A 60948-nucleotide genomic window follows, 5' to 3' on the forward strand; every position below is an offset into this window, starting at 1 on the left:
ATGATTTCAAGAAAATGAATCCTGAAATCAATATTAAATGTGGGAAGAATCTAAAATCAAGACGACACGGTGGCGCAATGGATAGCACTGTCGCCTCACAGCAAGATTGTTGGTTCGAGTCCCGGCTATTGTCAATTGGCATTTCTGTGTGGAGTTTGATTGTTCTCCCCATGTTGGCATGGGTTTCTGCCGGGTGCTCCGGTTTCCCCCACAGTCCGAAGACATACGCTATAGGTGAACTGAATATATTAAATTGGCCGTAGTGTATGTGTGTGAATGAGTGTGTATTGATGTTTCCCAGTACTGGGTTGCAGCTGGCATCCGCTGTGTAAAACATATGTTATAAGTTGGCGGTTCATTCTGCTGTGGTGACCCCTGATGAATAAGGGGACTAAACAGAAGGAAAATGAATGAATGAATGCACTGAAAAAAGTGTTGCATGCAAAACTGTTACAATTTATTTGTGCTGAATTTAAACAAACAAATTAAATTTAATAATGTTTAACTTAATTTGTTTGTTTAAATTCAGGCCAAATAAATTGTTTACAACCACTCAACGTAAAAATTTTTTAGTAAATCCAAGGAATCATATTTGAATAATTTTTTTCAGTGTGGTTACAGGTTCATCATTTTTCAAAATAGCTTATTTTGTGTTCAACAGAAAAAAGAAACACAAACAGATTTGTGACAAGTGAAGGGCGAGTAAACGATGACAGAGTTATTTGAGTCAGTTTTGAGTGTACCGCCCCTTTAAGAAATATCATTGTTTAAATAAATTTTGTGTAATTCAGTTTTATTTTTCTAATAATGAACATAAACATTTTCTGAAAACATGGCACCTGTTTCTTGTATTTTAAGACCAAAATAGTTCACAATTTTATTTTAAACTAGAAACAGATGTCATCAGGGGCTTAGAAAATAACTATTGAAAATAGGTGAATTGAATAAACGAAATTGGCTGTATGTGTGTATGGATGTTCCCCAGTGCTGAGTTGCAGCTGGAAGGTCATCCGCTGTGTAAAACATATGCTGGATAAGTTGGCGGTTCATTCCGCTGAGGAGACCCCTGATGAATAAAGGGACTAAGCCGAAGGAAAATGAATGACTAAGAATCTGAAATCCATCTAAAAACCAGAGGTTCAGTTCTAGACCACTAGAAGGCAGTATATACTCAACTCAGACCTTCAGAAACCACTGGAAACTGCGAGAAAGACTCAAATTCACTCAAAAAAATCGCTATATTAACCGGATTTGAGGCGGAAGGATTCATCAATCATAAACCTAATTACCTGTATTTAGTAATTTTTTAGAACTTCTCACAGCAAAATTTAATCTTTGTCTGTGTAAAAAAACACATTACGCACAGTTACGACTTACTATATTAAAACTGTTTGATTTTGAAGCAACATTTACGTCACTGTATGACTTGCCGTTGTATAGTGCTTTCGCCAGCCATTGGACGACGGAGTAAAGCTTTATAAGCGCAGAAATGCTGAAAGAGAACCGAATTCAATAAAAGAGAAATAAGCACAAAAGCCCCCATCAATCTAAACGCGCCTTCTCATCCACTCCAAACGAAACAAAGAGCAGCTTAAATGATCCAGCAAGACTGCAGATCCATGTGATGCGTGTGTGTTTGTATACTGAAACAGAAAGATGACAGATTTCCTTTCACTGGTTCCTTTCGCCGCACATTCTCCCTTTTTTCATTTTCTGAAAGAATACTTTGAATCATAATTACGTTTTTGCATGTTTAGTCCTCTGCAAGAATGTGTGTGAATGAATGCGCGTGTGTCAGATCTGGTCAGTGAGGACATACTTTGGCACGGTTGTCATGGAGACAGTATTCAGTGGGAGGACTCGGAGTTGGCGCACTTTGCTCGCGCGCGCGCGCACATACAGGTGTGTCATCTCGCGCTGCTCTTTATACAGACCTGAGTGTGCTTTAAAGGGATAGTTCACCCCAAAGTGACGATTTTGTCATTATTTATTCACTCTTCATTTGGTCTAAACATATTTTAGTTTCTTCTTTTAAACACAAATGAGGATATTTTGAAGAATGCTCGAAACATAGTGGCTTTAAAAGTATTATAGTATCATAGTGCTTTTCCTAGTCTGGAAGTCGATGGTTTCAGATTTTCAGCATTCTTCAAAGAATCTTCTGTTGTGTTCAAAAGAAAATAAAAATTCACAGAGGTTTAAGTACTCGAAAATGAGTAAATAGTAGGTGAATTTTAATTTTTGGGTGAAAAAAACAACAGAAAGCATCATATAATTTGTAAAAGCGCTACAGCTATATTATATCAGTTAACTATAATGGTGATTTCTCAGCAGGCACATTATATCCTAAGATGTTAAATTTTAGGTTATGATTTAGGTTATGATTCATGGTGTTAGGTGACCAAAATTCCCAGTCGAGCCAATATCTTAAACCAATGTAATACTGACATCAAAAACTGACATTTATTTGTTTGTATATCAGGTAAGCAAAATCCAACATCTGATAGATGTCATAGTGGTAAAGTCCACACAACGTCAAGCTGTAACATCATTAGACATTGATATTTGGTTGATTTTAGGTTGGATGTTGGTCATTGACGTCGGCCTGACGTTGGCTTCTGACGTCAACCTGATTTTAATTTCCAAACAAAATGCAACGCTTCCCCGATGTTGGGGTACAACGTCAATCTGATGTCATGTTGACGTCCTGTGCCTGCTGGGTTGGGTCTCTAATGGTATTTTTTCCTCTCCATTGGTGGCATGTTTAAACCACTACATGTATAAAGCGTTAAAGTATACTGGCTTTTTATCGATTAAAATTTGATGGTTTGTAATTGGTTTAATGGGCAGAGCGGTGGCGCAGTGGGTAGCGCTGTCGCCTCACAGCAAGAAGGTCGCTGGTTTAAGCCTCGGCTGGGTCAGTTGGCACTTCTGTGTGGAGTTTGCATGTTCCGGTTATCACTGGTTATTTGTTCCTCTGGTGACTGAACGAATTTTATTGGTACATCTTATATGCTCTCCATTTTCTGATACAATGTAAGCTCTTTTTTTTAAGCAAATTTGGATCTATTCACAGTTTGCATTGGATTATTATGTATTCTTTTCATGCAAACATTTAAAATCACTTTTGGTGACGGGTCTGGAAATGTGCTTCAATGGGTTGCACGTTTATGAATATATATATATATATATATATATATATATATATATATATATATATATATATATATATATATATATATATATATATATATATATATATATATTTATGAATAAAAAAATAAGTGACATCAGAAGTTTTATAAGAGAAGTGACAGGTAATTATGTGACAGTATTTGCACTTTTATACATTTCTATGATGTTTTTTTAAATCAGTGGCTCTCACATTTAATAGTGGACAATCTCAGGCACCAGACAATCAAAACAACAAAGGTGGACTAATATCGAGAGATTTCATTCATATCTTGAGCATATATAATCCATAGACATTATTACACATATTTAACATTAGTTTTCCTTCAGCTTAGTCTCTTTTTTATCAGGGTTCACCACAGTGGAATAAACCAACTATTCCAGCATGTTTTACTCAGAGGATGCGCTTCCAGCTGCAACCCAGTACTGGGAAACACCCATACACTCTTACATTCACATACACAATGGTCAATTTAGTTTGTTCAGTTCACCTATAGTGCATGTCTTTACAGTGTGGGGGAAACCGAAGCCCCTCAGAGGAAACACAGAAATGCCAACTGACCCAGCTGGAATTCGAACCAGCAAACTTGCTGTGAGGCAACTGTGCTAACCACTGAGCCACAGTGCCGCCCAGTAATGCAACAGCAAATCTTAAAATACAGCTCGCTTATGATGCATATAACCTTTTGGCAAACTCTCATTTTCAGGTTTCTTCAGCTGTAATAAATCAGAATTAATGAGTGCTTCAGGTCATATCTTATGGATGTCAGAGTCAGATCGCTAATTAAACAACATGGGAACCCTTGCATGTGAGCGTGTGTGTCTGTATGGGAGATTTATAGACAAGGCTGATGGGTAAACACAGTCTAACCTTACTCTGACCCTTCCTCCTGCATGGCACAACATGAAAAAACATTAAAAAAATTACATAATTAGTCTATATGCATAAAATAGTTTATATTGCTTTAACATCTACTGTACTGATACATATTTTAGGATTAACTAGGATTTATACAAACACATGCACCCATAAATACACACGTTAGTCTTCTCTCACAAGAGGAAGACTCCTCTTCCTCTCGGATGTGATGAGCGTTTCTCCCACAAGGAGCTACAGGATGTAAACACACACACACAAACACACACACACACCGGCTTGTTGTGGTGTCTTCGGACAATGAAAGCAGTGTTAGGAACATCATGCTCTTCTTGTGGCCTCATCAGTTCAGGCAGAGAGCAGATAAACTGTGTGTACTCCTACAGACTCTCAGAAATAAAGCTTTTAATTTGTGGGTTTTTCAGAACAATGCCATTGAAAGAGCAATGAATACACTGTAAAACTCAACAGTCAGCTTTATCAAATGAAATGAGTGTAGTTAACTCAAAATTTACTGAAAGTTAATTCTACTCATTTGAAAAGAGTTTTGAACTCAGTGTTGAAGGTAATGAGTTAATTAAATACCTCATTACTTCAGCTTCAATGGAGTAAGTTCACAGTACTCATATAGATTAGTTTTTTTAACTCAAATGGTTTGTAGGAATGGTTTGTTCGTCAAACGGTTTGAGTTGCCTTAACTTATTGGGTTTTACAGTACTCAGTTGCTTTGAGTTCTCTTAATTTATCGGGTTTTACTGTGCTCAGATTGCTTCGTTTACTCAAATGGATTAAGTTCACAGTACTAATTAGGATTAGTTTTCGAACTTAAACTTGAGTTACGTTAACTTTTAGGGTTTTACAGTGTAAGCTTACAGGGAAACGTTAGCTTATACAAAGAAAAATACGAATGTTTCATGAGTTTCAAATGCTCTTCATGGAACCATTGATGACAATAAAGAAACTTTATTTGTAGCACTTGTTCATTTCAAATCAGAAAAGTACAACGAAATATGTGGTTTGTCACTAAAATCCGTGTTATTTGTGGTTAAGATATTTTATCAGTGTAAACTCTAGCAAACCATTTATATACACTACCTGACAAAAGTCTATTCAAGTTTTAGGAATAACAAATAATAACTTGACTTCTAGTTGATTTGGTATCAGAAGTGGCTAAGATGAAAGGCAAAGGTCTCTAGATTACACTTATATTACCAAAATGAAATATGATCATGCCTTGCTTTTAATTATTTTATTAGGACAATAACGTCTGACTTTGTTTGCTTAGACAAAGGTCTTGTCACTTAACAGAAATGATGTACATTATAGAATATAAAGTGCAGTGGAAAAAGAATGAACATTGTGCGTGACTCCCATGAGCTTGGACGACTGCATCCATACATCTCTGCAATGTCTGCAATTATTTATAAAGTCATCTGGAATGGCAAAGAAAGCGTTCTTGCAGGACTCCCAGAGTTCATCAAGATTCTTTGGATTCATCTTCAATGCCTTCTCCTTCATCCTACCCAAGACATGCTTAAAAAGGTTCATGTTTGGTGACTGGGCAGGCCAATCCTGGAGCACCTTGACCTTCTTTGCTTTCAGGAGCTTTGATGTGGAGGCTGAAGTATGAAAAGGAGTGCTATTCTGCTGAAGAATTTACCCTCTCCTGTAGTTTGTAATGTAATGGGCTGCACAAGTGTCTTGATAGCTCAGGTTGCTGATGTTGCCATCCACTCTGCGGATCTCTCGCACGTCCTCATACTGAATGTAACCCGAAACCATGATTTGTCCTTCACCAAACTTGACTGATTTCTATAAGAATCTTGGGTCTATGTGGGTTCCAATATGTCTTTTGCAGTATTTGTGATGATTGGGATGCAGTTCAACGGATGATTAATCTGAAAAATCCACCTTTTGCCACTTTTCCAAATGATCAACTAGAAGTCAAGTTAATTTTAAATTTGTAATTTGTTAATTTGTAAATTGTATGCCACACAGTAGATTCTACAAATAACGCATGCATATTTTAGGATCTGTTTTCTATCTATTTAGTCTACGTGCACTCAAGACAAAGAAGAATTATTATTTATTAAGTAAGTGTTTAGCCAAAGATGACCATGGTTTACTCACCCCAGGTCACTGTAGATAATTTACAGTAATCCACACATACACTTCTAGAACTAAAAATACAAAAGCTGTCACTGGGGCAGTACTTTTTCAAAAGGTACACAATTGTACCTAAGGGATCCACATTTATAGTTAAAAATTTCACAAGTGTTGTACAAATGTGGATCCTTTAGGTGAAATGTGTATCTGTTGAAAAGGTACTGCCCCAGTGATGGCTTTTGTACCTTTATTTCTGAGAGTGCTCACACAACCTTACGAAATTGCACTGCAAATAATAAAATATGCTTTTCTTAATTAGATTTTTTGTTTTGTTTCTAGTCCAAATATCTAACAATTCTTAAATCAAGAAGCATTTTCTAGACAAGCACAGATATAGTATATAGTCTAAAAATAATAACATAGTCTTGTTTTAAAAAAATAATGTGCCAAAATTAAGTGAGTTTTTCCTTAAAACAAGCAAAACAATTTGCTAATGGGGTACGCAAAATAATATTTAGTCAAAAGGAAAAACAGTGTATTTCATTCATTCAGTCATGAAGGCTCTCAAAGTATGCGTCCGCGACCGAAATAAGACCTCCGGTGGGATTCAGAAATGCGGATTCAGAGTTTCACATGAGGTTATTAATTAGCAAATAATATAAATATTACGAACTTAAACATTAGGTGAGCGGGTTACATTGTAACCCCGTGTCCTAACAACACGCTACGTAATGAGAATTGCAGTTATAAGCAATATGGCTGTTTGCACCAGACGAAACACGACAGAAATATAAATACAGCCATTCAGAAGCACAGAATAGTGCACTCACTGCACTCCAACGAAATTGTAAGGTTTATAGTGTAATAAATACATATTAAACCTCTTTAACATTATTATTTAGATGCTGAATCAGTGATATTTGTTGAGTTGCACTGAGTCACAGTTCTAAGATGTAATTTCAAAAGGTTTATTTTAATTTCAAGATCTGAGGTGAACTGCTGCTGCTGCTTTCAGTAGAACGGCTATGAATGTCATGTAAAATGGCATTCAAACTCACATAATTTGCATTTAACACTGAATAAAGCACATAAGGTGTACCTGATGTAAACAATAGCTATGTTTCCATCAAAAATGTGAATCAACTTTATGCGCAAAACTGGAATATCACATAAAAGATGTGCGAATAAAGCAGCTTTTCTATCCAACGAGTCAAAGCGAACAAAGTAACTTCTTGATTAATTGCCGCTAAATATCAACAGTAAAGATGGAATTTACTGCGGCAGGAGAAGCTGCGTGAATATTTTCTACATTTAATAAATGACTTGCATCTCAGAAGCTATCCTTACACGCAGTGAACACGTGGTGGTGTGTGAAGGCGTGAGACGCGGAGCACAGACACTCTTGATTCTGGAGGTCATTAATAATATAATAACACTAATACTGAGATGGTAGAGGTGTTTTAGAATGACCAAAACAAAATTTCAGATGTTTTACAATGTGCTCAGCCTGCTGGTTTGTCCATTGGCACACATTTTTATCATTACATAACCTCTTACAACAAAATCAAATGACTTTTTTAATGCGCATACTGGAATTTGTTCGGTAAAAGTGTTTCCATCACAGTTTATGCGCATCTTTCCTTATCTAATAAAAGGTTTATCCTACTCAGTTATGTGTGCATGTTTTTTATGTGCATTTTCAAAATTTATGCGCATCTTGGTGTTTTCATCAACCGTTTTTTAATGTGCATATACAAAATGTGCATAAAAATAGATGGATAGAAACAGCTAGTATCATAGTTTGCTTTTATTTAGAACACGGTTTAAATCAGCCTTTAGGCTCGACACTCCTGTTGGTGTCGTCAATCTGGCAACCTGCACTTGCGTGTGTTTTGAACCATGCAATACCAAGTTCAACCACTGGGTGTCAAACTTACATACTGCACTTTTAAGAATTTTTAGATATTTGGACTAAAAACTAGACGAAAGATCTGAGTAAGAAAAGCATTGGTAATTTTTCCCTCAAGCGCTTATTAATTCCAACAACTGCAGGACAGTTAACCTAAAAGGAAAGAAATACTGTAGAAGAAGACAAGTTTATGTCAAGTCTGCTATCAAAACATACTTGATCGACTACAGCAAGTTCTGACACATTTTCAAATACACCAATTCATGGCATCAAACCATATTTCAGACTTTTAAACTGCTCAATCGAGACACCAGTTTGCATTTCACGAATCAAATAGCAGTGTTTGCAAAGCAAGAAAGGCTAAGGTGCAGGGCACATGCCCTTCTTGTCCTTACATTCTATCTGAAGGGCCCTTTTTTGAGGAGGTGTTTTATTCGTCTTCAATAAATCAACTCTATTGGTCACCCTTTAAGCCTGTCTGTCGGATATTTAGCCAATAAAAGGTATTAAAAAAGAGCTTCTGTCCACAACATTGGCTTCCTCCACATAACGTGGACACGTACAACTTCAGGACATTATAATCAGTGGTGGAACGACTAGTGAAAAATTATACTCAAGTAAAAGTATCATTACTTGGCCAAAAATGTATGGCAAGTAGAGTAAAAGAATCTGTTTTAAATATGACTCAAAGCATGAGTAAATAGTAGCTCTTTTAAAAGTACTCAAGAGTAGTGAGTATTACACTGTGAAAAGTTGATGAGTTTACATGCGGTTTGTGCATGTGTGTGAAAACGTAACATTCTGTAGTTCATTTAGTGGTTGTTTAAGGCCATTAGATGTTCTCCCTGTGTTGGTGTGGGTTTCCTCCGGGTACTCCAGTTTCCCTCACAGTCCAAAGACATGCGCTTTAAGTAAATTGGGTAAACAGTTACTTGAGCTGAATTAATATTTGTCATTATATTGTATTTTCAGTGTGCTTTGTTGATAACAAAAAAAGGACTCTCACTGCGTTTGCTTAAACTGTCAGTCAAATCTCATAACTCCGCCCCTGTTCCACAGCAGATCAACTGAAAGTTGCAGGGTGAATAAACATCTTATTTGAATAAGTACAACATTGTCTTTACTCAATAAAGACTAGTGTGTCAATAAATGCTCATATTGTATGCATTTGAGATCTTTAAGTCCAGACCATTAAGTCCAGGAAATGCAACAAAGCTCAAAAACGCGTTACTTACAAACCAAGCAGTGATGGTTAATGTCGTAATGTAGTATCTGACATGCCCCGCCCCCTTCAAGACACTTCTCATTTGCTGTTCATTTGCTGCATAACCACTCTCACTGGCAGAGAGGCGATAAAAACAAAACCCTATTGGCTTTTTTTAAAGAGGTGGAGCCACTATATGTCCCACCCTCTCTTCAGTTTTCAGTTGAGACTACATCAAACATTGAATAAAAAATTAACATTTTAACGCACTTCAAGGGGCCTTTAACTGGGAAACTGTTGCTGTATCCTAATTCGCATACTATCCATCCTAAAGAGTATTCTATAACGGAATTAGTATACACAACATCATAGCATGTTGATAACCTGGATGGTACCTAATTCCAGTAGAAATTTGAAGTGGACATCCATGTGTATGTAATGGAGGCTAGTTTGCTTACTTACTCCCAGGGCCGTTTATATCGAAATTGATATTTAGCTGCACCATGTTGGTGTTTCGTAACATGTAATTTTTACCAGGTGAACCGTTAACCCAACGCTTAACCCCCAACCTGGAGGACCAGGACATACACACATACACTACGGACAATTTAGCTTACCTAATTCACCTATAGCGGATGTCTTTGGACTGTGGGGGAAACCAGAGCACCCGGAGGAAACCCATGCCAACACAGGGAGAACATGCAAATTCCACACAGAAATGCCAACTGACCCAGCCGGAGCTCGAACCAGCAAACTTCTTGCTGTGAGGAGACAGCGTTACTCACTGCACCACCATTGCCAGTGATCTAAAAATCCTCCCCTGATCTCAAAAGGTGCTCTAGTAACAAATGCTTGAGGCCTCGGTCTTTAGTCTCCTTGTTACAGCAACCGCTTCCCATGCATAAAATCACTTGTTCAATTCCAGCTCAGGGGGACTTGGAGGTGTAGGACCAGTGGGTTACATTGGGATTGTGACTCTGATGGGAGTGAGGTTTAGGTGGGGAGTGAGTGTAACGGAGGCCAGCTAGTTAAGTGCTGTGCTGGTAAACCTCAATCCCTGGATCTCAAAACGAGCTCTAGCAACAGCTCATTCTGAAAACGTACCCCATATACATTTCTGGAGATGGCAAATTATGTAGCCAGAAGTACGTATGGCCGCATTTCGTCTTTAAAATTAACGCTACGGGGTGGTATGACATCGTTCCTTTTCGCCCTAGCAGCTGACTGCTTACCTCTGTATGAACCTCTGCTTACCTCTGTATGAACAATGTAATGCAATGCACAATTGGCAGACTTGAGATGCAGAGAAGAGTTGATCGTAACAACGGCGTTCGAGTCCAGCGAATAATGGTTCCAGAAAGCAGGTAAAACAAAAGTTAAAAAAAAATCAAATAAACAACAGTAAATAAAGTAAATAGCAGGGTGAGAATGTGGTAAAATCTAAAAACGTGGTAAAAATCAGGGGGCTTTCCTTTTTCTGGATTGCTTTTGAAAACACTATTGGTTGGGTTTAGGGAGGGAGGGGGGGACACTGGTCAATCGGTGCTATTGAAAACACTATTGGTTGGGTTTAGGGAAGGTGTTGGACACTGGTCAATCTGTGCTATTGAAAACACTTTTGGTTGGGTTTAGTGAAGGTGTTGGACACTGGTCAATCTGTGCTATTGAAAACACTATTGGTTGGGTTTAGGGAAGGGGGTGGACACTGGTCAATCTGTGCTATTGAAAACACTATTGGTTGGGTTTAGGGAAGGGGGTGGACACTGGTCAATCTGTGCTATTGAAAACACTATTGGTTGGGTGTAGGGAAGGGGGTGGACACTGGTCAATCTGTGCTATTGAAAACACTATTGGTTGGGTTTAGGGAAGGGGGTGGACACTGGTCAATCTGTGCTATTGAAAACACTTTTGGTTGGGTTTAGGGAAGGGGTGGACACTGGTGTTTGGTGCTATTGAAGACACTATTGGTTGGGTGTAGGGAAGGGGGTGGACACTGGTCAATCTGTGCTATTGAAAACACTATTGGTTGGGTTTAGGGAAGGGGGTGGACACTGGTCAATCTGTGCTATTGAAAACACTATTGGTTGGGTTTAGGGAAGGGGTTGGACACTGGTCAATCTGTGCTATTGAAAACACTATTGGTTGGGTTTAGGGAAGGGGGTGGACACTGGTCAATCTGTGCTATTGAAAACACTATTGGTTGGGTTTAGGGAAGGGGTGGACACTGGTCAATCTGTGCTATTGAAAACACTATTGGTTGGGTTTAGTGAAGGGGGTGGACTCTGGTCAATCTGTGCTATTGAAAACACTATTGGTTGGGTTTAGGGAAGGGGTGGACACTAGTCAATCTGTGCTATTGAAAACACTATTGGTTGGGTTTAGTGAAGGGGGTGGACTCTGGTCAATCTGTGCTATTGAAAACACTATTGGTTGGGTTTAGGGAAGGGGTTGGACACTGGTCAATCTGTGCTATTGAAAACACTATTGGTTGGGTTTAGGGAAGGGGGTGGACACTGGTCAATCTGTGCTATTGAAAACACTATTGGTTGGGTGTAGGGAAGGGGGTGGACACTGGTCAATCTGTGCTATTGAAAACACTATTGGTTGGGTTTAGGGAAGGGGGTGGACACTGGTCAATCTGTGCTATTGAAAACACTTTTGGTTGGGTTTAGGGAAGGGGTGGACACTGGTGTTTGGTGCTATTGAAGACACTATTGGTTGGGTGTAGGGAAGGGGGTGGACACTGGTCAATCTGTGCTATTGAAAACACTATTGGTTGGGTTTAGGGAAGGGGGTGGACACTGGTCAATCTGTGCTATTGAAAACACTATTGGTTGGGTTTAGGGAAGGGGTTGGACACTGGTCAATCTGTGCTATTGAAAACACTATTGGTTGGGTTTAGGGAAGGGGGTGGACACTGGTCAATCTGTGCTATTGAAAACACTATTGGTTGGGTTTAGGGAAGGGGTGGACACTGGTCAATCTGTGCTATTGAAAACACTATTGGTTGGGTTTAGTGAAGGGGGTGGACTCTGGTCAATCTGTGCTATTGAAAACACTATTGGTTGGGTTTAGGGAAGGGGTGGACACTAGTCAATCTGTGCTATTGAAAACACTATTGGTTGGGTTTAGTGAAGGGGGTGGACTCTGGTCAATCTGTGCTATTGAAAACACTATTGGTTGGGTTTAGGGAAGGGGGTGGACACTGGTCAATCTGTGCTATTGAAAACACTATTGGTTGGGTTTAGGGAAGGGGGTGGACACTGGTCAATCTGTGCTATTGAAAACACTCTTGGTTGGGTTTAGGGAAGGGGGTGGACACTGGTCAATCTGCGCTATTGAAAACACTATTGGTTGGGTTTAGGGAAGGGGTGGACACTGGTCAATCTGTGCTATTGAAAACACTATTGGTTGGGCTTAGGGAAGGGGTGGACACTGGTCAATCGGTGCTATTTAAAACACTATTGGTTGGGCTTAGGGAAGGGGGTGGACACTGGTCAATCTGTGCTATTGAAAACACTATTGGTTGGGTTCAGGGACAATGACTATCTAACCATTCCCCTTAGCCCTACACCTTAAAGCTAAAGAGGATTGGGACACCCCTATCCCTTCATGTGAACGTGTAAAATGAGGGCTCGGGGTAAGGGGAAGTGCTAAGGGGTAGAATTGGGATTAAGCCTAAGCAACAGAACGATACATTAATGAGGAAATAGTAGCCTATGTCCCAAAGATTGCATTCTCTTCTGTAACACACTTAAAAGTATGTACATTATCTTCAGAAAAGTACATACTTTAACAAACTAGTGTAAGTACCCAAATTTGGATACAGCATGTGAATTTTTTTCTTCACGGAAGACCCTGTTCGAAACTTGAAGTTTTGGTATAGGTAAATGAAATCCCCCCAAAAATGCTTAGCTAGAATATTTGTTTATTGGTTAGATAGTAACCCAGGTAACAGATGAGTTGAATGGTTAAGTTGTCCATGGGTCAGTGTGATCTCTCAGCTCCCACAAGGACGATGGCTAATCTCATCACATCCCATCAAATGATGCAATCGCCGACCAGCTAACGATAGAATAACAGCTATGGCCAACCCGACCTCCTATCCTTTTAACATCTCAAACCCGAGTGCTACATATTGATTTAATCCAACAGGTTTCATTTGGGATCTTGGAGGAAAAGATAATGCCTGGAAGAAGCTAGAGGGAAGAGATCAAATGATCTGGTATCAAACGTTTTGATCAGACGCACACGGTTGCCATGGTAACCTGTGCCAGGCAGGTGGCACAAAGCAGACGAGGTCATTAAGTTTTTGATGTCACTTAGGACAACCGCAGGTGGGCATCGTCTGATAAGATAGCTGACACACACACACACAAGCACTAGCACACTCACACACAATCTGCTGCATTGTGTCTAGTTTGAGTAACTTAAATAATAAATAAATATATAAATAGATAATAAATAAACATAAATAAATAAATAAACATTCATTCATTCATTTTCTTGTCGGCTTAGTCCCTTTATTAATCCGGGGTCGCCACAGCAGAATGAACCGCTAAATTATCCTGCACATGTTTTATGCAGCGGATGCCCTTCCAGCCGCAACCCATCTCTGGAAAACATCCATACACACTCATTCACTACGGACAATTTAGCCTACCCAATTCACCTGTAACACATGTCTTTGGACTTGTGGGGGAAACCGGAGCACCTGGAGAAAACCCACGCGAACGCGAGGAGAACATGCAAACTCCACACAGAAATGCCAACTGACCCAGTCGAAGCTTGAACCAGCGACCTTCTTGCTGTGAGGCGACAGCACTACCTATTGCGCCACCACGTCGCCTCATAAATAAACATATAAATAAATAAATATATAAATAAATAAATATATGAATAATTACATAAATAAATAAATAGATAAATAAATAAACAAACATACAAGTAAATGAATAAATAAATATATAAATAAATAAACAAACATATAAATAAATAAACATATAAATAAATAAATAAACATAAAAGTAAATAAACAAATATTTATTTATAAATAAATAAATAAATAAATAAATAAATAAATAAATAAATAAATAAACATTCAATCATTTTCTTTTCGGCTTTATCCCTTTATTTATCTGAGGTCACCGCAGCGGAATGAACCGCTTACTTTATCCAGCATATGTTTTTCGTAGCGGATGCCCTTCCAGTTGCAACCCATCACTGGGAAACATCCATACACTCTCATTCACACACATACACTACGGTCAATTTTAGCTAACCCAATTCACCTGTAACACATGTCTTTGGACTTGTGGGGGAAACTGAAGCACACGGAGGAAACCCACGTGAACACGGGGAGAACATGCAAACTCCACACAGAAACGCCAACTGAGCCGAGGCTCGAACCAGCAACCTTCTTGCTGTGAGGCGACAGCACTACCTGCTGTGCTAAATAAAATAAATAAATAAATAAACATAAGTAAATAAACATATAAATAAATAAATAAATACATAAATAAATAAACACACACACACACACACACACGCACACACGCACACACGCGCACGCACACGCACACACACACACACACACACACACACACACACACACACACACACACACACACACATATATATATATATATATATATATATATATATATATATATATATATATATATATATATAAATATATAATTAAATAAATAAACATAGAAACAAACAAATACATAAATAAATAAACATATAAATAAATAAATATCTAAGTAGATATATAAATAAATAAAAAACATTTAAAGAAATAAATAAATAGATAAATAAATAAATAACCATATAAATAAATAAATAGATAGATAAATTAATTTTATTTTTAATTTATATTAATTTAATATATATATATATAGAGAGAGAGAGAAAGAGAGAGAGAGAGAGAGAGAGAGAGAGAGAAAGAGAGAGAGAGATATAAATAAATTAATAAATAAATAAACATATAAATAAACAAATAAATAGATAAATGAAAAAAACAAACAAATAAATAAATGAGAGATGACTATGTATATATATATATATATATACACAATTTTTTTCCCATGTATTTAATAAATAAAACTGCCACTTTTCTAATTAAATGGCACACATATAAAAATATATTTTTTTAACCCACAGGCTAATTCTCATATTTCATGAACTGAATCATAATATTAAAATAGGAAATATTTTTAATACAAGACAACACATGATGTTTCTATCTCTGTCAGTGACTCTGACAGTTAAAATGAGTACATTCACTAAGTGGTTCTGTCACTGTGTTTAATACTTTCTGTGCATGACTGTGTTACAGATAATGCCACATGCACTGTAATGTGCGTTATTATGGTAGTTCATTTTGAAATAAAAATAAAATGTTCGTAAAGAGTTACATTTTCGCTGGAAGAAACAGCTGTGATCAAGGAAACAGTAGATTGGAGTACAGTGAGTGATACAAGTGTATCCATATCCATATTTTTAACTGGATATAATTAATATTTTACTCTTACCACACTGCCATCAAGACAAATTTTGCTCTGATTGAAGTAGTTTTTATAAAGTTTGAAACAGTTGGCATAGATAGATAACTACATTTATGTTAGCACGTTTCTAGTATGGATTGGCATGTTTCTTGCTAGGCTGTAGATGTTCAGAGCGGTTGCTAAGGTGTTGCTAAGTAGTTGCTAGGGTGTTCTGAATGGTTGTTAGAGTGTTCTGAGGATTTGCCTAGGTGTTGCTAGGCTGTTGCTAGGGTGTTCTGAGTGGTTGCTAGGCGGTTGCTAAGGTGTTGCTAGGTGGTTGCTAAAGTGTTGCTTGCAGGTTGCTAAGGTGTTGCTAGGTGGTTGCTAAGGTGTTGCTAGGTGGTTGCTAGGGTGTTCTGATTGGTTTCTATGCGGTTGCTAAGGCGTTGCTGGGTGATTGCTAAGGTGTTGCTAGGTGGCTGCTAAAGTGTTGCTAGGTGGTTGCTAAGATGTTCTAGGTCGTTGCTAAGGTTTTGCTAGGTGGTTGCTAGGGTGTTCTGATTGGTTGCTAGGCAGTTACTAAGGTGTTGCCAGTCAATTGTTCTAGGTCATTGGTAAGGTGTTGCTAGGGTGTTCTGAGTGGTTGCTAAGATGTTGCTAGGTGGTTGTTAGAGTGTTCTTCTGAGTGGTTTGTAAGGCATTGCTAGGTGGTTGCTAGGGTGTTGCTAAGTAGTTGCAAGGGTGTTCTGAGTGGTTGCTAGGCAGTTGCTAGGGTGTTCTGAGTGGTTGCTAGGTTGTTGCAAAGGCGTTACTGGGTGGTTGCTAAGGTGTTGCTACATGGTTGCTAAAGTGTTGCTATGCGGTTGCTAAGGTGTTGCTAGGTAGCTCCTAAGGTGTTGCTTGGCAGTTGCTAAGATATTCTAGGTCATTGCTAAGGTGTTGCTAGGTAATTGCCAGGGTGTTCTAATTGGTTGCTAGGTGGTTGTTAAGGCATTGCTAGGTGGTTGCTAAGGTGTTGCTAGGTGATTGCTAAGGTGTTGTTAGGCGATTGCTAAGGTGTTCTAGGTCACTGGTAAGGTGTTTACTAGGTGGTTGCTAGGGTGTTCTGAGTGGTTGCTAGGTGGTTTCTAAAGCGTTGGTAGGGTGTTCTCAGTGGTTGCTAAGGTGTTGCTAGGCAGTTGCTATGGTGTTTTTCTTAGTGGTTCCTAAGGCATTGCTAGGTGGTTGCTAGGGTGTTGCTAGGTGGTTGCTAAGATGTTCTAGGTCATTGCTAAGGTGCTGATAGCTGGTTGTCAGGGTGTTCTGAGTGGTTGCTAACGTGTTCTGAGTAGTTGCTAGGCAGTTGCTAATATGAACTAGCATGGTTCTAGTATGAATTTGCATGTTTTTACATGGTTCTAGTATAAATTAGCATGTTAGCAAGAGTTTAGTATGAATTAGCATGTTGCTAGTATGATTAGTATGTTGTTAGTATGTTTCCAGTACGGATCAGTATATTGTTAGTTTGTCCAATGTAAAGTAAATGGCAGTTTTTACAATGGAAGTCTATGGGACAGTTGCCATAAGAGGTTGCTAGGGTGTCCCTAGTAAGTTGAAAGGTCATCAGTGATTGGCAGATTGGTAGTCTGAGTTAAATGAGCATAACCTTAAGTCTGTTGACAGTCTGGCACAAAGTTATGAGGTCATAAAGTTTGGTCCAATGTTAAGTCAATGGGACTTTTCAGAAATTTCCAGGTCAGTTTTCGAAAAACTGTAAGTCGGATCAGTTGGAAAAGATATAGCAACCCAAGTCAGACCGGTTTGGAGGTTTGGAGTTAGTTTGGTGATTGTAGTGTGAATGGTCTAGGAGGAGATGCGTATAGAAATTAGTCTCAGAAGAAGAAGACTAAAGAAGAAAAGTTTATGTAGTATAACAGCATGTTGGCTTTCTCAAGCCACCATAATTAGGAAAAACTATATAAGTTATAAGATTTTATTATAAAAAACAGCAACTCATTCATGAATATCCTTCACTGATGAAAACATTTCATGCGCATATTACTAAATTAACGTCTGTGACATCATTTCCTCCCTTTTTCACATGACATGACATCATTTATCATGACGACAAAGCATTATCAATTAAAAGAAGTGAGAAATGACCGACAGAGGCACTGAGCTGTTTGTGTGTGTGTGTGTGTGTGTGTGTCCTTGGTGATGGTTGAAGGTTTTTGGGAAGAAGCCGTGTGAAAAGGGTGGTATGAGGTCTTTCATGTCAAATGACCAATTAATGGAGCTGAAGAGGCCCTTAAGTGTGTCATGTTTGCACACAGCCTCTCTCAAACACACACACACATGCACACACACCGGCTGAAAAGACCCATTCTGTGGCTCTCTAACACATCAGCCACTTACACACCTGTTCCCACATCCAGCAGCTCACACACACAAACACACACACATGCACACGCGCACAAATGTACACACACACGCCTGGCACCAAACCTGGAGCTCTCACGTTAATTGTGTCCTGACTTTCACTCCGGCTCTCTCAGGTGCAGTATTGAATCCTAACACACACACACATACACACACACACATACACACACACACACACACACACACACACACACATATACACACACACACGCGTCTCTTTGAAGATCTGTGAAAAGAAAAATGATTTTTTTTTCTCCCCGTTTTAATTTTGCACTTTCAAAAGGAGCCAGCTGTGCTCTCCCGCTCTCCCCCTTTCCTCTCCATTTTCTTCCTCTTCTCTTGCAAACACTCAGTGTGTGGATGTTCGTTTACTACAGGAAATATCGCTCAATTGTATGTACTGTATAGTGATCTATAAGAATGTTTTACTTATGTTTTATTTAAAGGTAAATCCATCTGTTTATGAAAGTAGACATAGTGCTTTCTTTCTAATAAGTTTTTGACTCTTCTAACGCATAAAAAAACATAATATGTTTGCAGATATTTAAGAAACATGCTAAGTGAACATTGTTGTTTATCTGAAAAACAATGCTGAAGTCAGATATTCTGCTTTGAAAATGTGCATTACGTGCCTGAATGTCTGTCTTTGTTTTGGTTCTTTTAACCCGCCCACTGACACTTTAGCCAATTATATTTCTGCACCCGGGGTTGACTTGCTGGAAAACAGCATATTTCATTTATTTAGTCATGAAGGCTCTCAAAGCGTGCGTCCACCACTGAAATACGACCTCTAGTGGACAGTAGCAGACTCCGAATTGAGACAGATTCAGAGTTCCACATGAGGTTATTAATTAGCAAATAATATAAATATTACGAACTTAAACATTAGGTGAGCAGGTTACATTGCAACCCCATTTCCAAACAACACGCTACATGACGAGATCTGCAGTGATAAGCAATTTGGATGTTTGCACCAGACGAAAGACGACAGAAATGTAAATACAGCCATTTAGAAGCACAGAACAGTGCACTCACTGTTCTCCAACAAAATGGTAAGGTTTATAATCTAATTTATACATATTAAAGCACTTTAACGTTATTAAATGTAGATGCTGAATCATTGATATTTGAGTCACAGTTCTAAAGTTGAATTTCACACGGTTTATTTTAATTTCAAAATCTGAGGTGAGACTATATGCTGTAATATGGCAATAAATGTCATGTAAAATGGCATTCAAACTCACATTAGCATTTAACACTGAATAAAGCACATGAGGTGTAGCTGAGGTGATCATAGTTCATCCTGTTGTTCACCTGTAAGAAATAGAAGCTGTTTCTAAAATAGACATTTTAGGTGTTGGTTCGGACAAAAACTCCTTTTAGTATGAAAAAATATTTCTTCTGTCGTGTACTGATGCTTTTAGTTAGAAAACAGTTCAAATCAGCCTTTAGGGTTGATCACACCTGTCAACATTGGGATGTGAACATAAGGGATATGACCACCATAATATGCCCCCCCCCCCCCCCCCCCCCCCCAAAAAAACATTTTTTTTTGAATACATCCCCAAATTATTGACTTTTTGTTCTTCTGGCGCTGTTTCATTGTCAATAAACAGTTAAACGGTCGGTTATATGATTTATTATTATTATTTACAAAAGAAAAAAGTAAATAGCATGCATTAGCAGCAAAAAAAATAGTAAAATGCCTATTCAAATTAAAAGCTATTATAAAGAAATAGAATTAAGTTATCAAATCTCATTAATCTTTTCTTCACTGTATAACTTACACATTCTGATTAAAGAGCAACGAATGAATCTCATTTATTTAGATTTGTCTAACGTTATAATGAAAGCATTCGATTGCTTTTATAACTTTTAATGCTCATTTAGGACAAAATGTTCTAAAAAAACCAACCAAGGTTGACATTTTTACATGTTATTATTATTAATTATGTGTGTATATGTCTGTTCAAACATGCACCCAAAACCCAGACTTTCGCTCCGTTTCAAATCGCGTGTACAGAATCCATTTGGAAAACAGCATCTATTTATCACTATGGATCGCGTCAGCTGACAGTCACGCACTGCTATATGACTGTTTTGAGGATTGCATAGGAGTGGCGATGGCGCCTGTATTGAAAAGGAAAGGGAATCGCGTCATTTTTATATTTATTTCAAAGTGTTTTCATGCCTAAATAAAACGAAAACACAGAACAGACTCACATTTAGGAGCAAGGGGTGTCCCCTGGTGGTTCGGTGGTATGGGTTGTGTATAGGGTGGATTGGCTCTTTAATGTTTATTGTCACCCTTTAGAGTAAGACTGAAAATACGGGAGAAATATGGGAAAATAGATTTACGGGATGATAGCAGGATAGAACTGTAAAATACGGGAGAATACCGGGAAAAACGGGAGGGTTGACAGGTATGGGCTTGATATTCAGGTACAGTCAAGTCAATCTGCCAACCTGTGCTTGCGTATGTTTTCATCAAGGAGTGCAATACCTAGTCCAACCACTGGGTGTCAAGCTTACAACCTGCACCTTTTTAAAAACGGTCTGGATGCAGACCTGGTGCAGTGCAATCTGAGCTGCATCCAATGCTTTTTAATGCGCTTACCTAACCCCACCCCTAACCCTACCCGTTAGTGACGTCACTCACGACATTGAGTGCGTTGTGTCTGACATTGCATGGCTGAGTGATGCAATCTCAGCTTACATCATAAGGGCTGCATCCAGATACTACTGCCTTTAAAAGGGATAGTTTGCTCAAATAGTAACACTTTACAATAAGCTTGTATTAGTTAATGCACAGGAACAAACAGTGACCAATACATTTATTTAAGGTATTTATTCATGTTAGATAATTAATGAAAATACAGTTGTACATCAGTTAGTTCATGTTAACTCAAAGTGCATTATGTTAACAAGCATGAATTTGGATGTTAAAGGGCACCTATTTTACCCCTGTAAAAAAAATAAGATAAGCCTTTGTGTCTCCACATTGTGTCTGTAAAGCTTCAGCTCAAAATACCCATCAGATTATTTATTATAGCCTCCAGAGTCTGCCCATTTTGGTGTCTTGAGTACAAGTTGAAACTTGAAACTGTTTTTGTAGCCTGTGGCTTTAAATCCAAATGAGCTGCTTCTCCCCGCCTACCGTTCCTACATGTGTGTCTGCTTCTCCTGCGTTACGTCAGATAAACAGCACAGTGACAGAAACCGATTCAGATGAAGCTGAAATACAGCTCATTAGTCTCAGTCAAAAATATCACGTAAGTTTATTCCATGTATTTGTGATGGAGTGTATTCAAGCCTTTCTGAAATGATGAGTCTCACACGAATGCCAATTGCAGCACACATGCACACACACACACACGTATTAGCGATTACTGACACCTTGCGGCCATGGTGATTACAGCGGTTAAAAGTTACATGTCTTATTACAAACATGCGTAAACGTGTATACATGTTATTTCAGAAACATGGTGCCTGTCATTCAGTTAGGTGGGCAGGGAAAAGTAACCTTCTACGTCACATTGCAGTGGGCTTCAAAATCACTGGGATTTGGGTCCTATTTTAACGTCAGGAAATTTTTATATCACTCCAATATGGCAGTGGACACACTATACAGACAGACAGTTCTGTTCAAACAGCTCACAAGAATTGATTTTCATCATAGATGCCCTTTAATAATTTTGAACTTCAAATAATTTTCATTTAATTTAAATGTTGAACTACTGCTGAAGTACTGCGCATAATTAGTTCATGTTAGTAAATACATTAACTAATGAAACCTTACTGTAAAGTGTGACCAATTTACTCATTATTTACTCACCTTCAGGGTGGTTCGATGTCTTTATAAGTTTCTTTTTTTCCTGTTAAACACAAAAGATATTTTGAAAAATGTTAGAAACATTCCAGACACATGGATACTATGGAAGTGAATAGTTACAGATTTTCAGCATTTTTTCAGAATAGATTATTTTGTGTTCAACAGAAAAAAGAAACAGAGATGTGAAGAGTGAGTAAATGACGACCGAATTTTCAGTTTTGGGTGAACTGTCCATTTAAGAAATATGATTGTTTAATCATTCATTCATTTCCTTGTGCTTAGTCCCATATTTATCAGGGGTCGCCACAGCGGAATGAACTGCCAACTATTTCAGCATACGTTTTATGCAGTGGATGGACAGTGGTTAGCACTGTTGCCTTACAGCAAGAAGGTCACTGGTCCAAGTCCCCGCTCAATTAGTTGGCGTTTCTGTGTGGAGTTTGCATGCATGTTCTCTCCGTGTTGGCGTGGGTTTCCTCCGGGTGCTCCGGTTTCCCCCACAGTCCAAAGACATGCGCTATAGGTGAATTGGACGAACTAAATTGTCCGTAGTGAATGAGTGTGGCTGTGAATGAGAGTGTATGGTTGTTTTTCAGTAATGGGTTGTGGCTGGAATGGCATTCGCTGCGTAAAACATATGCTGAAAAAGTTGGCGGTTCATTCCGCTGTGGTGACCTCTGAAATAGAGAATAACCTGAAGGAAAATGAACGAATGATTGTTACTAGTATACAAGTCTTAGACAAATAACTGAATGAAACCGTCGTCTCCTGATTTAAATAATTTGTATTTATTCTTTTAAAACAGTACAGTTAAGCACACTCATAACAAATGTCATTAACACAAACATGTCACATGAAAGAGAACTTGACCAATCAGACACTCCACTGTACAGAGATGAACCAATCGGAATCATGCTGAGAAATCTGATGAGTTTTTTTTAATGCGGACTGATTCTCTCAGCTTCACAGGATCAACAGTTTTAGTGTTAAGGCAGAATTGCGAATCCTAATATACCTTCCTTTCCTCAACATATGCACACACATAAGCCTGAAGTAAAAAACTAACAAACAGAAGTATACTTTGGGCTTTAGACACACAAACTCACTTCGGTTTGTGTGTTGTGTTTAGTAAGTAATTGTACAGAAATTAGGAGCTCTGTTCAAAACCTAGTGCGCTGCCTTGTTGTCTAATGCCTATTGATAATGCTGATGACTTCTAAGGGGCTGATCACACTCAACACGCTTTTCCATGAAAGACGAAATGCATCGCGCTGCCTTTTTTTTGTCGAAAATAAAAAAAGAAGTGTGCTGCGTTTTTTATGTTGCTAGGCAACCACTGAACCAGCTGCGTATTGTGCATTCACCTGTTATTTCTATTGCCAGACTGACTTGCTTCCAGGCCTGCAGCTTTTTAATAATATTGTGATATTCTTGATTTGTCAAGTCATAGAGCTTTGGATAACTCGAAACAGTGACCACTAGTCTCTCTCTTTCATCTTTAAAATTCTCAATAGTCGTCTTGACAACACAATCCTGCTGTCACCTCAATAGAAACCCCGACTCTGCTTTCATTTGATTGGACAATTAGAGATTTATCAACTGCAGACGCACAGAGCACAATGGCAAAAACAAAAGGTATGCAGGGCGCATTAGCAGAGGGAAAAACATTCGCGACCATTAGAAAACATTCTGTGTGATCGCCCCCTTTGAAAAACCATTAAAAATCGTATTTGGTGTGGTCAACCTCTAAGAAAACCATTCAAAAAAAGGGGTTTCTTGTTGCAAAAAAGCGTATTTGGTGTGATCGAACTCTTGGGGGCCATTCACATATCGTGTCTTTTGCATGCGCAATCTGTTATTTTCAATGGAGGCGCACAACTTGCACGTGTATATTTGGAGCACTCGCACTTTCCAGGTGCTCCTAGTTGAAAACATTTCAACTTTTCAGAATGCTGTAAGCGCACTGCGAGTCACGTGACAAGAACTGACTGATCAAGTCATACTTTGTATGGAATATACACACGTCAGTTGACTAATTACCTCAGACAAACACAGAACACCCAAACACTGCAGTGTTTTAATTGTATCCATAAATAAAACTTGTATCAGAGCTGCAGCAATGTTTTGTTTGTCATCCTCTGAGAAAATGGTTGACAATCGCCTTGCAATGACATAGGAGCGTGAGCGCAAATTTAGCTGAAAATGGTGAAGGAAGTGACATGCTGTGCTTTCCACATGCTTTTAGACGGGATATGTGAACGGCTCCTTAAAAAAAAAAACAATAAAAAAGGCACCTTTCATTGCAAAAACCGCATTCAATGTGACCGGCCTCTAAGAAAGTTTCCTAATTATTTGCATGCATAGCAATTCAATATGGCACACAGCTAAAACAAACAATAGCTATCATAAAGGTTCAAACAGTTTCCTCTATAAACATTTCAAATCGTCACCTTTTAACCACTAAGCCATTACATTTTAAGGATTTTAAGACATGTTGCAACAGAATGGCCAGAAATGGCCAATATAGTACGTAGATCCATAGGGTCCTATTAAAGCCAATACAAATTCCATTCATTACATAGTTTTTTCAGCAAGAAAACATGATGCTCAAAAATGTATTTAAAATAGTTTACATATGCACTGTCATTTAAACAATGCCATAAAATGGCTATTTAATATGTTAATGAGCAAAAGCAGTCTCTGTAAAAAGCGGTTAGTTGACTTTACTTAAAAAAGTAAACCAATTTACTATGTTAATTTATTATAAAATAACATAAAAATTTAATTATAAAGATTTAGTCAACTTAACAAGTTACAATCGGTTAACTCACTTTTTTAAGTTAAGTCAACTTGTCACTTTTAAGGTAAGGTACTCACTTTGAAGTAACTAATCCCTTTTTACTGTGCACAAAGGCAGCATTTACTTGATCAAAAAGACAGTAATGCCCCACTCTCAGGGGGATCAGCGCTAACACTTCCCATTCATTTTGAATTTGAATTGTGGATGTGTCGATGTAGAATTTGTGCAAACGAAAGCATCAGCCAATAAGATCACTTTATGCAAATACCCCAGCTCAGACAGTAGCTGATTGCGGACTAATTTAATTGGCTGACGATTGCATCAGCCCCAACTTCAGACACGCCCTTCGTCAAAAGTTGACGCTGAAGCCCCGTTTGAATCGAGCGTAAAAGCATTTTGTAAAATAGTTTTTCTTATTAAAATATCTATTTTGATTGCCTTTGAACTTCAATAAACATTTTTTACAAATTTAGATTTTTCAAGATTTCTTTTATAAATAAAACATTGAAAGCTTTTGCAGCTATAAACATCCTTACTGTCACCTTTGATCATCTTTAAAGCATTCTTGCTGAATTTAACCATTTTATTGAGTTCTACGCAATATTTAAAAAAAGCTATATTGATTTAACCTTAAAATCTTTGTCTTGTTTCATCTGCAATTATAGATTAATTTCCCCCCACTGCTCACAGTGTTTTCCCTCAACTAGTGATCTGAATTAAATGTACGATACATTTCACAAGCATATAATGCATTATTGCGTAGAACTCAATAAAAATGATAGGCAGCTCATTAGGTTTTATGACATCTATTATGTGTGTGCGCAGAAAATGCTTTGTGTTGAATGGGGCCTTCCCTCTTTCTCTCGTTTTTCTGTCTTAAAAGGGAACGTTAATGACGGTTATTTAGGTCGTTTACTGGCCCCTCTTAAGAAAATCAACAGATTGCACCAGCTCATGTGCTTTCCATCATTTTGTATTTTTGGAAATATCTCCTTTTAGGTAGCGCTAATGTCATGGCTTCCTGTCGTAGTGGGCGGTTCTTGGCTGTGACTGTGCTTCACTTTGTCGTTCAATTATACATTTTTTAAAGAAGTGCTTCTCATTGTGTGCGTGTGTGAAAAGAGAGGGAAGGCACAATCTGTTGCTCTTTTAAATAGAGTTTAAAAGCATAAATGACATGTTTTTGTAGGCCACAACCAAGAAATGAGCTAGCATGTCAGCACTTCTGCTTTAGTCAATTGATTTTTTGACATGTTTAAGGTTAATTGGCTGAAATAAGGTCTCTGATTAACAGACAATGACAGTGTTTTGTTGGCTTCATGATGTAGCATTAAATAATCATAATTAATAGTCTCGTGTCAGCTTTATATTGACATTAAACACATTTAATAATAATATGTAGCAACCAAAACCCATTTAAGGTCTGTTAAACATTAAAATCCATAATCATAATTTGGATGTTGCTGTCAAGCCAGTTTTATGTTTAGATGGCAACCTGATTCTTGCATCCAACCAAAATTCAGCATCTATCCAATAATATTCTCAATCTAACACTAGGTTTTCAACTAATTTTCAACCAAAATTCAACATGTTGGAGGTAAATGTCAAGCCAATGTTGAATTTCGGTTGAAATCATGTCTAGATGTCAACCAAAATTCATCATCTGTGCAATGTAGAGCATATTAACATTGGATTTTAACATCATTAAGACTCAAATTTTACTTTATCAAGCCAATCTCATGTTTAGACATGAGCTCAATTACCAAGTGAACTTTAACGTTTGTCAAATATTAGAGGCAGACATTGAACCAGTGTTGAACTTTGGCATCAACCTGATATTTATATTCAATCAAAGTCCAGTGACATCGAGCAATGGATTTTGACATCAACTCAATTTTTCAACTTCAATGTCGGTCCAATATTGGAGATTGACATCAATTTTCATTTTCAATTATCAATTTATATTCAGTGTTGGTGCCTGACATCAAGCCAGAATTGAATTTTTGATGTCAACCTGATTTTCAATAACAACCAAACTTCTACATTCTGTCCATCATCGGGGACTGACATCGACGCCATGTTTAGATGTCTACACAGTCATTTCCAATTAAATTTTTCACCAAATTTCAATGTCCGTCTAATATTGGAATTTTGACATCAGCTTGATATTCAATTGTCAATTTCTAGTCAACGTTGGCGCCTGACATCAAGCCAGAATTGAATTTTTGACGTCAACCTGATTTTCAATTAAATCCATACTTCTACATTCTGTCCAACGTTGGGGACTGACATTGATGCCATGTTTAGATGTCTACCCAGTCATTGCCAACTCAATTTTTCACCAAATTTCAATGTCCGTCCAATATTTGAGTTTTGACGTCAACTTAATTTTCATTACCAATTGTCAATTTCTATTAAGTGTTGGTGCCTGACATCAAGCCAGAATTAAATTTTAGACGTCAACCTTATTTTCAAATACAACCAAACTTCAACATTCTGTCCAACATTGGGGACTGACATCGACGCCATGTTTAGATGTCTACCCAGTCATTTCCAACTAAATATTTCCCCAAACTTTAATGTCCATCCAATATTGGAGTTTTGATGCAACTCAATTTTCATTATCAATTGTCAATTTCTGTTCAGCATTGGCGCCTGATATCAAGCCAGAATTACGTTTTTGATGTCAATCTGATTTTCAATTACAACCAAACTTTCACATTTTGTCCAAAATTGAAGACGGACATCGACGCCATGTTTAGATGTCTACCTAGTTATTTCCAACCAAAAGTCGTTGTCTGTCCTGCTTTGTAGGTTAAGGTCAATGCACTCAAACACTCAACATCTCTCCAATGTTGAAGGTTGCAGGCAACCAAAAATGACCTTACATTAACATACAATAGCCAATGGCCGCCATTTAGCTTTAAGTTTTTTAACATCTGTCAATTAAATTAATGAACAGGTCATATGCGTTTTCAGAAAAAAATCTTATCTGTAGTTTGTAACGTGGTTGTCCTTCAAAGTAAACAGTCTGCAAAGTATTCAATTAAAAAAGCTATGTCTGAATGAGTCGTTTTATCACAATCATTTTATGTCGACTCCGCTCTGATTGGTCAACACCATCGCATGACAATTCGTAACTTTTTTTATTAGTGGCTAATTTGTATGAATTTTTTCAATCTCATTCATATAATTTAGTACGATTTGCTCATCCCCCAATGACAGTTGGGTTTAGGGGTGGGGTTGGGTGCCACGCCTTTTAAAAACCATACATTTTCGTATGACTGATTAGCCACTAAACTGACAAAACACAAAATAGTCATGTTTCCTTGTGAGAGCAGGCTGAAATATTCAACCGGCCTAGTCTGTTTTGTTTGGAAATGTAACGCCCATTTTGGAGTGTTCGTATTAGAGCTGTGGTGAAAAATAATTGTCAAAAAGCATGGCTATTATCTCTTGAATTGATTCTGGGCTTAGTATTTAACAGCAGCTGGTGCGCTAGGCTAGTTTTTAACCATACACTCAAATACTCATGAGGAAGAGCGCTTGTGGGATTGTCTTCTGTGTCATGAGATTATTGTGTAAACAGCTCATTATGAACACTTTTGTGATTCGCTTAAACCTTTTTTAACTTTATTACAGATTTTGGCCATTTTAGGTTGTTAGCAAAATGACATTTGCTGTTTGTTTAAACTACTTATTCAAACTGAGCTAAAACAACACAATTCTTGAGTTTTTGGGGGAAGGACAACTTAACTGTTTCATGTTCAATCCACTTAAATTTGTAAAAACTAATAGGTTAACATGATTCCTTCACGTTGTCCCAACACAAATCAATTGTGTGGATCCCAGCATTTTTACAGTGCATTTGTAAGGAATTAGATGTAAGCAGAGTATGGTTGTTTGTAATGACTACAAAAGAGAATGGCAAATCCTTTTAAAAATGGATTTCTCAAATTATTTTTTTCGCCATAGCTCTAATATGAACAGCTTGAAATCTGCATTTCAATTCCAAACAAAACAGACTAGACCAGCTGACCAATCAGAGCAGAGCTGGCTTATGGAAGGGAGGGGTTTACATACCTCAAGCCTCAAATGATTCTAATATTGAAGGCACATTCTGATGAAATTTCAATATTTTCTGACCTTAGACTCAACTAAACTTGTTGTAGTGAACTCAATCATTTTAAATGAATTTAAAACCCCATACCTGCTCATAAAAGGGTTAGTCCACCCGAAAAACTAATTTCCTTTATTAATTACCTTCATTTTCTTTTCAATCCACTGACCTTCATTCATCTTTGGAACACAAACTGAGATATTTCATATTAAAACAAAGAGCCCCATGACCCTCCTTAGACAGCTATGAACATGAGATCTTCAAAGTCCAGAAAATGAATCAATAAGTAGTTACTAAAACACTTTTATGCACCAAAAAAACTGTAGAAGTGATTTTGTTCGCCTATATTATCTCTTCAGCTGTGGCATGTGCCAGTGTGTATTTGCCATGGCCAAAATGACGCTTGTGTATTGCACTGCTGACTCTAATGGCAATACATTCTATTGTCGTAATGAGGAAGAATGATGAGGAAGAAACAACATTGTCAAACAAAGTCTTTATTTTGAGTTTAATTAGAGTTTCGTATGATTACAGTTGAACCGCTGAAGTGTTTGGAGTGGAATGTTTTTGGTTCCGTTTCTGGACTTTGAAGGTATCGAGACCCTTGCTCTCTATCAAAGAATTGAAATGCTGAATATTGTAATCAAATCATCGATAAAATAATTCCAATTGGTCCCAGCTTGTGTATGCTGCATGTTCATTAAACTTTAAAGTGACCAAACATGAAAGATTGTTGTTAATTTTTTGTTTGGTGGAAGCTAAACAAGTGTAACGGAGGCCAGCTAGCGAAGTGCTATGCAGATAAACCTCGCTCCGCTGACCTCATAAGGTGCTCTAGCGACAGACGCTAGAGGCCATGGTCTTTAGCCTCCTTGTAAGAGCAACCGACTCCCATGCAAAGAATCGCCGATTTGATCCCAGCCCAGACTGGGTTGGGTGCAATAGGACCGGTGGGTTACATGTGTAATTATGTGTTCTTTAAAAAAAGGTAGAGTCTAGATGTTGACTCTTTTGCTGAATTGATGAACATTAAAGTATATAGGTTAGACAATTATGTTATTGCTGTATTATTTAATATTATTTTTATTATTATTATTATTATTAGTTAAATTTCTTTCGAACAGTATTAAGTTGTTTTGAGTTTCATATTATTCTCGTTGCATTTTTTTTTTTGCTAAACTGAACATTTAAAACTGTAGTTGTATGCCAATGTTAAAATAAAAATTGTTCTTTAAATGTTTATTTGTATTCTGAAGATGAACAAAGATGTCAAGGGATTGAAACAACATAATGGTGAGCAATTAATAACAGAACTCTCATTTTTGGGTGAACTAACCATTTAAAAACTTCAGAAAGTTGTATTAATTTCTTAAGAGGTCACACATTTCCTGCAATATTCCAATAGTGAATCAAACATTCCCATGTGAAAGGTGATGCAAACTTCTGGACGGGCCTACAAAATTACATCATCGCTGCAATACTCTATTTTATAAACACAGTCATTATTAACACTGACATCTCCCCTCTTCTTCTTTCCGAAACACAGTGGCATGGTTGATGAGGTTTTCTCTGTGCGAGAGATGACGGCTCTAGAACATACAGTCGATAATAGAGTCAAATCTGCAAAGGAATCGGGTGTGAATGTGCGCAGATGAGTGTCAAATGCAGGTTCTCTTGGCATGCAGCATTTCTATGAGGAGGTTGTTGCAGGGCACCTCTCCGCTCAGGTGTTTGTAGCACAGGTAGTCTTCGGCTTGCGAACTCAGCGCTCTGAGCTCAGGAAGGCGCAGCAGAATTTGGCTAAACCTGTCCGGGAATTGCGGATATGCGCACAGCGTGTACTCCAGCAGCGCGGCGTTCACCTGCTCGTACACACTCTCCACGTAAGGCTGGTTTTCCAACAGTTTCACATCTGCAGAGAAGCATCGACAGAGTCTGGTTAAAGTGGAAAATGGGTTTTCAAGCACTCGCTGAACACACACACATGCGGTCTTATTATGAAAAGCAGCTTTTGTTGACGCTAAATTGCTCTCACTTAAGGGAATCGGAACAATAAAGGGGCATTTTCTCCTGACGCTGAGAAAGAGAGGGGCACGGCGGCATAGACCAATATGGGGTCAATCCATTAAACTTCTTTTGAGCCAGAGTCTCTCTATAGATGGCGCGTGTGCGTCTGCGAGTGGATACGGGGTCCGGCTCCCTGCCTTTGTAAACAGCAGTGATTCAGAAGGCTTTCATTTTAATTAAGCCCATTACCCAGTTACCGCACAGCAAGCGCCACACAAAACACGCTGCCACTCACGACAAATAGCCTGATACAAGCGCGTCCTCGTTAGCGGGGCTCGAAATCAATGCAATATTCATCTTTTGAGAAGTTAATTAGCCTCGGTCAAACCCCAGCGGAGGAAATATAGATACGCTCAATAAGACGCGGAGGACAGGGTGACGGCGGTGCGGCGTAGGCTATGAAAATGCCTTTTATATTATACTATTAAAACATCAGCTGAGCTGAGGCAGAGAGACAGAAAGAAAGATGAAATTTAGCACATGTTCATCATTAACGGGAAGCTGTTTTGGCCTCTGGAATTAGTTAAATGTCATTAAAAACGCTCAAGAGGAACTTATTAAGGTTTAAAACTTCTAAGTGTTATATGACACTTGCACTATATGCAAAAAGTTATCATTTTATTGGCCAATCAGGATTCAGAAAGTGAAACTTTTAGGACTCAGGCTTGGTGGATTTGACATGAGGTTAATGAAAAGATTCCCAAACTATTTCTAGAGCTGCAGAAATGATGATGTCATAACATCTAATCATAACCCTTTCACACAATAAAACAGTAGTGTTCAAAAGTTTGGGGTCAGAAAGATTTTCTCTCTGTTTTTCTGTTTGTGAAAAGTAATTAACACTTTTTATTCAGCAAGGACGCAATGAATTCAATCAAAGTGACAGTAAAGACATTTATAATGTCACAAAAGATTTTCAATTCAAGTAGGTGGTGTTCTCTTGAACTTTCTGCTCATCAAAGTAACTTTAAAATACATATTGCAGTTTTTTTTTCTGTCCTTCGGCTCAGTCTATTTATTAATCTGGGGTCGCCACAGCAGAATGAACCGCCAACTTATCCAGCATATGTTTCACACAGCAGATGCACTGCCAGCTGCAACCCAGTACTGGGAAACACCCATACATTAGTGCTAACCACTGAGACAATGAATACTGCAGTTTCCGCAGGATTATTAAGAAGAATCATCAAATCAACATAATTAGGATGGTTTCTGAAAAATCATGTGACACTGAAAACTGAAGTAGGTTTAAATAAAGAGTATTAATTATTTTAAATGACAATAATATTTCACATTACTAATTTTATTGGATTAATTCGCAAATAAATGCAACGTAGGTGAAAATAAATATTAATGTAAATATTAATATTTGAAAATATCTGAAATATATTAAAGAGAAAAACATCTCCAAACTTTTGAACACTGGTTTCTAAATGATTCACTTCTAAAACGTCACATGCAAAGATACCAGCCAATCATAACAGCGCTCATTTACATATGAAAGTCTCACAGCAACATATTAAAAACCCCTTATTTAAAGGAATAATTCAGAAAATTCTGTATTTAATCATATTTACTTATATTTACTCATTCTTAATTTGTTTCAGAGCATTTAAGAGTTTCTTTCTTCTGTTAAAGACAAAAGAACCTATTTTGAAAAATGTTGGAAACCTGTAACCATTGACTTCCATAGTATTTGTTTTCTATACTATGGAAGTCAATGGTTACAGGTTTTCAGCTTTCTTCAAAATATCTTCTTTTGTAATTAATAGAAAAATAAACTAATAAAGATTTGGAAATATATGAGGCTAAGTACATGGTAAGTAATTTTTCATTTTTGGGAGAACTATCCCTTTAACTGAAAAACAAAAATGGAAAATCACAATTAAAGATAATGATCAATGATTTTAAAGGTTGAACTATACTTCTGCGTCGAGTGATCATCGTGACCCATGGCACTAGCCTTGCGTGTAGCTGTGCATTTATACTTCTGATTGCTGTTTGTGTTGCCATAACACTGCAATAACACTTCTGAAACGCTAGCTGGCAGTAGGTTTTTATGTTCCTCTGTGTCGAGTTTCTTCGCTGGTGTTTTGTTTTTTTCTGAACGCTACCTTAATGTACAAGTAGCTCAAACTCGATCATTCAAAGGTGGAAACCGGCGGACGTGCAACAACTTTAATCATAAGGTAAACACAAAACAAAAGTTTCCATCTGAAGCTCCTCAGTGGGACTCGACACTTGTAAAAACTCGCTCCACTGGGTTTGCACGGCTCTCGCTATGTGTCATTGCGACATGAAGTTGAATTTTTTGAGAGGCGAGCATGAGCGTCAGCCACGGCGAGGGCTATGCTACCATGCGAAGGCTGCGCTTGCACTTGATGCAGAAGTATAAATCAGCTTTAAGGCTGCATATATCTCCTCTAAGCTAGGTTTTATTAATGTTTAAAGTCCACATAAACTGGAAGCTACAACTGTTTTATCCTGTATTGTGAAGCAGATCTTAGAGAAACAGAATATTAAATGAGAAAACAGTGGGCGTGGCTTTATTTCTACTGTGAGCTGATTGGATGTAGTAAAGTAGACATTTCATTCAGAAAGATTGGGAAAAGGGGTGGGGAGAGTTTTTATAGATTAACAGACTCCTCCTCCTCACCATTATTTCTGTTTGTTGTTAAAATTGACAGCTGGAGGGGTGTGGTTAAGTATATTAGCCACGCACAATACATCAGACAGATATAATCTGAGAATTTATCAGAAAACAAACAGGAAGAGGATTTTTAGATTTTAACTTTAGATTACAAGAGGAAACAATTTTTTCCCTAATGACATGCACAGGTAAAATGTTCACCACTAAACTAGCAATGTGAGCTAGCAAAATCATATGGTTAGTTTTGATTTCGAGTGTACATTAATATTAAAATGTGCATCAGTGAAATTGCTCCCTGATTCTCACCTGGGTTAAAGAGGATGAGGTATTTGAGGCAGGCGGTTTCTCTGCGGTCCAGCTGAAGCTCCTGTAGACGCTGCACCAGCTCCTGTCCTCTCTGGATCATCCCGCTAAGAGTGACCCCTGCCTGGGCCAGGAGAGATGCAAGCTCCACCTGACACACACACACACACACACAGTTAATATCATACGGAGAATGACACACTGTAGATATAGGCTGAATGGATGTGTCTTGTTTTGAGTGTGTGTTTCATACCTCCTGTCCAGTAATGAGAAGCACACTGTCCTCTTTCCCATGATGTAACTGTCTGGCAACATAGTCCAGCACTAGAAGTTCACTCCAGCAGTTATGCAGCAACTTCATCTGATCTCCAACCTGACGAGCACAGGGAATAAATTAAATTGTGTGAATAAAGGAAATTGGAAACTAATTTATGAAGAAAAAAAAATATATATATATATATATATATATATATATTTATATATATTAAAAATATATAGAGTATAATATAATATACTCAATTATAATTAATAGAGATACATATACTATAATTATATGTATATCATTAATGGAGTATAATAATAAAGAGTACTGAGTACACCCCCTTCTGAAAGATAAATTAAGCAAAACTGTTTTATTAAACAGTTTTATCCATTAAGAGTTTCATCACACATAACATTTTTAGTAATAGAAAATAATTACTTATAATTTATAATATAAAACTTATACATTTTAATATAACACAAACTAATTATTTTAAAATACTATTACAATTAGTACAACTTAAATATACTTATTTGTCTTTCTCTTAATTTTTCCTGTTTATTAAAATTTTATGTAATATTTTTGCCTTTCATTATGTACAAAGTTTTTAGCTGTGATCTAGTTTTGGCTTAATTATACAAATATATTATTGTACAGAAAATAGTCATTTTAAAGGACAAAAAAATTGTAATGTAAAAAAGAGATCAAGATACGTATTTGTGTTTAATTATGATTATGCTATTTTATAAATACTTGCATTTATATATACACTCACTGGCCACTTTATTAGGTACACCTGTCCAACTGCCCGTAAACGCAAATTTCTAATCAGCCAATTACATGGCAGCAACTCAATGCATTTAGGCATGTAGACATGTTCAAGATGGGGAACAAAAGTGATTTGAGTGACTTTGAACGTGGCATTGTTGTCGGTGCCAGACGGGCTGGTCTTAGTATTTCAGAAACTGCTGATCTACTGGGATTTTCACACACAACAGAGAATGGTCCAAAAAAAGAAAATATCCAGCGAGCAGCAGTTCAGTGGGCACAAATGCCTTGTTGATGCCAGAGGTCAGAGGAGAATGGCCAGACTGGTTCGAGCTGATATAAAGGAAACATTAACTCAAATAACCACTCATTACAACCGAGGTTTGCAGAAGAGCATCTCTGAACACACAACACGTCCAACCTTGAGGCAGATGGGCTACAGCAGCAGAAGACCACACCACTACTGTCAGCTAAGAACAGGAAATTAAAGCTACAGTTCGCACAGGCTCACCAAAATTGTATAATAGAAGATTGGAAAAGCCTGTCTGGTTTGATGAGTCTCGATATCTGCTGTAACATTCGGCTGGTAGGGTCAGAATTTGGCTTCAACAACATGAAAGCATGGATCCATCCTGCATTGTATCAACGGTTCAGGCTGCTGCTGGTGGTGTAATGGTGTGGGGGATATTTTCTTGGCACACTTTGGGCCCATTAGTACCAATTGAGCATGGTTTCAACGCCACAGCCTACCTGAGTATAAGTGCTGACCATGTCCATTCCTTTATGACCACAGTGTACCCATCTTCTGATGGCTACTTCCAGCAGGATAATGCGCCATGCCATAAAGTGCGAATCATCTCATACTGGTCTCTTAAACATGACATTGAGTTCACTGTACTCAAATGGCCTCCACAGTTACCAGCTCTCAATCCAATAGAGCACCTTTGGGATGTGGTGGAAAGGGAGAGTCGCATCGTGGATGTACAGCTGAATCTGCAGCAACTGCGTGATGCTATCATGTCAATATGGAAAATATTTTCAAAATCTCTGAGGAAAATTACCAGTACCTTGTTGAATCTATGCCACGAAGGATTAAGGCAGTTCTGAAGGCAAAAGTGGGTCCAACCCGGTACTAGTAAGGTGTACATAATAAGTGCCCATATATATATATATATATATATATATATATATATATATATATATATATATATATATATATATATATATATATATATATATATATATATATATATACACTTTCCTCTTATTCAGCTAACTACAATGTGAATATGTCATTGTGCCTTCACACATGGACATTCAAACAGGTTTAAAAGGATCTTCACCCACACAAATTTTCCAGAGCGCTTCAAGTTTCCACCTCCAACACAATAGCATTGAGTTTCTGTATAAAAATGGAACAGAATGGACTGAACCATCATTCATGCTAGCAGAGATGGGATTCATCACTCATTCAATGAATCGCAGTATAGCCGGACGCTATTATGGCTATTCACAGTCCAATTTAGCAGGTGTAACTGGATTGAAAATAGCCAGTTATGTGGATGATATAATTCTACAGTGACAACTTTCGGCTCACTCTGGCATACAAGATTGGTGACCCCGGCCAAGCCTCTCGGGGCCGAACAGTTAATTGCAGCAGAAATGCACTGTTTTTTTTCCTCTTTTAAAGCGCATAGAATTGGATGCGAGCTTCATCACTTCTTTTATGCCGCGCTGCTGTTGCCATGACGAGAGAAACGGCACATTCAGCTCACAGTGAAGGAAGCTGGACTGACTGTAGACATGCAGGAACACATTGTGCAAGAGGAGAGACAAAAACCCACACGCGGCAGATTTCAATGCAAATGGAGGAGAGCAATGCTGATATGAATGTATTAAATACCATTTCTTTTCATACCTAAGAAATGACAGGATTTTTGTAGCCATCCACTCTAAAACTGAACAAATATGATTATATCTGTCAAAATATTTAGGCTCAATGTAAAAAATTTTGCTATTATAAATTCAGCAAAACCCTAACAACAGACTGTATGAAATGCTAGGCTACTTTCATTTAAATTTGGGTTAAATATGGACCAACCCAACATTCATTCATTTTCCTTCAGCTTAGTCTCTATTTCAGAGGTCACCACAGCGAATGCCCTTCCAGTTGCAACCCAGTGTTGGAAAATACCCATACACACTCATTCACACTCACACACTACGGCCAATTTGATCCAATTCACTTATAGCTCATAACTTTGGACCATGGGGAACACCAGAGCACCTAGCCCAAATGGCCCAGCCGGGACTCGAACCAGCGACCTTCTTGCTGTGAGGCAACAGTGCTAACCACTAAACCCCCATGCCACCCCCAACCCCCCCCCCCCCCCCCAATATTGCAATTAAAGGCACTGTGTGTAATTTTTACCATTAGAGGGTACATATTCACAACAAACAAAGGTGTATTTTGATGACTTCATGACTGAGTGTGAAATCATGGGAGTTGTGGTCTTCAGACATCCTACAGGACTCCTGCAGAAATCATGTTGATGGATGAGCTAAAGTATTCAACAATTATTATCATGGTACTATGAAGCAGAGTAAAGCTGAAAGCTATGAAAGGGAAATTAGAGAAACATTGAAGCTATTGCTGATGAGAGAAGAGTGTGATGTGGCTTAAAAGCAGCAGAGCTTTTATTATGCCACATTCTAACATGTGGAGGGTTACAGCTCTGCAGAGTTTAAGCTTTAACCCCAATTAAACACACCTGATCAAACTAATTGAGTGCTTCAGGCTTGTTTGAAACCTACAGGTAAAGCCGTGGTCACACTGCACATACACATACAAATGCAGCATACCAAAAAACACAAGCTCGTGTGAAAGATTTCGCAGTTCACTGCGTTGCAAAGTTCAAGCTTGGTGAACTCCTAACCCAAACCCTGACCTATGAAATCCCATCACATGATAGCATGAGATCAATCGAAGATCAAAACATGACCTCTTTGAACATATGGACCAATCGCTGGCTTTTTTTAATGTCCAATCATCTAGTTTAATACCACCCAAACATAAACACAGTTCAGCTGAAATCAGAAAAACCGACACCATTTATTCCCTTTCAGACAATTATGATTATGGGGCAGATTATCAACCCATCAGCTCAAGTCTTTGCACCAAACTCTCAAATCACCTCAAATGCATTTGTATGGTTTTTCAAATATGTTAGACTTGTTAATCTGGTGCACTTTTGCTTTAGAGGTCTGTAAAACACAGGATCGGAAATCCACCTAATAAGACAAAATGACAATTTGTATTCAACCCCTTTTCTTTTAACTGTCGGTTTGGTTTAAAGCAGAGATGCCCAAAGTAGGGCCTGCGGGCCAAAGTTGGCCTATTGTAAGCTTTGATTTGGCCCACCATCCCATCTTAGACGAGAGTGAGAATGATGAAAGGGCTTGGGGCGAATGCCTTTAACACAAAGATTGTCATTTCTAATTTGACGTAACTTTTTTTGCAGACACATCGGTAAGCAAATCAAGGAAAAACTAGTGTAATTTTGTTGTAAATGAGATTTGTTTTTACTGTATTAAGTTCCCTATACAATATATTAAATGCTATATTAGTTAATATAAAGCAACGTTTTCTAGTCATTTTTTTATATTAAATTAGTTAGGAAATTACCCATGGTAACTATATTTAAATTTGGCCCACTAGCCTCAATCAAGTTTGGTTTTTGGCCCGTCATTAGAAAAAAGTTTGGGCACCCCTGGTTTAGGGTAAGGTTTTATGTAGGCGAGATGTTTTTTCAGATGCAATGTGTCTTTTAGCTCCACTTATGGGTCGTTTGATTTAAGAATGGTGGGAATTTGTGCAATATAAAACCTTAATAGTTAAGTTTATCTGATTCTGAGGACGTTAAATAGGCTGTTCAGCATCACCTGCTGAACATTTTGTTTTGAAACTACTGTGAAACATGCAAGAAGCAATGTGACAGTTTTTGCAAAACATAAGTCCCACTGGCACTTATCTGTCATGCTTTTCCATACAAAAATGAAGAAAAAGCAAAGTGAATGTTGTGCCTAATAGAATATAGAGAAGAAGATTTCAGCTAAAGCCCTTCTAAAGAAACACATTTCATTACTGAAAAGAAAGCCTTCATGAATAAACATAGAAACACTTCTATCTGACTGGAAGTGAACTTTCTGCAAGCAAAGCTAGATTGTATTGAAGAGAATTAAAGTGTGATCAGATGACGGTATGGTTTACAGTAAAGACTCAAAGTAGAAAGAAGCTATAAAGTTACATTCAGAGACAAATTACAACTACAAACACTACTGGATGACCAGATTCTCAAAACACTCCAATGACACATTGAAAACAAAACAGTATCACATCTACTGTACTTCTGCAAACTAGCCACTCAAAAGCATCATTCTTACAGGAAGAAATCCATGTATCCATATACTTGTACAGTTGAAGTCAGAATTATTAGCCCTCCTAAATTATTAGCCTCCCTGTATATTCATTGATTTTCCTTCGGCTTAATTTCTTTATTCATCAGGGGTCACCCAAGCGGAATGAACTGCAGACTAATCCAGCATATGTTTTAACGCAGCGGATGCCCTTCCAGACACAACCCAGTACTGGGAAACACTCATACATTCTTGCATTCACACACATACACTAAAGCCATTTTAGCTTAATCAATTCACCTATAGCGCATGTGTTTGGACTGTGGGTGAAACCAGAGCAACCGGAGGAAACTCACGCTAGTATGGGGAGAACATACAAACTTCACATAGAAACACCAACTGGCCCAGCCAGGACTCAAATAAGTGACCTTCTTGATGTGGGGCAGTAATGCTAACCATCATGCCGCCCCCCTATATATATATATATATATATATATATATATATATATATATATATATATATATATATATATATATATATATATATATATATATATATATATTGATATATTGATATATTTGATGTCTGATGTTTGAGAAAATATAAAGGTCACTAACTTTATCAATTCTTTCACTATTTCTTTTTACTGTACCTTAAATATGCCCTGAGGTGTGACAGCAAAAATGTAAGAAATTAGGTAAAAGCTTTTAATAATACCAATAGCGTGAGAGGAATTTATCTTCATTGTCTCTTATCTTAAAATAGTCCTCTTTGTTTTATATATCAAATTATGAATAATACATATGTTTTCTCCATAACTTGTCAGACTTGTTGGAGATTTTCAATTAACAGGGTTTTCACAAAGAACAACAAAACGTAACAATTATATATTGCATGGTTCCAAAAAAGTTAAATATATGAACAATTCTGGGACAAAAACTTGTCACATGGGGCTTCAGTCACATGCTTTTAAATGGGGTCCTTGAACTAATGAAAGTTTTTTGTGGAATTGCCTGATTTAAAATTACATTTAAAGTCAAACTTATTAGCTCCTGTGATTTTTTTTCTTTTTCAAATATTTCCCAAATGAAGTTTAACAGAGCAATAGATTTTTTCTTTTGGAAAAAGTCTTATCTGGAATAAAAGCAGCTTTTAATTTTTTTTTTATAATTTTAAGGTCATTATTATTAGCCCATTTAAGCAATATTTTTTTTCCAATTGTCTACAGACCAAACTATTATGTTTATAAATGTTTAAAAAAAAAATCTCTCCTTTAAACAGAAATTGGGGAAAAAATATAATATAATTAAAATTTAACAGGAGGGCGAACTCTCAACTGCATGGTGAAACAATTATTGTCATTTACTCAAAAAATAGCCACATGTAAGGTCTGATATATATTCATTAATGATCTTACAAGTTTCTATTTAATTGATAAGATTTATTGAACTAGGCTTGAGACAGTCACACACCATAAGACAGTTTTGTAAATTCAAAATGTCAACTTTTATAACACAGCAGGTTTTAATAACAAGTGATCCATGGAAGACCATGTTTAAGCATTTACTGCATTTTAAATATGACAATACTAATTATATAAAAATTTGGCATACGTGTGACTGAAAATGCAACATGGAAAAAAGTATTGAACAAATCACCATTTTTCTCAGAAAACATATTTCTAAAGGTGCGTTATTTAGAAATTTTCCCCGGATGTTGGTAACAACCAAAGGAATCCAGATATGCAAAGAAAACAAATCTAATTGGTTTACAAATGAAGTTATGCGTAATAAAATGAAATCATGCAGAAAACAAGTGTTGAACACATGAGGAAAGGGAGATGCAGAAAGGCAGTGAAAGCCCACACAGCAGCTGAAATCTCTCAGTAGTTCTTTCGCTCATTAGCTGCTTCAGTTCAACATCTACATTATCAGGATGATGAAGATGAAATCAGGGTGGACATTTTAGCAAGAAATGATGCAAAACACAGCCAAGGAAACTCTCAAATGCTTTCAGAGAAAGAAAATCAAGCTGTAGAATGGCCAAGCCAATCACCTGACTTGAATCCAATAGAAAATACAAATTAAAGAGCAGATTTGATAGATGAGATCCACAGAATCATCAAGATTTTAACACTCCGTTGAAGTCTGTGAAAAACTCACACCTGAGCAATGTATTTGACTTCATTCTCCATATAAGAGGCGTCTTTAAGCTGCTGTCACCAAAAAAAGCCTTTTATATAAAGTATTAAATACATTTCAGTAGTTCAGCGCTTTCTCCTTGTCATTTCATTGCTATTACACAGAACTAATATTTCAGAATTTAATGTTTTGCTTTATTTTTATGCTTGTATTGTTTGGGATTTTACCAAAATCTGGTTCAATTCCATGTCAACAGCTCCTTTAGAAATATTATTCCCAGGAAAAAAACATGATGTGTTCAATACTTATTTTCCCCGCTGTATATAAATATATATTCATCACAAACAAATAAAAAGTATTGCTAAGGTAATGAGTCTCAGACTTATACAAAGAATTGCATTCTGCAACAATAAGCATTATGCAAATTAAATAAGTAATATGCAAATATAAACTAAAAATAACTACATTGTTTTCACATGGCTTCATGACATTTAATTAACTGAGCTGCATGCTTTGTTTTTGCCATTTTTAATTTTGTTTCTTAATTTCTTAAGCTAACAAGCAATCCATGACGTGCAAAGAAAACCAGGTAAAATATACTGTATACAGCTTTATTAATTAAACTGACTGAAAATTCATCAAGAATGAAAACTAAACAAAAGACTATATAAATGATCCCATCACAGTTCTACAACCAGCACTTTCAGAAAAATACAAACTTGCCTTTTAAATACCGGACCCGCAACTTACTAGCATTACTAGTGTACTCTGATTTTTATTTGATTTTTTTCAGTATGTGCTCGGCGGCATCACCATAAGTGCTATGTGAGGTGCTTTTGGAGAGTGTCAAATGCCCTTGGCACCCCGGTGTGGGCTATTATATGGGACGGAGAAAAAGCTTTGCTCTGAAAAGATTATGAGTAAAACAAGACCCTTGTCCATTTCTCAGCAGTAGCTGTTGACTCTGAAAGCACACACAGACGCAAACACATTCACTTCTACACTTGAACGCCACAACACTTCCCTGTCAGCGCTTTATACATTTTGTAACCCTCATTTATCGGCGATAATACCTGCCCGCTGGCCCAGACTTCCACAACGCAGGCTTTATTCCTGTAGCCGTTTCTCTTTCTGCTTTATCTTTGTAAAACACGCCTCTGTTTGTGTTGCGAAAAATTCGGGATTTGGACTCAGAAGGACACAAATATCAATTTGTGCGAATGAGGGGGTCAAATCATAAAGAGACCAATGAGGAGAGAAGCTACAGTACATTCAGAATGTGGTTTTAATATATTATACAGTTTTATTTCATTATTATACGTAACTCTGGATTACAAATGTTGCAGGGGTATACTTTTGTCAATAGCAAAAATGCATTGTATGGGTCAAAATACAGATTTTTTTGGACACACTTTATTTTAAAGAGGTTGAAATAATGCAAAAATCACTTTTATAAGAGGTCTAAACAGAGTTGTGTGGCAGCAGGCTGTGAAAATAATCAGCTTCTTATGGTAAACATCTATTAATAAATAGATGCAGAAATACTTTGATTGATTTTCTCCATTTGTACGTGCAATCAGAGGGGGAAATCCCTGCCCATTACTGACAATCTCTCCTTCATTAGCATATGAAGTTAGGCTTGTTTTTAAATCTGCCACTATGCTGACACACAGGCATTTGTATCTCCGCCCTCTTTTGAAAAGAGCACAATCTCATTTGAATTTAAAGTGACAGTCACCAAAATGGCACAATTAGGCTGAAAGCCTAAAAAGGTCAGTTTTAAATAGTTATAAAAACATAATTTGTGAGGTATTTTAATTGGTAACTTCACATACACACTCTAGGGACATCATAGACTTATTTTACTTCTTGTAAAAAGGGACATAATAGGTTGCCTTTAAAGTACAATTCATGATATTGACAAACTATTAACTGCAAAGTTTAGCTCAATAAACTAATAATTTGCTGCTCATTAATATTTGTTATAGTTTGTAGGACTATGGATGTATAAGATCATGCAGAATATATACTTTTTAAGTACTAATAAAAAGCCAATATTGATTTAGTTGGCAGGTCATAGACCACTAGTTAATAGTGAGAATTGGTCCCTTTACTAAAGTGTTACCGATTTTTCTTTTATGCCAAAAATCATAAGAAGATTAAGGCTCAATCCCAATTCTACACCTTAGCCCTTCCCCTTACCCCTCGTTTTGCGCGCTCCCGCCAAAGGGTAGGGGTGTCCCACTTCTGTTTAGCTTGAAGGCATAGGGCTAAGGGGAAGGGCTAGATACCCCATCGAATGAAGATTTTTAAGAACCACACTCGAAACCAAGGGGTACGAAAATTTCCCAGAATACACCAGCCACATCTGGACACGGATGTAAGGAGATGCACAAATTTGTATTTTTGTCATTAATACGAATTTTTACAACAAAAAAGCACATGTTTTAATATATTCATAACCACATTCATGTTTTACCGTCATGCTTTTAAAAAAAAAACTCTAAAATAAAAACCACTAAATTTTGCGATCCCTTATAATAACTCCTGTACAGCAGCCCCACAACGTTCTGACACTAAATGACACTGGAATACCCTGTCAAAAAAAGTCTAGTGGCTGAGAATGAGCTTTTTACAGTGTCTGCTATAATGTTAGTGTTGTTTTCGTGTGTTTACATTGACGTTTATTGCTGCGGTGTAAATGCACCTCCAACTGTTAGTTTGCTGTGAGTGACAGATGAGAGGAGGAGCTCAAACAAAACCCCACCCCTACCTAATATATATAATTAAAACATAATACAAACATAAACAATTTTCTTATTATTTCGATTAAAAAAATAAAAATAAAACTCAGATTCCACTTTGGAATGGCAGTGCTGCTTTGATGGTGTCAGTTGGGTGAATATGCTTAGCCACAGCTCTCCAACCATTAGTTTGCTGAAAGTGAAAGATAAAAGCAGGAGCTCAAAATGTAAACCCGCTCCTGCACAAGGTTGCAAATATGTCCTCATACTAGATTAAAAATCTGCAGCAACTTTCGGATCACTTTAAATGAGTTACTGTGATGCTTTTCCAAATGAAGCACGTTTGAGAACTGATTTAATACGAGTGTGTGTTGATAGATTTGAGATGCACACAAAGCATCTTTCATATACTGTCTACATTTGTTTGTCTTCAGAGGGTAAATAAGTGATGGTTTGTATCCGGCATGTGTGTGTGGGTGTGATGTGTGTGTGTGAACACACCTGTTCAGGTAACAGTGGAGGTGGAAACTGTCTTTCAGCACAGACAGAGGAAGTGATGACGGTATTAGTGCTGCAGCATCCTGTCCCACTGGCTTTATTAGGGACAGACAGAATGATATATCACTTACATAAACTACCATGCTGTTACACACGATTATTAAGACTATCATACCTTGGTATATGCTGATTTCCAAATGCAACTGTAGTGCTATAACTTACTATTTTTTAGTGATTATATTGTGTCTGTAGCATTTTATATAGTAAAACAATATTAAGGATTTTAGATAATTTAATTTGTTAACATTATAATTGAAATTTTTTTGTAATTTGTTGTCTGTCGTGGTTTTAAATACCTCAAATAACGAAATTAAATTGTGGAAATTTGAAGTTTCAGTAAATTTATTGTATGTATATATATATATATATATATATATATATATATATATATATATATATATATATATATATATATATATATATATATATATATATATATATATATATATATATATATATATATATAAAATTCATTTTTAAACAAAAATTTTATTAACTAAAATTCATTACATCCTACTAAATACATTTTAGGGTTCTGTTATAATGCTGCTCTGTGCAGTCAAATAAAACACACAACATATTAAAGCCTCTTTAGTGTTTCCCTGTTTTCTATAAAACCATTTGAGACAAAACACTTTCTCCAGGCCTGTAGAAGGCAGACTAAAGCAAACTAAAGGAGCACGCAATCATTATCCATCAAACGAAAAATGGACTGATCTCAACATATCTACAGGTGAAAAGGGGGAAGTAAATATTGTTTTATTTGAGCTTTTTTATATGAATACTTGACAATAAACACTCTTTAGATATTCTGATTGATTCTATCATGGATCTTACATTTGGAATGCAATACAATACAATACAATACATTTGGCTTACATACTTTTAAGGGCATCTATGATGAAAATTAACATTTGTAAGCTGTTTGGACAGAACTGTGTGTAGAACTAGTGTAGAACTAGTGTCAACAGTCATATTGGAGTGATATAAAGACAATTAGTCTTCTTTTTTTTATTTCCTATCGTAAAGATACAATCCAAATCCCTACAATTTGGTTTCCCCATCCACTGAATTGATTGACAGCCACATATTAACATGTGCTTGTAGTAAGGTGTATAATCATATCCACAAGACAGAACTTGCTCTAACCAACTGGGATTAAAAGATCTGTTCAGCTCGCTGTGATCATCTGTACCTCAAGAATGAGTTTTACAAGTTTAAAATGTTTTAAAACAGTGCATGTTTGTAATAAAGACAGTAAAATTTCTGTGGTTCCTCATCACAGCCAGTACAATTATAAAAGAAGACGCTTCAGTTCTGATTCGTAGACGTTAAATCAGCAATTTAACACAATTTTAGCTTTGCAGACGTTAAAGCGAAGCTAAACATGTGTGTGTGCATGTGCGCAGACTTGATAACGACATCATGTGTGACTCATCATTGCAGAAAGGCTTGAATTAACTCCACAACAAATATATCAAATAATCGTATGAAAAGTTCTTACTGTAATAAGGCAGATCTGCTTCATTCTTGTCTGTCACTGAGCTGTTTATCTACCTGAAGGCTACACGCATCAGAGGAATACAGATTGATCTCTATGGCTCTGACATGCACATGGGAACAGTGAGTGGGGAGAACCAGCTCATTTGCATTAAAGGCACAGGCAAAAAAACAGCTACACTGTCCTAACAGCTCAAATTTCCCAGATCCTGAAAGGTATTATCCAGAAATAATCTGATGGGTATTTTGAGCTAAAACTTTACAAATTCTTGAAAAAATCTTGAAATCTTGAAAAAGGGGTAAAATAGGTGCCCTTTAAAGATTAAAAAATAGATCTTAAGGTCACCTTTAGATTTCTACTCATTTCTACTCACTACTATAAAAACATTTTTACATTCCACTAAGATTTTTAAAGGACTCAGAATATTTAAACACTTTGTGCTATAAGAAATCCAAACTTCCAATATGTTATTACAAGACTGTAATGCTAAAAGTGTTAATACACTTGCAGAATACTTAAAAATGAAAATGTTTCTATCTATATTATTATTACTTTTAGATCAGCTTGAGATCAGTTGACTGGTTTCTAAAGAGCACTGAAATAAAAAGGGTCTGGGTGGACTGATAAAAGATTTTCTTGTGACATCAGAATATAACAACACATTGTTTCTAATTATTATTTTTAAAATGATAATCAAATGAGTATTGCAACTATTTACCAAAGGAATCTGATGAATTAAATGCAGTATCACTTGCTGAATAAGACAAAAACCTTCAGAGCGGAGGCCAGACTGAACACACAGACAACTACAGCATTCACATTCTCCGCTTATCTGGACTGGAATGTGTTTCTAACCCCTCCGCGTGCATGCACACACACACACACACCCTCCCTCTCTCTCTCTCTCCCTCTCTCTCTCTCTCTCTCTCTCTCTTGTACATACACAAAGGTAGTTCTGAGAAGCAAGAGAATGGGAACCACACACTCTTAAATTATAAAAAAACATGATTCAGTCCTATATGGCTTAAAGATTGTTCTTAGTTTTATGTTTCTGACATTTTCCTCATTTGAATGCTTCTTCAATTCAATAGGTGCATTCTTCCATTATTTTCATTCGGCCCTTCATGTATTTTCTCCTAACCTGGAAATTTCTTGTAATTTAATGGCATTATTTACATTTTTTTCTGTATCTCTTCATAGTATTTTTCTTTGAATGTGAAAATTCATCTTGATTTTTATTCAGCTCACATTTATTTGTATGTTTTTACAATATTAATCGCTCCAAATCAGCTTTTTCTCTTTATCTTGAATTTTTCTTTGACCCTAAATAATTATTGTGATTTTAATGTTGCTAATTTAATGAAATTATTCTTTCTCTTCTTATTTTCTCTGATCCTAAACATTTTATGTGGGTTAAATGCTGTTATTTCATTTCAATTTAGTCCATTTCAAGTTATCTATTTTTATTCTTTTGTTTCTCTTTGCCCGGTATTTTAACTTAAACATAAAAATTCAATGTCATTTTCATTCAATTAAATTCAAGTTTATTTGTACAGCGCTTTTCACTGTAATTATCGTTCCAGATCAGCTTTACAATTTTAACATAATACTTCCATGTTTTCATATTTTTTTCTCTTCATCTTGAATTTTTCTCTGAACCTGAATATTTATTGTGATTTTAATGTTGCTATTTTGATGGATCAGTACTTATTTCTCTTTTTTTATTTCTCTTTTTCCTATTTCTTTGGTCCTAAACATTTCTTGTGGTTTAAATGCTGTTATTTCGTTTCAGTTAATTTAATTTCAAGTTACTTATTTTTATTCTTTTGTTTCTCTTTGCCAAGTATTTTTTTTTTTTGAATGTGAAAACTCATTGCCATTTTAGTTTAATTCAATTCAAATCAAGTTTATTTGTACAGCGCTTTTCACAGTAATTAACATTAAAATAAGCTCTAGAATTTTAACACAATACTTACATTTTTTCCTCTTCATCTTTCCTTTTTCTCTTAACCTAAATATTTATTGCAATTTTAATGTTGCTGTTTTGATGGAACAGCAATTATTTCTCTTTTTTTAGTCCTACACATTTCTTGTGGTCTAAATGCTGTTATTTAATTTCAATTAATTTCATTTCAAGTAACTTATTTTTTTTTCGTTTGTTTCTCTTTGCTCAGCATCACTTTAAACGTGAAAATTAATCGTCATTTTAGTTCAATTCAATTCCAGTTTATTTGTACAACACTTTTCACAGTAATTATCATTTCAAATCAGCTTTACAATTTATTAGCAATAATTTCAAGTTCATTTTTTCCATCTTTGTCTTGAATTTTCCTTTAAGCCTAAATATTTATTATGATTTCTTATGTTGCTATTTTGATGGAACAGTATTTATTTCTCCTTCTCTTTCTCTTTTAATTTTGATTGCTCCTAAACATTTCTTGCAGTTCTTCCATTTCAATTCCTTTCATTTCAAGTTCATTCATTCATATTCCTTTGGCTTAGTTTTTATTTCAGAGGTTGCCACCGCGGAATGAACCGCCAACTATTCCAGCATATGTTTTACGCAGTGGATGCCTTTCCAGCTACAACCCAGTACTGGAAAACACCCATGCACACTCATTCATGCACACACTCATACACTATGGCCAATTTTGCTTATTCAGTTCACCTACAGCGCATGTCTTTGGACTGTGGGGGAAACCGAAGTACCCGGAGGAAACCCACACAACAAGGAAAGAACATGCAAACTCCACACAGAAATGCCAACTGGCCAGGCCGGGACTTGAACCAGTGACCTTCTTGCTGTGAGGCGACAGTGCTAACACTGAGCCACCGTGCCACCTGCTCATTTCAAGTCATATTTTTATTCTTATATCTTTTATATGGTAAGTTGTATTTCAAAGCAGCTTCATGTTTTCATTTAATAGTAATATGTCAGTTTTTACTCTGGCCATCCTATTGTTTTCCATGACTTGGTTTCCTACCTCTGTTGTATCTCTATTCATGTGTCTGATGTGATTCGTTATGTTATTAGGTGTGTGCGTAATTTCAGTATCATTGTTCATATGTCTGTGTGTGAGTGTGTGACTTAAATGCTGTAATGTATGATTGTGTAGATGCTGCATTGTCAGCAAGGTTTGGAAACACTACAGAGAGTAACAAGAGCACTGAATGGACAAAAGAAAAGGAGTATATCCTCAATTTCCTCTAAGACAACAAACACTCTCGAGTTTATTTAAAGAGCTCTTCAGGACCACCGAAACTCAAGTGTTTTATTTAAAGACCCCATCAGTGCCATAGGTTATAATGGACACAGTATAAGCAGAGCTGTCGTTTCATGATGCCATTATTCTGCCACAAAAAATAGCTAATGAGCTTGATATAGAATATATGTCGTGATTATATGTTATTAACGTGCACAATCATTTTACAATTTAAAGAATCAAAATATGACAACACTATAGTGAAAATTCCACTAAAACAACAGCAAAACAATTATGTTTCAATATAAATTCTGTGTCACAATATTTGTAGCACACAATTGTAACTACAAATAAATAAATTCATTCATTTTCCTTCGGCTTACTAGCGTTATTCCTATATAGTCCCTATCTAGCGGTCGCCACAGCGTAATAAATCGGCAACTATTCCAGCACGTTTTACACAGCGGATGCCCTTTCACCAGCAACCCAGTACTGGGAAACATCCATACACACTCATTCACACACACACACACACACACACACACACACACACACACACACACACACACACACACACACACACACACACACACACACACTGACCAATTTAGTTTATTCAATTCACCTATAGCATATGGAATGTGGGGGAAACCAGAGCACCCAGAAGAAACCCATGTGAACACAGGGAGAACATGCAAACTCCACACAGAAATGCCAATTGGCCCAGCCGAGACTCTAACCAGCGACCTTCTTGCTGTGAGGCAACAGTGCTAACTACTGAGCCACCGTGTTGCCCCCAAATAACTAAATAACTTCTTTAAGTCTAGGGTTAGTAATATTTATTTATTTATTTTCATGTACAACAGTAGTTTTATTATTCATTATTATTGTATCCATCTATAATGGTTTACAAAAGTAATTTTCATTCATTAATCTATTTTAAATACATTTTGTGATACAAGATGTTAATTTATTTTCATTATTCATCTCATTTTGTCTTCATCTACAGTGGCAGTACTTCATTACTTTGATTACAGTAGAATACCGCAAATTTCTAATATGCTGTAAAAGTTTTTTTAAAGATTTGTTTTTAAGAAAATAATACTTTCATTCAGCAATGTTGATTTAAATTGATGGTTATAAATGGTTTAGAGCACTAAACCAGCAAATTAGAAAGATATCTTTAAGGCGATGTTACACTGAAAACTGGAAAAATGATGCTGAAAATTTAGCTTAGCATAACAGAAATAAGTTCCATTTTAACATATTATTAAGTGCCAGCATGTATTAGTTATTTATTTATTTATGTATTCATGTGTTTATTAATTAATTTATTTATTTATTTATTTTAACGGTCACACTTTACAATAAGGTACTATTAGTTATACTTCCACCGCATTTATTTATCATAATTCAACATTTACTAATGCATTATTAATATTTCAAGTCATGCTTGTTAACATGAGTATGCACCGTGAGTTAACATGACCGAACAATGAACAACTGTATTTTCATTAACGATAACTAACATGAACAAATACTGTAAAAAATGTATTGATTGTTCATGCTAGTAAATGCATTAACCAACATTAACTAACATAACCTTATTGTTAAGTGTTACCATTTTAACGTTAACAGCAATATTATTTCCCTTCTATTTTTGATAAAGTAAATGCAGTCTTGGGGAGCAAAAATCCTACCAACCCCAAACCTTTGTTGGAAAATAGAGTATATACAGGTAAAGTCAGAATGATTAGCCCCCCAGTTTATTTTTTCCCCAATTTCTGTTTAACGGAGAGAAGATTATTTATGTTAACTAGGCAGGTTAGGGTAATTTATTGGGCAAGTTATTGGATAACGATGGTTTGTTCTGTAGGCTCTCGAAAAAAATTATAGCTTAAAGGGGCTAATAATTTTGACTTTCAAATGGGTTTTAAAAAATTTAAAACTGCTTTTACTCTAGCCAAAATAAAACAAATAAGACTTTGTCCAGAAGAAAAAATATTATCAGACATACTGTAAAAAATTTAATTGCTCTGTTAAACATCGTTTGAAAAATATTTTAAAAAGAAAAATACATTCAAAGGGTAATTCAGACTTCAACTGTATATCGTAAAATAGGCACAAAAATGATTGTCATCACTCATCAATCCAATCATCACCACCAAAACCAGCTCAAACCATCAATACATCCCATTTTTTCCAATTATATACATCACATATACTCTGAAACCACATATACAAATACATCTTCCTCAAACCACAAGAGACGTCGCTGTCCACATGCTAAAGCCATTATAAACGTGACAGTGAGCTAGAGTAAACACAGCAGGCCGTGTCTGACACACACACACGGAGAAAAAACACAGACAATCACACAGACACACACACACACCTCCTGTTCATCCATGTCAGCATCATTTCATCATGCCAACTGTATCCGCTCTGTTCATGCCAATATTATGTGCATGTGTGTGTGTTCAAGTTTAAGTCACATCAGCAACTCAGGTTCAATATAGATAAAAATATATTACATAATAATAACTTTAATAACAACTTCATTCAATAAGAAATGACACAATATAAATAAATAAATAAATAAATATCACTAAATAGCGTGCGTGTGTCTGTAACAAAAGCATTATATTACCCAATTTGATGATGCTGACTTTAAAAATATCAATTTCGATATCAATAAAAATCTGTCTACCTATATCTATACATACAAATGCACATGTACACAATTATATGTCGCTTTAAGGCACTTAATTATATGCATGTTTTTTTTTCTGAAAATCTGCAACTTTCTATCAGTGTCTGGATGTGATAAAACACCCACAGATGTGGCAGAAAACAATTGCTGCATATTTGCATTTTTTGGTCATAATTCTGACCTTGAAATCGGGATTAGAAACAAAATAATGGGAGAGAATTGAATAAGTCGAGAATTGAAGAAGCAGTTTTCCCAGTGTTGGGTTGCAGCTGGAAGGCCATCTGCTGTGTTAAACATATGCTGGATAAGTTGGCGATTCATTCTGCTGTGGCGAACCCAGATTTATAAAGGTACTAAGCCGAAAAGAAAATGAATGAAGGAATAAGCAGTTGTGACCTGGATCAGAGGAAGATGGGAATTAATTTGTTGTGGCAGTTTTCCTATTTATGATAATAAAATATTTCAGCACCATACAAATGACTGTCAAAGTAATTAATAATAATAATAATAATAATAATAATAATAATAATAATAATAATAATAATAATAATAATAATAATAATACAGAACAGATACCCAGTGGGCTTCTTGATGTTAAAACAACGTGAAAAAAATAAATAAATCAAAAATGCACACCGATTGGATGTGAATTGAATACCTTGATGTCAAAACAACATCAAATTGGTATCTAACATTCAATTACAGGACTGTCCTTTGACAGCAAGGTAGTTTACATGAATAGTAGGGACACAAAATCCAGTGTATTTATAATTGAAGCTTTGAGATATATAAAACCTTTCTTATATTATAATACTTTCGTGTCATTATTCTGATGGTCAAAAAGCCATCAATGTGTGGATGTCAAATGGACGTCAAGGTTTTGACATCAAACCGCTTTGCATTTTGACGTGTTTTTTGAGATCATTTTCAATGTCAATTCAATGTAATTTTAACCTCAAGATGCTGACTTATTTTCGAATCTTTGAAAACACCTAAAAAAATCTACTAAGAAGCATTTAGAAACTATAATGCCAAGAAATGTTATTAAAGGGGTAGTCCACCCCCAAAAAAATTGCAGTTCTGTCATCATTTACTTGACTTCATATCATTCCAAACCCTTTAGATCTTCATTCATGCTTGGAACACACATGAAGAGATTTTTAATCAGACCTGACAGATTTCAGTCCCTTCAACAAAAGTCTGCTCACTCAAAATTCTCACTTCAAAATTTTCATAGAGATCAACATATAAATATGTATCAAGTGGGTTTATCCAAGAATCCTGAGGAGACATGATTTCTTTATATGCTGAACAGCGATCCGGGAAATAAAGAGTAGCCTAATCATACCTATTTGAGGCACAAGAACAATCCTCATTTGTTCTTGCGAAAGCATAAAACTTATGCAGCATATTTTTGCCCTGTTTAGCATTTTTGGCATGTTACAGGAGTATTTTTTGGTGGGGGGTGGGGGTTAAAAGAATAGGAAAAATAGATGAAAATATGGACAAACTCAGCATCTGCTTTAAATGACTTTTTTTTAACCCAGTTTGTTCATATTTCACCCACATTAAAGGTTGAAACATCCCACCAATATTTAATAAGGGAAAGAACTACAATCCCATGAAGCATTGCAAGTGCCACAATAACTTAAAAAAGGACGGAAATACAAAATATATACACTGAAGGTATTTTAGTTGTATGGGTAAAAATGCCATATTTCAAGTCTACTGGTTAAATAGGCAAATATACAAATATCATTCGATAAAAAAATAAATGTTTACTTCCACATCCTGACTGTCAGAAGCTAAAACTCCAAGCACATTGGTTTTTGTGGTAGCTATCAGGTGTCCTGTGACACTCAAGAATGATTATTACAAGTCAACTCATCTTTATTTCTATAGCGCTTTTACAAATATAGACTGTACCAAAGCAGCTTAACATACAGCAGATGAAGAAAAGAGAATAAAAAAGCCATAACAATATTTCAGATGGTGGAAGATTCCAGCAAATCATGCAGACAGGAGAGTAGTGGTAGAATGCTGGTGTATTTCTAGTTGAATTGAAACTAAATAATTAATTGGTTAACTGAATGATTAATTGGAATAATTGGTTCTCAGGCATCAAGCAAGCATGCTTGAGCTTCCACGACCAAATATGAATGACATTTCAACATCTGTGATCATTTGCAATAGTCACATCACAGGATTTGCAATGTCTGTATTATAATTGATCATTTGCATGTGTTTTTGAGGCCTGTGACTGTAGGAGGTTTTTAAAATCATTCAGGGATAAGAAATTTTACCCTTTAAAAAGGATTCATTGCACTGAATTATTTGTATTTTTATTATTCAATTACTGTACCTGAATACTGTTAGACAAGGAAAACGGTAAAACACTGTTTGTTTCAATTGTAACTTTTTCTTTATTTTATTCATCTATGCTTTTAGAGGGCACTCAGCGTTTAGCACTGTCGCCTCACAGCAAGAAGCTCGCTGGTTCTAGTCCCAGCTACGCTAATTGGTATTTCAGTGTGGTGTTTGCATGTTTATATGTGTTCACATGGGTTTCCAAAGTGCAAAGACATGCGCTATAAGGGAATTGGGTAAGCTAAAATTGTCCGTAGTTTATGTGTGTGAATGGGTGAGTATGGATGTTTCCCAGTCATGGGTTGCAGCTAGAAGGGCATCCTCTGCGTAAACCATATGCTGGATAAGTTGGCGGTTCATTCAGCTTTGGCGACGCCGGATTAATAAAGGGACTAAGCCAAGAAGAAAATGAATGAACAAATAAAGTTGGCGGTTCATTCCGCTGTGACGACCCCAGATTTACAGTATAAAGGGACCAAGCCGAAAAGAAAATGAATGAATGATGAATGAATGAAAATTGGTACTTTCGTCCCCACTCTTCCTTACCATTCGAATCATATACCTGAATCCAACACACACACATACACACACGCACACACTCACCTTAAGCTCCTTAAAGAAGATGCAGCTTCGTGCCCACTCCACGATAGAGAAGAGCGTCTGGTCAGCCATGTGGCACATCAGGCCAAAGGTGCTGAGCCGCTCGGGTTTGGTTGCGAGGCGTGAGCTCTGCTCCTGATTGGCTGCCGTGCTCCGTGAGTTCTGCTCCTGCTGCAGGTGCGCCAGGTGAGCGCTTATCTTGCTTTGCACCTGGAGCTCATCCTGCTCACAGCGAACAAACTCCAGAACCAAAGGCGGCACTGTTAAAACTGGCGGCGCCACCTGCGGGCTGCTGGACACCCGCGTCTGCTCGATATACGTGTAGCCTGGCACTGACTCTGGGGAGCTGGCGCTGGTGTAATGCTCTGAGCTTGTGTAGTGGTCGGGATACTCTGACTTTATGGCGCGGCTGGGCAGATTTGGGTAGGGGTATTGTGCTGGCAGAGGAGTGTGGGCCGGGATAGGGACGGATAAACTCAGGGAACTGGATGCGTAGAGACTGCGTTCGTAATCAGTGGGTGCCACAGAGGTGACGATGTTTGGGTGGGTGTTTTTCGGAGCTGGCACAGACAAAGCTGTGCTAAAGGTGTAGTCAGGTTGTGGTGATGTCAGCAAAGGGGGCGTGACTTCCATCTTTAAGCCACTGGCCCGGATGAGAGCTTTCTTCTGCTGCTTTAACGCCCGGTCTCGCTTATACATGGGGCCGAATTTGTTGCGGCCCCCTCGCATCCTATCCGCACGGACAGCTGTGAGCATAAACAATGATAAATTACATTATATTTTAGTATACATCATAACTTTTTACTATTATAATATTATTTAATTATTATTATAAATAATATAGAACACTGAAAGCAAATATATATAGAGAAAAACGTTAACGGTATAATTAATAACTAAATAAACAACAAATATAATACAATAACAAATATTAAAACAGTATGCTGCATGCATATATAAAATTGTTTATTATTTATAATGCAATATCCCTTACTGTAAAAAATAAAACGTTATTTTACAGGTAATTATCTGTATTTTTTACAGAATTTTCACTATACAGTGAAATACCTGTTGTTTTACAGATATGTTCTGTAATAAAACATTCAAACATTAAATTTACAGTTATTTATTCTTGTATTTTGGTATTACATTTCTGTTTTTTAAAGGAAATTTTGAGTAACACGTAATTTTCTGTAAATATTTACAGATTATTCCTGTAAAAATAGGGAAACAAAAATTCTGTCAATGTTAGTGAACATAGCAATCATATTAAGATTAACTTGAGATTAATAATGTCAAAAAATAGCCTAATGTTTGTAGGCTGCATATGATGCGTGCACTGTAAACTATAAAATGTTTATTTTACCACTCTTCCAATGTTGCTATGCTAACTGTTATGGTCACCAGTGATCTAGCAGCTGCAGATCGCTGGAAAACTACACACGTTTCTTTAACAAACTACAAATCCCAGCATGCACCTCGCACACCAAAGGTTCCTAATTCTGACTAATTACACAGTCAGAAGATCGTTATGGACTGATTTCAAGGACTATAAACTCAGCACACACAGACACATTGTTGCTGAGTCTTAGACTGTTTAGTGAGCATTACGACGCATTTCCCCTTGCCGCATTTGACCCCTTTACTTTTTTACTTTGTTTGCCACCTTTGAGCTGGGGATTATCTGGATTATCTGTTTGTTCCTGTTTCAACCTTTAATTGCAAGACGATTATCTAATAAACTGCTATTAAATCCTCAATTTTTTGTGCAGGCGTCCTCACGTGACACTAACCTTGTTTTTGTTGTTAAAAGATGACCAAATGTGTTTTTTGTAAAAAAATAAAATATTAAAAAAAAGAAAGAAACAATTTGATATATAACAATTTTGTATTTTAAAATATATTATATTGTTATATTGTTTTATGACAACAGCAATTATTTGTACCTAACATTTTTTTTTATCATTCTTAAAAATATTTTTTTGGAAAGTGGAGAAAATGTATGGAATATTTAGAGATTTCATGCATAATTACAGAAATAATCATTATAATCACAATAATTAATTTGTATAATTGCATTAATAACCTGTATAATTACAGTAATAAGCTATAAAATCACATTAATTATTCTGTATGATTACAATAAAAAATATTTACAGTGATAATTTGTAAAATGACAGCAATAATCTGTATAATTGCAGTAATTGTTAGTAAAATGGCAGTGATTACGGTTTTGTTTTTTTTCTTTTTTTTAGAATATCCTTGGAAGCCCTGCTGCCTTTTGATCGTTTTTTACAGATTTTTTTACAGTGTATATAATTATGCATATGCCAGAAAGGCAAGAAAAATCAAAAAGGGGTTTTCACAGTAATGCCATAGGAGAACTGTTTTTGGTTGTCTATAAATTAAACCTCTAAATGGTTAGCTGAAATGGTTTCTCTGAAATGGTTTCTGCCCTCAAGCTGGATACGGTTCTCTAGATTCGGCAAACAGAAAATGTATGATGAAATATGGGACCCCTTCCTTAGATGTATAAGTTAAAAATATCTCTGTAATTATTTTTATTTTTTTATTATCCTTTTTACACTGAGATAATTTTATTAACATATATACATGATACATTATTAGGTGTTATGTTTTCAAAAACTTCAATAAACAAAGAAAAAAATAAATAAATAAACCTTTTCGTGTAAAGTGGGTTTTTTTTCTGAAGAGCCATTTCCTAAATGAAAAGTTTCCATGCTTGTTAAAGACTCTTCATAGAACTATCTATCTCTATCTGCTAGTTAGTTACACCATACTACCTCCCTGTATACTATTAAGACAGTCATTTATCAAAATTATCATGTTTACAAGCTTTTGCACTATTTACTGTTTTACATTATACTGTATTTTTTGCACTATATACTGTTTTACATCTGCACAACTCTGGTTTGCACTCTTTGCCATATGCCCTTAAGTGTAATTGTATTGTTTACATTTTTTTTTACTTCTATTTTTAGATTATATTATATGTGTAATTGTATTTACTGTAATTTATTTTTAAAATTCTACTTTTTGTATTAATATTATATGTTAGGCACCTAGGGTCTGAGAGTAACGCAATTTCAATTCTCTGTATGTCCTGTACATGTGGTTGAATTGACAATGAAACTGACTTTGACTTGATGCTAATAAAGAACCTTTATATTTTAGAATGAAGGTATCAATATCTTCAGTATCTAAAGGAATTTCTATGTTGAAATATACCCCCCTCCCCCCAAAAAAGAATACTACAAGTAATCCAGATAATAATAAACTAGATAAAATGTTTATGCAAAGATAATGATATACATTTTTTTATAAGATGAACAAGTTCTGAGGTGGCGACCCATGTTGAATAAAGGGACTTAGCCGAAGAAAAACGAATGAATGAAATATACCCTGACTGTAAAAGGTCATGTGGTACTAATTAATTATATAATAAAAATATAATAGGTATAACAATAATAATAAGTATAATAATCAATGAATAACATCACTTATTGATATACATATATATATATTAATTATATATATTGATATTCAAACACTGAATATCAGTTATTATTAATGTAGTAGCTATAATAAACAGAGGGAAAGTCTCTCCAGCATACTCTACCTCAAATCAAATTGTATTCTGAAGTAAATAAACACGCTAATTAAAAATGGTATTTGTGGAACTCTAAATAATTAATAAATACATTTTTAACGCCGTTTTTGTTTCTTGAAATCATTATGCGGGTCATGTTCGCCAAGCATTTGAATGTTGCGTCTTGTCTGTTTCTCTAAAATTCGTCCTTCTATTAACTCACGAACTAGTTAAAAATACCATGATAGCCTGAGCGATTAAAAATAGAGCCGTGCTTAAAAAGAATACTTAACCTTGATCCAGAAGCAAAGCGAGCGCAGCCGGTAACGCAAAGGTGCCTGCAGATAACAGCGACCTTGCAAAAACACTGCTTTTTTTTTCACGGCTTATTTTTTTTCCGACTTCTGAAATCAATCAAGCTGCTTCGATTTAAATTCTAATTCGTTGTTTATTTTCAGGGTCAACATGTCCTACTCCTATATAGCGATTTCTGCCAGCTTTTGGATAAGGAAATGTATAGATCATAACCTACTACAAGATTTTTTTTTCTATTGGTATATAATTTATACCCTTATTCTATAAGAAATACTTCCACGCTAGCATTACGATGTTTAAAACTCATCTTCTAAGACTGCATTTTTAGATTCTTGATCATCCTTATGTGTTTATATTTAATAATTTGTCTGTGTTGAATCCTTTGCATGTTTGATTTCTCTGTTGTTATAGAGCTTATAAAATGTATTATTATTATTATCATTTAAATTTAATGGAATTTATAAAGTACATAATAAAATAAAAAAATATATATTTGATTTTTTTAAATAAGACATTAAGATAAGCAACATAAATAAACAACTAGACATTAAAAACATAACCAAATCATAGCTTAATTTGATCCGAAAATATTTGCAAATGCAGCCATTACATAGCCTACCTCTGAAAATAGGCTATAAATAGGCTTTTTTTATTTATAAATACACTTCATAATGTAGTTCTCTGTATTAAATTGAATCTAAGATTAATTAAGGTAATTCGCTCACCTTCCAGTCGCATCCCGACGTTGAGACATTTCTGGAAACGGCAGAAAGGACACCGTTTCCTCTGGGTTTTATCAATCTTACAGTCCTGACTCTCTGCACATGTGTACCGTTTGTTATTCTGTACTGTCCTCTTAAAGAAACCCTTTAAATACAGAATTAAACAGGAGTTGTTAGTAACAATAAAAGGTAGTATTCATTTCAAAATAATATTACATATACTTTCATAGGCCTTTGTTTTAAAATTAACGAATACATAATTAAAATAATCCAAATGATTTATGTCATGCATGTTTTTTTTATTGCAGCGATGCCATATAATAATCATTCAGTTAAGATCGTTCTTTCTTTGCCGTGAACGTTCTAAAATGTATAGAACTTTTTTTTCAAATATTCAGAACACTGAAACGTTATAAATGGAATCGATTCCAAAATAGAACCTTTCTTTTTAAAAGCGCGCCTTTTTGATTCGATTATTTATGTATTTATATATTCGAAATAAAGAGTTTTCCGTATACTTAACACAGAAAATACTCACATAAGCTATTTGATTCGTTCTTAACATATATATAATCTTATTATCTGGGCTTTCAATTAAACATGTAGCTAAACACAAACGAATAAATCCAGTTAATATAGAATAACGCCATGCCATTTTAGATAACCCGAAGCATCTTAAACTTTACTTTAAATGGTTTATGCAATACCTTGCAGCTCTCGCAGGTTAATAAACCGTAATGATAGCCAGAAACTTTATCCCCACACACCGGACACATCTCTTCCAGGTCCGCATCATAACTGTAGTCCATCCCGCCCCGCCGAGCGCCTGCGCACACATACAAATAAAACACACTTTAAATAAAGCAAATATATCCTTTCATAAAAAATAAACGTAATTGTATATTTTTTGGAAATTAAAACATTTGCTTGCTTTTTGTATTGTTTTTTTAAAGCACCGAAAAACCAATGGTTTCAATATATATAGACTATTTAGACTATACCAGATTTTAAATTTGTGAATACTTAGCTTTCAAATTAATTAATAAACAAATTACATA

The 60948-nt window shown here is 36.2% G+C and overlaps 1 protein-coding gene across 1 annotated transcript; it reads right to left on the bottom strand.

Moving 5' to 3' along the window:
- Positions 1–30607: 30607 nt before the first annotated feature.
- On the bottom strand, positions 30608–60699 carry nr5a1b (nuclear receptor subfamily 5, group A, member 1b). The gene is made up of 6 exons (XM_056446411.1): positions 60598–60699; positions 59894–60035; positions 55247–55989; positions 34223–34342; positions 33973–34120; positions 30608–30861 (listed from the first exon to the last, which is right to left on the bottom strand). The coding sequence occupies exons 1-6, from the start codon at positions 60697–60699 to the stop codon at positions 30608–30610; spliced, it is 1509 nt and encodes a 502-aa protein (XP_056302386.1).
- Between the last annotated feature and the right edge of the window lie 249 nt (positions 60700–60948).

Source organism: Danio aesculapii, chromosome 21 (genome assembly GCF_903798145.1).
Source record: "Danio aesculapii chromosome 21, fDanAes4.1, whole genome shotgun sequence".
In the NCBI taxonomy this organism is placed as follows: domain Eukaryota; kingdom Metazoa; phylum Chordata; class Actinopteri; order Cypriniformes; family Danionidae; genus Danio; species Danio aesculapii.

What these genes read in the sequence shown, in the direction of transcription:
- nr5a1b (XM_056446411.1), bottom strand. Translation starts at nt 60,699, where the DNA reads ATGGACTACAGTTATGATGCGGACCTGGAAGAGATGTGTCCGGTGTGT. An exon ending in TAACCTGCGAGAGCTGCAAG is followed by an intron (nt 60,036 to 60,597) that starts GTATTGCATAAA and finishes CTGTATTTAAAG; the next exon opens with GGTTTCTTTAAGAGGACAGT. An exon ending in TTCTCATTACTGGACAGGAG is followed by an intron (nt 34,121 to 34,222) that starts GTATGAAACACA and finishes TGTGTGTGTCAG; the next exon opens with GTGGAGCTTGCATCTCTCCT.